Source organism: Heterodontus francisci, chromosome 47 (genome assembly GCF_036365525.1).
Source record: "Heterodontus francisci isolate sHetFra1 chromosome 47, sHetFra1.hap1, whole genome shotgun sequence".
NCBI lineage: Eukaryota > Metazoa > Chordata > Chondrichthyes > Heterodontiformes > Heterodontidae > Heterodontus > Heterodontus francisci.
In genome coordinates this window covers 403,017-463,964 of record NC_090417.1, presented here as the reverse complement: position 1 = coordinate 463,964, position 60,948 = coordinate 403,017, and the positions used below count along the sequence as shown (strand labels likewise).

The 60,948-nt window shown below is 47.4% G+C and overlaps 3 protein-coding genes across 5 annotated transcripts; 1 reads left to right on the top strand and 2 right to left on the bottom strand.

Annotated features, from left to right (window-relative positions):
- Positions 1-10,736: 10,736 nt before the first annotated feature.
- vamp8 (vesicle-associated membrane protein 8 (endobrevin)) lies at positions 10,737-18,823 on the bottom strand. The gene is made up of 3 exons (XM_068023341.1): positions 18,649-18,823; positions 13,236-13,388; positions 10,737-11,669 (listed from the first exon to the last, which is right to left on the bottom strand). Exons 1-3 carry the CDS (start codon positions 18,661-18,663, stop codon positions 11,526-11,528), a joined length of 312 nt encoding a protein of 103 aa, XP_067879442.1. The 5' UTR covers positions 18,664-18,823; the 3' UTR covers positions 10,737-11,525.
- Positions 18,824-20,190: 1,367 nt separating this feature from the next.
- On the top strand, positions 20,191-37,610 carry ggcx (gamma-glutamyl carboxylase). 2 transcript variants are annotated; one of them, XM_068022961.1, is made up of 15 exons: positions 20,191-20,308; positions 20,662-20,868; positions 23,587-23,745; positions 24,682-24,847; positions 29,606-29,684; positions 30,118-30,224; positions 31,302-31,465; positions 32,098-32,393; positions 32,584-32,715; positions 33,959-34,110; positions 34,625-34,794; positions 35,570-35,700; positions 36,685-36,832; positions 36,994-37,189; positions 37,324-37,610. In XM_068022961.1, the coding sequence occupies exons 1-15, from the start codon at positions 20,272-20,274 to the stop codon at positions 37,487-37,489; spliced, it is 2,310 nt and encodes a 769-aa protein (XP_067879062.1). In that variant the 5' UTR covers positions 20,191-20,271; the 3' UTR covers positions 37,490-37,610. The 2 variants fall into 2 exon arrangements, with proteins under 2 accessions (XP_067879062.1, XP_067879063.1); XM_068022962.1 differs by having other exon boundaries at positions 20,198-20,284.
- Positions 37,611-41,619: 4,009 nt separating this feature from the next.
- mat2ab (methionine adenosyltransferase 2Ab) lies at positions 41,620-48,011 on the bottom strand. 2 transcript variants are annotated; one of them, XM_068022964.1, is made up of 9 exons: positions 47,848-48,010; positions 46,642-46,719; positions 46,159-46,281; positions 45,964-46,076; positions 45,690-45,833; positions 44,877-45,095; positions 43,821-44,003; positions 43,166-43,299; positions 41,620-43,057 (listed from the first exon to the last, which is right to left on the bottom strand). In XM_068022964.1, the coding sequence occupies exons 1-9, from the start codon at positions 47,936-47,938 to the stop codon at positions 42,955-42,957; spliced, it is 1,188 nt and encodes a 395-aa protein (XP_067879065.1). In that variant the 5' UTR covers positions 47,939-48,010; the 3' UTR covers positions 41,620-42,954. The 2 variants fall into 2 exon arrangements, 1 of the variants encoding a protein (XP_067879065.1); XR_010971124.1 differs by having other exon boundaries at positions 42,970-43,057; positions 43,816-44,003; positions 47,848-48,011.
- Positions 48,012-60,948: the final 12,937 nt, after the last annotated feature.

Genomic DNA, 60,948 nt, shown 5'->3' with positions numbered 1-60,948 from the left:
ATGCCATTGAACATCAAGAGGAGATGGTTGGATTCTCTCTTATTGGAGACGGTCATTGCCTGACACTTGTGTGGCGCGAATAAATCCCGGGCCGAGATTACCAGATAGTCAAAGCAGCAGTGGGACCAATACAGTTGCCTTCAGTGATCAGCAGTGGGAAGCTGGACTCATTGTCCTCCCTGTTCTCCCCTAACCTGAAGTGGGGCTTGTTTGAGACATGTTACGGCCAGGTGAGGAGGGGGGTCACAGTCGCCCCTCTTGCCCTTCCTCTTATTTGACCGCAACAGGATTTATTCCTTTTAAACAACGGTTGTTCTTACCACCTCAGTGAGTGTTTTACTTTTCACCGTCAATGTGATCATAAAGCAACCAATTGGACAGGTTTTCTTGCGTTTAAACAAGAAAGAGGTAAGTTTATTATACTTAATAAGCTAAACCCGATCCAAACATAATTTTAAAAATGCTACACGTTCACACACACATTCACACGCTGATCTCACACAGTCACAAATAGATCGCAGAGTGGCAAGTGGGTTTTTTCAGTTTGATTAAAGTCCAGAACAAGTAAAAGTTGAATACACAGTCTGAGGTTGGATGATTCGGTGGTCTGCCGGCTGGAGTTGTATTCTTGAAGCCTTTGCCTGGTCAAAGTGCACTTTGTGGCTGGTGCGCTTGGCCCAGGGTTTTCTTGGAGGCAGTCTTGTAAGTGGCTATTTTCCCCTGGTCTCTGTAGCAGTCTGTAGACTTGTAGGGCCCACAGTCGCAGATGGTTTTCAAACTTGGTGTTTTCTGGGGAGAGAGAAAGAGAGACAGAGAGAAAGAGAGGCACACAGCCTTCTCTGCTGCTGCAGTCTCACTTACTGTTTGTCTTTTTAGAAACATAGAAAACATAGAATAGGAGCAGGAGTAGGCCATTCGGCCCTTCGAGCCTGCACTGCCATTCAATACGATCATAGCATTTCATCCAAACTCAGTAACCTGTTCCTGCTTTCTCCCCATATCCTTTGATCCCTTTAGCCCTAACAACTATATCTAACTCTTTCTTGAATATATTTAATGATTTGGCCTCAACTGCTTTCTGTGATAGAGAATTCCACAGGTTCACCACTCTCGAGGTGAAGAAATCCCTCCTCATCTCAGTCCTAAATGGCTTAGCCCTTATCCTTAGACTGTGACCCCTGGTTCTGGACTCCCCCACTATCGGGAACATCCTTCCTGCATCCAGTCTGTCCAGTCCTATTAGAATTTTGTAGGTTTCTATGAGATCCCCTCTCGTTCTTCTAAACTTCAGGCAATACAAGCCTAATCGACCCAATCTCTCTTCATATGTCAGTCCTGCCATCCCAGGAATCAGTCTGGTGAACCTTTGCTGCACTCCCTCCATAGCAAGAACATCCTTCCTCAGATAAGGAGACCAAAACTACACACAATACTCCAGATGTTGTCTCACCAAGGCCTCGTATAATTGCAGCAAGACATCCTTGCTCCTGTACTCGAATCCTCTCGCTATGAAGGCCAATGTACCATTTGCCTTCTTAACTGCCTGCTGCACCTGCATGCTTACTTTCAGCGACTGGTGCACAAGGGCACCCAGGTCTCGCTGCACCTCCCCCTTTCCCAATCTATCGCCGTTCAGATAATAATCTGCCTTCCTGGTTTTGCCACCAAAGTAGATAACCTCATATTTATCCACATTATACTGCATCTGCCATGTATTTGCCCACTCACTCAACCTGTCCAAATCACACTGGAGCTTCTTTGCATCCTCCTCACGGCTCACACTCCCACCCAGCTTTGTGTCGTCTGCAAACTTGGATATATTACGTTTAATTCCTTCATCTATATCATTAATATATATTGTGAGTAGCTGGGGTCCTAGCACTGATTCCTGTAGTACCCCACTAGTCACTGCCTGCCACTCGGAAAAAGACCTGTTTATCCCTACTCTTTGTTTCCTGTCTGCCAACCAGTTCTCTATCCATGTCAGTACCTTACCCCCAATTCCACGTGCTTTAATTTTGCATGCTAATTTCTTATGTGGGACCTTATCGAAAGCCTTCTGAAAGTCCAAATACACCACATCCTTATCTATCCTGTGTATAACAAAACTCCCAGTTTTTCAGAGATGGATAGACAGTCACATGACTGCCTCAGTGTATTCTCTGGAACCTTCAACGAGATGCAATGTTCAGAATTGGCTCCACAGGCCCCGGGTTGCCAATATTTACACTCGGAGGGGTTTGCTCTTTCAAAGTCAATGTGTCAGGATGGCCTTGACTGCTATGCTAATGAAACAATCCTGGGTAATTCAATTACTTTGAGCAAGCCATTGTTCTGGGACCTGGGCTTCTTAGACTTCTGTCTCCGGTTGGGCCTTGGAATGTTCATACGTGTTTCAGATGCAAATTGCAGTGGCCATCTTGGCTGCCCATTTTTTAAAAGTTCACTGCAGGATTTTTTCCATTGAAAGTCTAATGTAGGTTTCCAACCGATAATTAATATTTCTCATTTGGCATATCGTGTTTTCTTGACAATAATGCCCCAGCTCAGCACAGACCAGGAACTGAATTTGTGATCCAGCTCGTGTGATCTTACCAATGGATAAACTCGCTGAAGCCCGGGCAGCTGGGGGCGAGATGGGGGAAGGCGATGGGGCGGGGGGCAACTTTTGGGGGGGGGGGCGAAAAACAGGCCAAGGGGAGGAAGAGGAGGGGTGGCATTAGATGAGGGGACGTGGGTCCCCGGGGGGTCTGCTTTTGTTCCGATTAGGAAAACATCGTTTATTTTCATCGCTGCTTTGACGCACTCAAAAAAAAAGGAGGCTGAAGCTGCAAATTCTTTTCGTGGGTGCTTGGCTTGAATATTAATGCCTGCTCCATTCCAATGATGGTTTCCTTTCAAAGAGTGTTTAAAGTCATGTGAAAGTGTCTCAGAGTGAAAGAAGGAAATAGAAGGGTTTCATTAATAAGTGGTAAAACAGTACACAGTGCTCTTTGTCACACAGACAGTGAAACTGCCATGCACTGTGATACTGAGCCAGCTAGGCTACAAGATCCCAGATTAAATCCTGCTCCATGCTGAGATTAGCTGACAGCCAAGACAGCAGTGGGAGCAATACAGTTGCCTTCTGTGTCCCTGGACTCGGAAGGAGGCAAATTAGCCAGGGTTCCTATTCCTGATTATCATTCAGCTACCCCTGCTGGAACATGTCTACTTATGGAAGTGACCACTATTTACATGCCAGCTTGGACGATGGCCAGCTATTCGACTGTGGGTAGCATCGCTGCTCGGCCAAATTTTGCCCCAGCCAACGTGCACACACACAGGCACTCTCCAGCAGGAGGCACCGGATAACGATTGCATTACAGATTGCTCGGGACACTCTCCACATGGATCAGTAACTAAACTATATTTATGCATCACGAGGTCAGAAGGGGGGATGTTCGCGGATGATTACACAATCATCAGCACCATTTGCAATTTCTCAGATACTGAAGCAGTCCGTGTCCATATGCAGCAAGACCTGGACAACATTCAGGCTTGGGCTGATAAGTGGCAAGTAACATTCGCGCCACACAAGTGCCAGGCAATGACCATCTCCAATAAGAGAGAATCGAACAATCTCTCCTCGATGTTCAATGGCATTACCATCATTGAATCCCCCACTATCAACATCCTGGGGGTCACCATTGACCAGAAACTGAACTGGAACAGCCACATAAATACTGTGGTTACAAGAGCAGGTCAGAGGCTGGGAATTCTGTAGCAAGTAACCCACCTCCTGACTCCCCAATGCCTATCCACCATCTACAAGGCACAAGTCCGGAGTGTGATGGAATACTCTTCACTTGCCTGGATGGGGCAAGAAGCTTGGCATCCCATCCACAACCTTCAGCATTCACTCCCACCACCACCAATGCACAGTGGCAGCAGTGTGTACCATCTACAAGATGCACTGCAGCAACACACCACGGCTCCTTGGACAGCACCTTCCAAAGCCACGACCTCTACCAACTAGGAGGACAACAGCAGCAGATGCTTGGGGACACCACCACCTGCAAGTTCCCCTCCAAGGCACACACCATCCTGACTTGGAACTATATCACCGTTCCTTTACTGTCGCTGGGTCATAACCCTGGAACTCCCTCCCAAGCAGCACTGTGGGTGTATCTACTACACGGACTGCAGCGGCTCACCACCACCTTCTCAAGGGCAATTAGGGACGAGCAATAAATGCTGGCCTGGCCAGCGACGCCCACGTCCCACAAATGAATCAATAAAAAAAGAAAGGCAGCAGCCAATTTGCACAGAGCAAGCTCCCAGCAATAGCAATGAGATGAATGACCAGTTAACCTGATTTAGGTGTTGGTTGAGGGTTAAGGGCTGGCCAGGGAGAACTCCTCTGACTCACTGGCAAGAGTTGATAAGCCCATAAGGAGGGAAATTGCATTTGTACAGTGCCTTTCTGTCCTTGACATGTCCTTTGCTCTAAGGAGAACAAACCCAGCTTTTCCAACCTAGCCTTGTAACTAAAATTCCCCCATCCCTGGAACCATTCTGGTAAATCTTCCTCGACACCCTCTCGAGGACCCTCACATCCTTCCTAAAATGCGGTGAACAGAAAACAGGAACTCAGCAGTTAGGAGCAGGAGTAGGCCATTCGGCCCTTCGAGCCTGCTCCGCCATTCGATAAGACCATGGCTGATCTGGTTGTGGTCTCAACTCAACTTCCCCGTCCCATAACGCTTGCCACCCCTGTCCGTTAAAAATCTATCTAACTCGGCCTTGAATAAGTTCAATGACCCAGCCCCCACTGCTTTCTGGGGAAGAAAATTCCGCAGACTAGTGACCCTTTGAAAAAATAAATTCTCCTCATCTCCGTCTTCAAAGGGAGGTCTCTTATTCTTAAACTGTGTCCCCTAGTTCTTGTCTCCCCTACAAGAGGAAACATACTCCCAGTATTCACTCTATCAGGATCTTATATGTTTCAATAAGATCACCTCTCATTCTTCTAAACTCCGATGAGTAAAGGTCCAACCTGTTCAATCTTTCTTCATAATATAAGCCCTTCATTCCCCGGAATTAGTCGAATGAACCTTCTCTGAACTGCTTCTAATACAATTATATCCTTTTTCAAATAAGGAGACCAAAACTGTCCACAATTCTCCAGATGTGGTCTCACCAAGTTCCTGCACAGCTGCAGTAAAACTTCCCTACTTTTATACTCGATTTCCCCTTGCAATAAACGGCAACATTTCATTTGCCTTCCTAATCACTTGCTGTACTTGCATACCAACCTTTTTGTGATTCATGTACCAGGACACCCAGCTCCCTCTGTACTGCAGAGTTCTGCAGTCTGTCTCCATTTAAATAATATACAGCTTTTCTATTCTTCCTGCCAAAGTGGACAAGTTCACATTTTCCCACATTATACTCCTGGGCGCAGTACTCCAATTGGGGCCTAACCAGAGCTTTATAAATGTTCAGCATGACTTCCGTCTTTTTGTATTCAGTTTATTTTATTTTGTATTTATGAAGCCCAAGATCCCAAATGCTTCACCAACCACTCTCTCAATATGTCCTGCCACCTTCAAAGATCGATGCATATGCAACCCCAGGTCCCCCTGTTCCTGCACGCTCTTTAGAACTGTGCCACTAAGTATATATTGCCTCTCGCTATTCCTGCTGCCAAAATGCATCACCTCACACTCGACAGTATTAAATTCCATCTACCATCTCACATAATTCAGCAGAATAAGCACAATAAATGCAGCTGCTACGACTGTAAATGGACCAAAGAGGCTCAACCGGCTGCAAGGTTTCATTGCAGCTAGTGGCTCCCTCTGGTGGGCATGCAAAAGAAGGCAATCCTCAGCTTGGGTTCGGTTGGCCGCTCTCCACTGTAGTGATGATTATAGATTGATGATTGTCTGCTAATGATCAACTATCCATCAACTCCTGCTGAATGCGAGCCCATGGCGGTGAATGAGAATAGGACCTCGCTCCGCTGCGATGCCCCACGTGGTTGAATAGCTCACTGATGGAAACTGGGTGCTGAGGACAATGAAGCGGCCATTGAACCACACTCTTAGGGAGGAGTCAGCTCTCTCAGGAAAGGATGCGGGGAGAAAATCGTGGGGGGGGGGGGGTGCGGGGAATAAGATACATGTTTTAAATGTTGTTCATCACCTCCAATTGCCTTCATCCGAGAGTTACTCAGCTCAAAATACTCTCTTAAAACACAGAATCACAGAATAGTTAATATTTACATCACGAATGCCTCGATTGAACCTGCCCCCACCGCACTCTCAGGCAGTGTATTCCAGATCCTACGTCTTTTGCCAATTATCTTAAATCTGCGCCCTCTCATTCTCAATCCTTTCACCAATGGGAACAGTTTCTCTCTACCTACTCTTTCCAGGCCCCTCATGATTTTGAATACCTCTATCAAATCACCTCTCAGCCTTCTCTCCAAGGAAAACAGTCCTAACTTCTCCAATCTATCTTCATAACTGAAGTTCCTCATCCCTGGAACCATTCTCGTGAATCTTTTCTGTACTTTCTCCAATGCCCTCAATGCTTTCCTAAAGTGAGGTCGAACTAGTGTCTTTTACAAGTTCAACATAACCTCCTTGCTCTACTCTATGCCCTTATTAATACAGCCCAGGATACTGTATGCTTATTAACTGCTCTCTTAACCTGTTCTGCCACCTTCAATGACTTATGCACATATACACCTAGGTCCCTCTGCTCCTGCACCCCCTTTAGAATGGTACCTTTTATTCCATATTGTCTCTCCATGTTCTTCCTACCAAAATGAATCACTTCACATTTCTCCGCATTGAACTTCATCTGCCACCTGTCTGCCCATTCCACCAACTTGTCTGTATCCTTTTGAGGTCCTCTGGCACCACCCCCGAGTCGAAGGAAGACTGGAAAATTATTGCCAGTGCATCCGCAATTTCCACTCTCACTTTGTTCAGTATCCTAGGATGCATCCGGTCCCGGCGCCTTATCAACTTTAAGTACTGACAACCTACCCAATACCTCCTCCTAATGCTCACCACGTTTTGAAGGAGGCGATCGGGAATTTCACAGTTCAGGCAGACACAGTGTGAAAACATTCACTGCTGCACTCTGTTGAAATCTTGAACTTAGAGCAACTAAAGGTTCCTTATCTTTGCATACCAACTTTAGCATGCTTTATTTCTTTATTTCTGGGAAGGCTAGTTTTAAAGAGCTTTCACCATTGCTACAAATGCTGAGAACTCCCCCGCTCTCCACCTGAAACTTCAAATGGGGCTTTGGTCTAACATCCAAAAGGCCTGACCTCTGACAGTGCAGCACTCCCTCAGTACTGCACTGAAGTATTAGCCTAGGTTTTGTGCTTAAGTCTCTGAACTGGAACTTGAACCCAGAAACACAACACTACACACACACACACACACACACACACAGTGAAAGCCAGCTTCCTGATTTTATCTAGTCATTTATGAGGTTTTTGTGTGAGATGGCGGAGTGGTCACCAGGCCTTGTGCAGTTGCACGTTCTTGAGGCGTTATTGTCTTGATGCAAACTCTGCACTGGTCTGCAACAAGTGTTGTGGTTTACATTTCAAACAGACCTTCAGCAAGGCAAATCGTGGCGCTGTTCCGGCAGTAGGATTAAGAGTGCTGTAACCAGGCCCGTGGTACATAGTCGCAGCCTATAGCCTGGCAAGGCCTCCGCCTGGTGCAGAATTTATTTTAAGGCGACTGGATGAAAACGGCCAGATGTAGCGAGGTGCGTTTGACATCCGCTTATGAAGAAGATGCACAGCCCAGTCACAGCACTCACTGGGAGTTTATCTATGGAAAGTGAGGGGATGTAGCCCACAATTTAATCTCAATGTTCAATCATAGAATCAGAGAATGTTTACGGCGCAGAAAGAGGCCACTCGGCCCATCGTGTCTGTGCCGGCCAAAAAAGGATTCACCTATTCTAATCCCACCTTCCAGCATTCGGTCCGTAGCCCTGCAGATGAGGGCACTTGAGGTGCATATCCAGACTCCTTTTGAATGAGTTGAGGGTCTCTGCCTCAACTACCTTTTCAGGCAGTGAGTTCCAGACCCCTAACCACCCACTGGGTGAAAATGTTTTTCCTTATCTCCCTTTAATTTTTCTACCAATCACTTTAAATCTATACTCCTTCCTCACTGACTTCTCTGCTGAGGTGAATAGACCCTTCACCTCCACTCGATTCAGGCCCCTCACACCTTTGTACATCTCAATCAAATCTCCCCTCAGCCTCTTCTGTTCCAAGGAAAACAACCCCAGCCTATCCAATCTTTCCTCACAGCTGCATTTTTCCAGTCCTGGCAACATCCTTGTAAATCTCCTCTGTACCCTCTCTGGTGCAATGACATCCTTTCTGTAATGAGGTGACCAGAACTGCACACAGTATTCAAGTTGTGGCCTAACCAATGATTTATACAGTTCCAGCATAACCTCCCTGCTCTATATTCTATACTTTGGCTAATAAAGGAAAGGATTCCATATGCCTTCTTAACCACCTTATCGACTTGTCCTGCTACCTTCAGGGATCTGTGGACATTCACTCCAAGGTCCCTCACTTCCTCTACACCTCTCAGTATTCTCCCATTAATCGTGTATTCCTTTGCCTTGTTTGACCTCCCCAAATGCATCACCTCACACTTCTCCAGGTTGAATTCCATTTGCCACTTTTCTGCCCATCTGACCAGACCATCAACATCTTCCTGCAGCCCACAGCTCTCCTCACTATCTACCACATGGACAATCTTAAGTGTCATCTGCAAACTTCTTGACCATGTCCCCCACATTTACGTCCAAACCGTTAATGCTTGGAGCATTAACTCTGATGCAGCATAGTGTTCCTCTGATACTGTTGTGTTGTCACATGGTCAGAAATAGATTCAGAAACAATTGCATTAAAAGGAAGTACTGAGAGCTGTTGTATTAGTTACCTCAGCTCTCATTTCCCGTGTTGAGAGAAAGGAATGGTACCACTTCTTGATTCTGTAATCTATGAGTTAGCTAGAGGGGAGGGCGAAGGCAATGACAATTGGTTTCTGTGGACCTGGGTTAGGGACAGTCACTACCCAGTGACTCCATTTGCTAGAAAGGCATGTGTGTGGATATGAGGCAAGGTTTGGATCAGGCTCCCACAAGCAAATAGCCCGCCCGCATTCACAGTCTAAGCTCAAACATGAAGACTGAGGATGTGGGCAAGGGACCAGAAAACACCAAGTGAGAGACAGCGCCTTCAGGGAGAGGAGGAAACCAGTAGAAGAAGTAAAACATGCAACAACCACGTTACATTTATATAGTGCGTTCAACACCATAAAAATGTCCCAAAGGCACTTTGCGGGAAATTTCTAAAGCAAAATTTGACACTGAGCCACATAAGGTGATATTAGGACAGACAGCCTAAAGCTTGCTCAAGGTAGGTGTGAAGGAACTTAAAGGAAGGTAGAGGGGTTTCGGGAGGGAATTCCAGAGTTGAGGGCTCAGGCAGCCAAAGGCACGGCCGCCAATGGTGGAGCGATTACAATCAGGGATGCTCAAGAGGCTGCAATTCGATGCTCGCAGATACCTCGGAGGGTTGTGGGGCTGGAGGGGATTACAGAGATAGGGAGGGGTGAGGCCATGGAGGGATTTGAAAACAAGGACGAGAGTTTATAAAATCAAAGCGTTACTTGACCGGGAGCCAGCGTAGATCAATGAGCACAGGGGGTGATGAGTGAACGGGATTTGGTACAAGTTAGGACACAGGCAGCAGAGTTTTGGATGACCTCAGGAATGTGGGAGACCAGTCAGGAGTGCGTTGGAACAGTCAAGTCTAGAGGTAATGAAGGGAAGTAAGGATTTCAGCAGCAGATGAGCTGAGGCAGGGACGGGGGCGAGGTCAGGCAATGTTGCAGAGGTGGAAATATGTGGTTTTAATGATGATGCAGATATGTGGTCGGAAGCTCCTGTTGGGGTGAAATATGACACCAAAGTTGCAAACAGTCCGGTTCAGCCTCAGACAGTTGCCAGGGAGAGGGATGGAGTCGGTAGCTAGGGAACAGTAGTCTGGGAACAATGGCCTCAGTCTCCCCATTATTGGAATTTCTGCTCCTCCAGTACTGGATGTCAGATAAGCATTGTGATAATTTAGCAACAGTAGGGGAGTTGAGAGAGATGGCGGTGAGATAAAGCTGGGTGTCATCAGCATACATGTGAAATCTAACGCTGTGCTTTTGGCTGATGTCACCGAGGGTAGCATGTAGATGGGAAATAGGAGGGGGGGGGTGGCCAGGGATTAGAACCTTTGAGGGACACCAGAGGTAAACAGTGCAGGAGCAGGAAGAGAAGCCATTGCAGGAGATACCCGGTCTACGATTAGATAGATAAGAACGGAACCAGGTGAGTGCAGACCCACCCAGCTGGACGACAGTGGAGAGGCGTTGGGGGAGGATGGTGTGGTCAACCGCGTCAAAGGGTGCAGACGGGACGAGGAGGGATAGTTTATCACAGTCACATAGGATGTCAGACTTTGATAAGAGCTGTTTTGGTACTGTGTCGAGACAGAGTAATGGTTTATTTCGGGACGATGGCATTGACGGTATGGTTGAGCAAATCATTAGCTGTAGTAATGTGCTGAAGGGAAGGCTAGACAGTCGGGATTTTGAAAGCGATGTGAAAATCTGCAGAAAAATGACACACGATTCAGCTCACACAGAGGCAAGTAAACTTTAATCATCCACATTCAAAGCAATTCAGATCGAAGATTACAATATTAAAAAGAGCTGTTCCAACATTCTCTTCCACCCTGATCCACAGTTAAGGGATCTTCAATTCGGTCCCAGTTAACCAATATGAGGGAGTGTTCAAATATTTGGAAAGCTTATCTGAGCCAAAGCAGGCCAGTGTTAAAATACCGAGCTTGCACAACACACAAGAGGAAGGACCAGTTTTATGTCACATTACAAACTGCCATTCTTTGGAATGTGTCACATTAGCATAGTAGAGGGGCGTTCTTCTTGCTGAGGAGTGATGCACATTTTTTGAACAGAGTAATAAAGTGAGCTTTGCTTTATCTAACCCCGTGCTGTACCTGCCCTGGGAGTGTTTGATGGGGATAGTGTAGAATGAGCTTTACTGTACATATAATCTATGCTATAGCTGACCTGGGCAAGCTCAATGCCTAAGATAAATTATTCCTTTCACCACTACTAAAGTCTCTCACCTCAGTGCGCACAGAATTCACGGAAAACGTAGTAATGGTTACTTGAGGACATTTCTGGTATTTCCAGCCCTCTTCCTAATATTTTATTGACTCAACATTTACATCAGTAAGTTTTTTACAAATAATTTTTGCGGGGTTGTGTACAGTTGAAAATATACAGCACCAAGAGTGCATCTGCATCACGAGAGCAGGACATAGACTGGACAAAAAGAACACAAAACGTCTTACTAAACAACTCAAGTCAAACCATGCTGAGGTACTCCACGGGCGCCTGCTGTTAGGTTGGAATGACCCCTGTGGCAAAGAGAATAATCAGGGTCAGGATAATGACGACGATGACTACAAGCAGGATGATCATCTTTGTATTTTTCCACCAGTATTTCCTCGCCACTTTCTGTGAGGTGGTTTTGAAGTGCTCTGACTGCAAAGCAATGGGCAAATAGTATAATAAATAACAGTTGCATTTAAATTGTGCCCTGTCACCTCAAACCCTCTCTCAGGCGCTTCACACAACAGGAGGAACTGTCCACAGCATTCACTCCGACATACCACGTGTACCATCTACAAGATGCACTACAGCAACCCACCAAGCCTCCTTCAACAGCGCCTCCCAAACCCCCAACCTTTACCATCTAGAAAGACAAGGGCGGAAGGGACAAAGAACACCCACCACCTGCAAGCTCACCCCACAAGTCATACAACATCCTGGCTTGGAAACATATCATCATTTCTTCATCATCCCTTGGGTTAAATTCCTGGAACACCCCACCTAACTGTGCTGTGGGTGTACCCTCACCACAAGGAATGCGGTGGTTCAAGAAGGCGGCTCACCACCACCTTTGCGAGGAGAAATAGGGATGGGCAACAAATGCCAGTGTGCAAGCAATGCCCACATTTCGTGAATGAATAAACAAAAATACAGCACGGTTATTAATCCTAGCATATATAATTGAGCCATGGTGTTCAACAACACAACCTTCTGACCCAAAGGCCAGGTTTGAATACCAATTGAACCAAGTATTAAACCAGGGGAGAGAAATAAGAAACAAGTGAGTAATACATGAGAGCTGAAGGACAGGTTTTTATACAAACACATGGAGTATAAGCAACCAACTGAATGAATTGCAGGAGCAATTTCAACTTGGAGGGTATGACATGGTCGCCATTACTGAGACATGGCTGCAAGACAGTCAGGACTGGGAACTAAATCCACCAGGTTATAAGGTCGACAGGAAAGAGAGGGAAATGGTAGAGGGGGAGGGGAGGAACCTTCGTGATTAGAGATGAAATCACTGCAATGATAAGAGAGGATATAATGAGAGGTACGCAGGCAGTGGAGACTTTCTGGGTAGAATGAAGAAATAGAAAAGGATTTAAGACTGTAGGGGGCCTATACACAACTCCCACCGACAGCAGCCGTGAAGTGGTAGATTGTACAAATGCAGAGATTAGACAAGCATGTAGCAAAGGCAGAGTGGTTTTAACGGGGGATCTTAACATTTATATAGATTGGGACAAGCAGACTCGCTCAGGTCAGAAAGGTAATGAATTTCTTGAGTGTATTTGACATTGACTCCTGATGGAGTGTGGGCCCAACAGCACAAAGCATCCTCGTGTACCTTGTCCATGCAACCACTCTCAGTGTGTGTGAGCTGAGGCGGTGAGTGTGAACAAGATGTTTGACTTTGACGGGCATTATAGCCAAGCTCTCTTTTGCCCTCACCGAATGTCCACACAAAGTGCAGGCACCAAGTGGGTGCAGGAGTCTTGGCTGATCTTCCCCTCCCTATTCCGGGGTTCCTCAGTCCAATTGCCACATACCTCCTGCTCCCCTGACTGAGATCAGCAAAGTCAGCACAGGCCAGAGTTTGAACTTGGGACTTTGAAGTCTGCAGAGCTCGGCTGCTCACTCCTTTTACCAAGTGCTTCACAGGGGGGGTGGGGGGGAGAGCTTTTAAGTGCATCTGGTTAACAATCGGCAGCTTACACTGGCTTGCAGATCCTCGGTCTTGTTCATGAGATCGTCCAACTTCTCCCCGCGAGCCAGTATCCGATCGACGTTCTCAGACATGATGGTCTTCACTCCTTCCACATCACTCTGGAGAGTCCTGACACGGTCCTGCACTACACGGCCTTCCTCCTGACAACAGAGCACAGCGACGGTCAACAGAGCACAGCGACAGTCAACAGAGCACAGTAACAGTCAACAGAGCACAGTGACAGTCAACAGAGCACAGCGACAGTCAACAGAGCACAGCGACAGTCAACAGAGCACAGTAACAATCAGAGCAAAGTAGCAGTCAACAGAGCACAGCGACAACCAACAGAGCACAGTAACAGTCAACAGAGCACAGTAACAATCGACAGAGCACAGCGACAACCAACAGAGCAAAGTTACAGTGAACAGAGCACAGTGACAGTCAACAGTAACAGCTGTGGTGATCTTCCTCAGCTATGCCAACTTCACTGTCAGAAACTGCGATTTCCTTGAAACTACAGGATGTAGTACTGCTTTCAACACGGAAACTGGAGCAAAGGCAACTTGCATTTGTATAGCGCCTTGGACGAGGAGAGAAATTTCCCAAGGCGCGCCGCAGAGGAGAAATGAATATTGGATGGATGACAGAACACGTCGTCCAAGAGGTGGGTTTCAGGAAGTGTCTTAAAGGACGAGAAAGAAATGGAGAAGTGGAGAGGCTTAAGGAGGGAATTCCAGAGCATGGCACCTGGGCAGCTGATGACACGGCCACCAATGGTGGGAGGAAGGGTGGTGGGGGGGGGGTGTGGGGAGGCCAGAGGCAGATGAATGGAAAATTTAGGGGAGTTGAGTTGTGGGCCCGGAGGAGATTATAGAGATAAGGATGGGGCATGGGCATGAAGGGATTTAAATGTGAGGTCAACAATTTTAAATTTGAGGCACTGGGGGACTGAGAGTCAATGACTGTCAGCAAGGGCAGAGCAGCCGAGTGAGTGGGACTTTGTGTAGAATAGGCAAGGGGTAGCTGAATTTTGGATGAATGGATGTTTACAGAAGGTGAAGGGTAAAGGGCAGCCAGAATAGTCAAGACGAGAGACGTTTTGGATGACAGTTTTAACAGCAGGTGGGGTGAGGTAAGGGCAGGTGATCTTAAGGTGGTGGAAGTTGGGTCCAGCTCCCTTACAATGAATTGATTAATTATTAAAGTGTAGTCATTGTTGTATCTTAGGCAAATGAGGAAGCCAATTTGCCCATAAACAGCAATGAGATGAACAACCAAATAACTTGGGGGGGAGTTTTTTGGTGGCAGTCACTGAGGGATGAACATTGGCCAGGACATGGAGAGCACTCCCCTGCTCTTCTTCCAACAGTGCCAGGAGTTCTTTGACGTCCATCCGAAAAGGCAAAGAAAGGCACTCAGGAAGTTAAATGTCTGCCACTGCTTTGTACACTTTGCATTAGTTTAAGATGTATAACTGGTTCAACAAGAAATTTGTCTCTTTCCTGCGTCAGGCCACACAAACAGACACGGCACATTCTTGTTGGAGGAAGATTACCAGGGGGATTCCAGCTTTCTGCATGCCTCAGTCGTGACATTTCTGGCAGTTACAAAACTCAAAAGGGGGCATATGAAAGTAAGGTTTGTCATGCATGCCCTCAAGCATGAGGCATATTAATTTCGCCACATGGTCATTAAATTTCAAACTGTTGTTGAAATGAAGAAAGGACTTTCTTTAAAAACAATTGCCAGATCTTGGCTGGAAAGACATTTGCATATTAACAGACAGTGCTTGGAAAGGACAAAACAGCCATTCCCCGACACATTCAACCCACAATGGACTTTTGATCACCAGACTTTGAAGGTGGGGGAGCTCACATTCCAGGTTGACTGCGAAGATGGCCGAATACATAAACGGACATGGTCAAACCAGCTAGTCGCATGACTAACTTGCTTGGTAATCTGGGTTTTTTGAACTTGTACAAACAGTTTGGGCAGAAAACAGAATGCTCCTGGACTGAGAAGATCTCTCCTGGCTGGCTCGCCACAGCCTTCTCCTGTCTGTCTGCTCCCATCTCTTTCTCACAAGCCTCTGAATCCACTGAAGATACATGAACCCAAGAGAGAAAAGTCTCCTGCAGCGAACAAGGTTTAAGAAGAATACTGGACCCCAACGAAAAGCAAGATCTACCTACAATCAAGGACCCTACAGTGAGCTCGAAGGACCGTAACAACTCTTCAGATATTGCCTCAAACCTTTCCACTTTATTTTTCTTCTGCTCTGTTTGCATGTGTGCATCGTAAATGCATGCTAGGGTGGGGCGCGTTGTGCATCCGTAGACGTCAACCGAAATAGAGTTTAAGTTTAATAAATTTCAACTTTTCTTCTTTAAGAAAGCCTGTTGGTGCTGGTTTCTTTGCCTTATAATTGGAAAGTGGTGTTTAAAAATAAAACCCTGTTACAGTAAGACCAGGTGAAGGCTGAAAGGGAACCCTAGACCCCTTTATCACCTGGTCGTAACAGGTTTGACCTTGCGAAAGCTTCTCCTTTAATGTAAGCAGTGTAGCGAGCACCTGCTCTTCTGACATGAATCACAACATGAAGATCAGGTCAGTGGCCCAGTTCCTGCCTCTTTCCGACTGGATACCGATCCGACGCAGGAAAGGCAGATCCTTGCGAGAGTGCGTGCCCCATTTCTCGACTCGGGCTAAAGAAAGGTATTTTCAGGAGCCAGGTCACTTTACAGTTAATAAAAATATTCAAAAATGATATACGTATTCCTTCCACTCCACACGGCCTCATTACTTGTTCCCCCAATCCCTCGCCTCCATCGTTTCCCCCTCATCCCTCAGAGTAACTGGACTGCAGTGCCAGCCACTCTCTGTGGTCTTCTTAACGGGCCTTTCTTCACGTGTGAAACCAGATAGTAGGCTATTCAACCGTGAAAGCAACACTTTTCTTTATACAACCTTCTCAAGGGCAATTAGGGATGGGCAATAAATGCTGGCATGGCCAGTGACGCCCACATCCCATGAATGAGTAAAAAAAAAACAACCCTTCAGTGGATTGTGAGATCAGAGTCACATATTATTTAAATCTTGCACTGGTTGGCAAAGGAGAATCTTGCAATGATCTGTCTAATATAGCACTGGTGATTCACTGCTATTGTAATTGTGATCCCTGTAAGTAGCATCACATTCACAAAAATAGACCATGAGTGAAATAAGTCTGTCTTTTTTTTCTCAAATCCCACAAAAACCCTGTCTTTAATTCCTGGGGACCTGGGTTCGAATCCAGAAGGGATTCTCCTTGACCCTCCAAAAGGGATGTATGTGAAATAGTTGGGATAGCCCCAGTTCCAGCTGTCATCGACACAGTGCAGAAAGTTAACACGCAGGTACAAGCCATTACGAAGGCCAATGATATGTTAACCTTTAACACAAGAGGCTTGGAGTGGAAGATTAAGGAAGTCTTGCTGCAATTACATAGGGATTTGGTGAGGCCACACCTAGAGTTCTGTGTAGTTTCCTTACGCAAGGAACAATTATGGGAGGAGAATGGGGAGAATGTGGAACTTGCTACCTCAGGGAGTGGTTTAGATGAATAGTGTAGATACATTCACGGGGAAGGTGGACAATCACATGAGGGAGAAAGGAATAAGGGTTACTATGATAGATTTAGATGGGAGGAGGCTCGAGTGGAGCATAAACACCAGCGTGGACTAGATGGGCCGAATGAACTGTTTCTGTAATCCTATGTTATACATGTCAGTCCATCTCCTCACTCGTGGAGGAAAGACAGCTGAGGATTTGTGCACAGCAAGCTCCCACAAACGGCAGGCAAGATAAGTTGACCGCATGATCTAGGGCTCTTCGAAATAGCGCCGGGGAATCTCTTTGAGAGGGCAGACACAGGGCCTTGGTTTAACATCTCATAGAGAGATACAGCACTGAAACAGGCGCTTCGGCCCACCGAGTCCGTGCCGACCATCAACCACCCATTTATACTAATCCTACATTAATCCCTCTCACATCCCCACCGTCCCTCAATTCTCCTCTCACCTACCTACACTCGGGGCAATTTACAATGGCCAATTTGCCTATCAACCTGCAAGTCTTTGGCTGTGGGAGGAAACCGGAGCACCCGGAGGAAACCCACGCAGTCACAGGGAGAACTTGCAAACTCCGCACAGGCAGTGCCCAGAATCGAACCCGGGTCGCTGGAGCTGTGAGGCTGCGATGCTAACCACTGTGCCACTGTGCCGCCCAAGCTTATCACACATCTACATCTACTTTGATACAGTACTAAAGGGGTGCTGCACCGTCTATGTCACGTCTTTCGCATGAGACATTAAACTCAAGCCAAACTCTCCATATCCAACTCGACGCAGATATTTCATAGGAGAACCGACTCCCTGGAAAAAGTGGCAAACTGCTCTGTGGCAGCAGGCAAGTAAAAAAAGGAAGACGTGCATTCATATAGAGCCTTTCACGACCACCTGCCGCCCCAAAGCACTTTAATGAAGTACTTTTTGAAGTGTAGTTACATGAACATCCATGCAAACATACGAATCAGGAGCAGGAGTAGGCCACTCGGCCCTTCGAGCCTGCTCCGTCATTCGATAAGTTCATGGCTGAACTGATTGCTCCACATTCCCGCCTACCCCTGATAACCTTTCACCCCCTTGCCCATAAAGAATCTATCTACCTCTGCCTTAAAAATATTCTAAGACTCTGCTTCCACCGCCTTTTGAGGAAGAGAGTCCCAAAGACTCACCACCTTCAGAGAAAAAATGTCTCCTCATCTCTGTCTTAAATGGTGGACCCCTTATTTTTAAACAGTGACCCCTAGTTCTAGATTCTCCCACAAGGGGAAACATCCTTTCCACATCCACCCTGTCAAGACCCCTCAGAATCTTATATCTTATATTATATTATACCTTAGTCATTGTTGTAATGCAGGAGAAGAAAAAGGGCATAATTTTCACTTTAATAATGGCATGCGATGAGATGACTCATTAAACCCACATCTGCACGAATGAGACAAGGGTGCAAGAGACTCTTTTCCATCAGGTATATCACAAGAAAAGACAAAAGTAGGAAGTGCTTGCTTTACCAAGGATCAAAGCAGGAGTTGAATGTGACACGGCAGGTCAGAGTCAAACAAAGCTATTTGCCACCTCACAGTCTGCAAAGTGAATTGCTCAGTGAGAGCCGGCGCTGAACAAATGAAGAACCGTACAAGCCAGCTGTGGCATACACCTTAACTTGCCAGGGCCTTGGTGCTGCAAGCCAGAAGGGAACAAATGTCAGGGACTCACCCAGACCAGAGTCCGAGACACAAGAGCACAGTGAAAGCAGCCTCAAACAAACTTCTGCGACACAAAGCGAGAACCACAAGTTTCAGCTCCCCACACTACTTACGGCTGCTACTGCCATGATTTCCCCACGGGAGTATCAGTCCTTGTTCAACTTTTAGCCTGGGAGACACATGCACTTTTGCTATCCAAATTAACTCAAGCAAAAGTTTTCAGAGAACTTCCTGCTGCTTAAATGTCATCATTTGCTCGCACAACTTCCTGCTTCCTTCTTAATTACCATGCAGCAGAGTCCAGCCCTGTTGCAGGAGACTGTTACTGGCCAGATGCTGGAGGAGAGGAATGCACGGCGAGTTAACCCCATCAGCGCCAGGCAGGCACCCACCCTGTGCTCCAGTCGAAAAACGGCACGGGCTTTGAATTATTTGCTCTCCCCTCCTTTCCAGAGGTCCCACTCCGCAGGGACTTGAGTGCATTACCTGCACAGGCAGTCCCGCGCAGTACTGACGGAGGTGCCGATTTTCAGATGAGACATTAAACCAAGGCTCCATGCACCCTCATAGGTGGATGCAAAAGATCCCATGGCACTATTCTCTGATGCCCTGCACAACATATATCCCTCATTCACTCAAAAAAAGAAAAATTATCTGGTCATTATCTCTGCTGGTTTGGGGGAGCTTGCTGTGTGCAAATTGACTGCCTACACGACAACAGTGCCGACCGACTTCGACAGGACTTGAAACGTCCCACGATACAGTTCCCTCGCAATGGTTCCCTCCCAGCGCCTGTTCCCGGTGGCCGCTCATCACAAGTAAAGCGTAGTGAGTGTTGATAAGCTATTCACCCACGGGGGCCATCGCAGCCAAGTTCCGAACACACAAATTATGAGCAGGAGGAGGCCATTCAGCCCCTTCGAGCCTGCTCCGCCATTCAATAAGATCGTGGTTGATCGGATTGTGGCCTCATCTCCACTTTCCCACCTACCACCCACCCCCCCACCCCCCGATACCGTTGGACTCCCTTGTTAGTCAAGAATTTATCTACAGTTCCCATATACAGTGACCCACAGGGAAAACTGTAGCACCCACGCTGCTGCTGCCCCAGCTCGGGGCACCTAGATAAGCGCAGACTGGGAATCAAACCAAAGACTTTGTGGCCAAAATGGCTCAGTGGAGGGGCACCGAGCAGTCAACATACCCACTAAACCTTTGAGGGAGCTGGCATTTATTTTAGCTTGGGAAGTTCCAGGAGAGGAAAAACGGACACAAAACGACGGAATATTTCGTGCAGATTATGATTCATTTCTCAGCTCATACTCATTGAGCCTGTTTAAAGCAGGGATTGACAAGTTTCTAAGTACCAATGATATAAGGGGATATGAGGATAGGAGGAGTGGAAATGTTCCTTTATTAACATCTTTGCTCAGTGGATTGTCATTTCAGGAGACAGAGAGACACAATTGCATTGCCTTTCAAAGGTTCAAGTACCTTTTGCACAAGGCTCACAAAAGCAGCACACTCTAGCTTCCGACAAAGCCAAAACGCCCACCCACAAGCGTTTGGGAGGAGCCTTTGCACATTTTTAACGACAGTTTTGCGGCAGTGTGTCTGCAGCCTTTTCGCAAGAGGTTATTTATCGGTGTGTGTGTGTTGCTTTCTGGCAGTGTGGCAGAGTGTGAGGACGTGGTGGGGGAAACAGACAGCAACAGCAGCGAACGAGCAAGCGAGAGATGCAGCGGACAAGTGAGGAGCACTTGAAACTCACAGGTGTGCGGGGAGTGCAGGGAGGAGGGAGGAAGAATAGAAAGTGCTTTAAACAGTGTTTCCCCCAGCTCAAAGCCAAGCAGGCAGCCTCAACGTAGGCAAGCACTGGTGAATGTAGCCAAAGTCTTTCCAAATAAATCAGTTAATGATTTACAACGTGAAACCCATTGGAACTGCACCCCCCCCCCTCCGCCCCTTGCAATGTAGAAGGTGTCTCTTATGTGCTCACTGCACATTTAACATTGCTTGAAAATTCTGCATTTTATTGAGGATGGTAGGGGTGGGAGTGAGGGGGCTATTTTTTATATTTTGAAAAAAAGACCTAAGCTTCCATTTGTTTTGCTTGTGAGGAACAGGTGCTGGCTTTGAGTCCACTGCCCCAGATATGTCTGAGCAGGTCAGCAAGAGAGCACCCAAGGAGCCGAGGGCATCGGAAGAAGGCGGCCGATTGAAGAGGGTCTTTGGGTTCGAGCCGTCGGATTTCCGAAGCTGGCACCGGTTTGTCCGCCTGCTGAATCGGCCCAGTGACCCCGCGGCCTTGGGCGTCTTCAGGCTCCTGTTTGGTGAGTACGGGCTTTCCTTTCCACCGGGGGCTTTTGGCTGTTGGGGGGCTGGTTGCCGTTTTCAATGTCAGTGGTCGCTTATTGGTAGCGCCCGTGCCCCCTGAGTCAGACCGCCGTACGTTTAAGCTCCCCGTCGAGAGACTGGAGCACAAAATCGAATGCTTGGGGAGTACTGAGGGAGTGCGACACTGTTGGAGGTGCCGTCGTTTAAACCACTCACGTGGATGTAAAGTATCTCACGGCACCATTCAAAGAAAAGCTAGGGAGCCCTGGACAAGATTTACTGTACTAACATAGATCCCTTTTAAAAACAGGTTATTTATTTACCAGAATGGCTCCAGGGATGGGAAGATTTTAGTTGCAAGGTTAGGTTGCAGAAGTTGGGGTTTGTTCTCCTTGGAGCAAAGGAGATTGAGGGGAGGTTTGATAGAGGTGGACAAGATTCTGACAGGTTTCGATAAAGTAGACAAAACCTCTTCCCATTAACTGACAGTACAAGAACGAGGGGACACAGATTTAACGTTTTGGGCGAGAGACGGGGTGGGTGGATGTGAGAGAGAGAATTTTTATGCAGACCGACATAGATAGGTTGAGTGAGTGGGCAAAAATCTGGCAGATGTGGGAAAAGGTGAAGTTGTTCACTTTGGCAGGAAGAATGGAAAAGCAGAGTATTACTTAAACAGAGAACGACTGCAGAATTCCGAGGTGCAGAGGGATCTTGGTGTTCCAGTGCACGAGTCTCAAAATGTGAGTAATATAAAGAAGGCCAATGGAATGCTATCCTTTATTACGAGAGGAATTGAAAATAAAAGTAAGGATGTTATGCTTCAGTTATACAGGGCATTGGTGAGACCACATCTTGAATGCTGTGTGCAGTTTTGATCTCCTTTATTTAAGGAAGGATGTAAATGCGTTGGAGGCGGTTCAGAGGAGGTTTATTAGATTGATACCTGGAACGAGCGAGTTGTCTTATGAGGAAAGGTTGGACAGACTGGGCTTGTATTCACTGGAGTTTAGAAGAGTGAGGGGAAACCTGATTGAAGTTTATAAGATCCTGAACGGTCTTGACAAGGTGGATGCGGAAAGGATGCTTCCAAACTTGTGGGCGAGTCCAGAACCAGGGGGCACTTTTAAAATTAGCGGTCCCCCTTTTAAGACGGAGATGAGGAGACATTTTTTCTCTCCGAGGTTTGTGTGACTTTGGAAGTATCTTCGTGTGTATTCCAGATTGAATGCAAGTGTTGTTCCTGCTCCAGTATATAAAACGAAACATATCGGGATTTGTTCTTTCCATCCTTAATTCTTCCCAGATTTCCTGTGGAAAAAAATGGGAAGTGCGCAGATCCCTTGCTCATTACTTGAGGTGAGATAATTAAACACATGCAGCCAGTTGACATTCCAGAGAGCTCAACCACAGCCAGTCAGGGCTGTACCTGTGTTTTGTGTGGGATATGTTTTAAGTTCTGTTTCTAGTTACAAAGTGCTCACACGGATTTTCTTCTTGAGCCGGTTGGAATGTTTTGCCCTTTTTAATACCATTAATGTTCTGTTGACAGCAAAGGCGGGCCAGGGTTAAGCTGTCGTTTCTGGGTTATCCCTGAATGTTTTGCTAACTGCAGTAGGAACATACGAATTGGGAGCAGGAGTAGGCCACTCGGCCCCTCTGCCTTAAAAGACTGCTTCCGCCGCCTTTTGAGGAAGAAAATTCCAAAGACTCACCACCCTCGGAGAGAAAAAAATGTCCCTCCTCTCTTTCTTAAATGGGCGACCCCTTATTTTTAAACAGTGACCCCTCGTTCTAGATTCTCCCACAAGGGGAAACATCCTTTCCACATCCACCCTGTCAAGACCCCTCAGAATCTTCTATGTTTCAATCAAGTTGCCTCTTACTCTTCTAAACTCCAAGCTTAGCCTATCCAACTTTTCCTCGTAAAACAACCCACCCATTCCAGGTATTAGTCTAGTAAACCTTCTCTGAACTGCATCCAACGTATTTACATCCTTAAATAAGGAGACCAATACTGTACACAGTACTCCAGATGTGGTCTCACCAATGCCCTGTATAGCTGAAGCATAACCTCCCTACTTTTCTATTCAATTCCCTCGCAATGGACGATAACATTCTATTAGCTTTCCTCATTACTTGCTGGATCTGCAGACTAACCTTTAAATGCCCAAATGACACTCCGTTTCATGAAACCGCACTCTGCTCACTGCCCTCTCCACTCTCCAGTCTCTCCTCCCTGAAGGCCTGCTGTTGTGTACTCCTGCAAACGACCCTGACTACTTGCTGTGACCTTTGGAGCATTGGTCCTGACGTTGAGGGGTTAAGCGTTCGAATTTTTGGGGGCCTGGTGACTCGGAGCAGTGCCGCCCCCTCACTGGGGGGTGGGGGCCTCACTGTGGTTGGGAGGCCCCTGGAATATACGGCCTTCCAGTAGGTGGATTCCTGTACAGGTAAGGACCTACTTTGTAACCTGGGAGCTGTAGGATCCATCCAGTGATCAAGCCTGGGGCCTTCTGTTCGATAAGGTTCAGTATGCAGTACCTGGAACCGCGTGGGCATCCATAAGGAAGGGGATCCCACTGAACGGAACAAACCACTAGCACAGTGGGACGTGCAATTCAGTAATAATCGGGAAGGACTCTTGCGGGCAGAATTTGAAAAGTGAAGTTTTGCTCTCCCTTTTCCCCTCCCCTTTCCCCCACCCCTTGCAGGTATGCTGATGGTCCTCGACATCCCACAGGAGCGAGGTTTGAGTTCGCTGGATTTCAAGTACTTTGACCAGCTGGTGGTCTGCCGGTTCCCTCTCTTCAACTTCCTGAAGCCTTTGCCTTTGGACTGGATGTACGCTGTCTTTGTCATCATGTGGTTAGGTGAGTCTCAGATCGGGAATGCAGCTGCCTGAGAGCATGTTAGAGGCAGATTCAATTGTGGCTTTCGAAAGGGAACTGGATAATCGAAAAGATTTGCTGTGTTGGGCGACAGGGGAGAGTGGGACTTCGGTGAGTTTCTCTTGCAGAGCTGGCATGCACACGACAGGCCGAATGGCCTCTTTCTGTGCTGTAACCATTTCGTGATTCTATAGATATTTTTAAAAAATACTCTACCAGGCACTCTTAAAACTGGATCAGAACTGTACAGTTCAATTGCTTTCATTCAGTGACCCACTCCCGTTGCCTGTTGCCAAGTTCCTGCCTCAGTGTTGTATCTAACCCCGTGCTGTACCTGCCCTCGGAGTGTTTGATGCTAACCTGGGTGTTAATTGAGTGTTTAATTGTATTCAGGCAGTGGACGTTCACTGGGAATTGACTTGTATAGGAGCAGACTGAAACTATGGTGGTGGGATTTGAAGGTGCATGTCTCTATTGGTTGACTCTGTATTAAACGAAAGCTTAAAATCCCGTAAAGATGAAGTTCCATGTCTATCCACCTGGTTATCAATAAAAGAACACTGGAATTGCAAAGTGTTGTAATCCCTCAAGAATAAGAACAGAAACACACCCAATTTTCGAATCTGATAGGAATATAAGTCTGTCATCCTAAGTTGTGGTCAGAGTGATATCGGAGAGGGGAGTAGGGGGAGTACTTTTGCCCTTCCTTATCTCAAAGAGCACCAAATTAATTATTGTCCAGGGGATAACACAGTATTTTATCATACTTTTTCAAAGTCCCTGATAACAGTTGCGAGGTTAAAAATGCCTATTTCATTGGCCGATAATGAGTTTGTCAGTTCCGATCTGTGTGTGTGACGTGACATTTACGAAGGGAGGTGCTGTGGCTCTATGTCAATGCCATGTCTCTTTCTGCAGGTGCCATTGGGATCATGCTTGGCCTTTTCTACCGCCTGTCCTGCCTGATGTTTCTAATCCCATACTGGTACAACTTCTTCCTGGAGAAGACTGCATGGAACAACCACTCGTACCTGTACGGGCTCATTGGGTTCCAGCTCACCTTCATGGATGCCAACAGATACTGGTAGGAGGGCTCAGGGTTTCAGCAAGTACAGCCCGCCGGCACGGAGGCGCCTCCTTCCTGTCGCAAGCTTTCTCTCTCTTTATCGCCTTCCCTCTGCCGTGTTCCCATTTTTATTATTTCCTCCTTTCCAGTGTCCTTTTTTCTTCCTCCAGCTCCTCCTGTAAGCATTGACAGTTCCAAGGTGCGGGCATCTCTTCAATGTCTCCACCCAGTGCCCACCAGTGGCTGTATCTCCCAGTGCCCACCAGTGGCTGTATCTCCCAGTGCCCACCAGTGGCTGTATCTCCCAGTGCCCACCAGTGGCTGTATCTTCCAAGTAAGAGTGAGGAGCTCATCACAAGATCCAGACCATCGAATCTTCTGCCTCTGCCGTGTCCCTCCCTTCCTCTAGCCAGCCAAACTTCCTCCAAAGCACCCCACCCGCCCTAGACCTAGACTTGCCTCGTTCTCCAGTTTCTCTCCTATCTCCCCTCGAACCCTCTCCAAGTTCGTCTTGTCCATGAGATCCACCTCCAGCTCCCTCGACCCTCTTCCCACGAAACGTCTGACCGCCCAACTTCCCTTCCTGGTCCCCACGTGAGCTGATATTATGAATGGATCTCTCTCCTCAGGAACTGTCCCTTTTTCCTTAATGTGCCGTATCACCCTCTCCTAAAAACAAAAACAACCCTTGGCCCCGCCATCCTTGCAAACTATCCCCCATCTCCAACCTCCCTTTCCTCTCCAAAGTCCTTCAACGTGTTGTCGCCTCTCAAATCCGTGCCCATCTTTCGTCAGCCAGCGGGCTGCACTTGCTGAAACCCTGTGGTAAACTGTTCCTCCTCGTCCTATCTTCACCCTTCGACATGGTTGACCACCCCATCCTCCCCCAACGCCACTCCACTGTTGTCCAGCTGGGTGGGACTGCTCTCACCCAGTTCCATTCTTATCTATCTAATCGTAGACAGAATCACTTGCAGTGGGTTCTCTTCCTACTCCTGAACTGTTCCCTCTGGTGTCCCCCAAGGATCTATCCTCGGCTCCCTCCTATTTCTCACCTATATGTTCCCACTCCGACGACATCATCCGAAAACTCGGTCAGTTTCCACATACGCGCGGACGACACTCAGCTCGACCTCTCTCGCCCCCTCCACTGTCTCTTAAGTTATCAGACTGCTTATGTCACATCCAGTGAGCAGAAAGGTCCTCCAGTTAAATATTAGGAAGACTGAAGCCATTTCTTTCGGGCCCCGTGACAAACTCCGTTCCCCAGCCACCGACTCCATCCCTCTCCCTGACGACTGTCTGAGGCTGAACCAGACTGCTCGCAACCTTGGTATCATATTTGACCCCGAGATGAGCTTCCGACCTCATATCCACGCCATCGCTAAGACCGCCTATTTCCAGCTTCACAACATTGTCCGACTCTGCCCCTGCCTCAGCTGAGCTACTGCTGAAACCCTCATCCGTGACTTTGTTACCTCTAGACTTTTCCAACGCGTTCCTGGCCGGTCACCCATATTCTACCCTCCGATAAACTTGACATCTTTCAAAGACTCTGCTGCCCGTGTCCTAACTCACTCTATGTCCCATTCCCCTGTGTTGTATATTTGGTTAGTCTAGCTTGGAGTCTTCAGTAATTTTAACATTAACTCATTTCTTGCATATTAACTATATACAGCTTTACCTAAGTCTGGATGAGTTCTCTGAAACCTCTCCTGCAAGTTTCTCTCACATGTGATCTCTCACATCATTATGGTGGGAGGTATTCCTCGCACTGTCTCAAACATTAACCCTTTCAAGCCCTTATACTACAACCTACTAACCCCGTGCTCGCTGACCTACCTCTTTAAAACCTATCTCTTTGACCAAGCTTGTGCCCACCTGCTCTAACATCGCCTCATGTGGCTTGGTGTCAAATTTATGACACTACTGTGCAGCGTCTTGGGACGTTTTATTGCATTAAAGACACTATATAAATCCCTGTCCTGCCCTGTTCTTTGCAGACAGAAAGAACATAATTATAAGATCATAAGAACGAGGAGCAGGAGTAGGCCGTCCGGCCCCTCGAGCCTGCTCCGCCATTCAATAAGATCATGGCTGATCTTTTCGTGGACTCAGATCCACTTACCCGCGTTCTCACTGTATCCCTTAATTCCTTTATTATTCAAAAAGATATCTACCTTAGCTTTAAAGACGTTTACTGAAGAAGCGTCAACTACTTCACTGGGCAAGAAATTCCATAGATTAACAACCCTCTGGGTGAAGAAGTTCCTTTTTAATTCATTCCTAAATCTGCTCCCTCTAATCTTGAGGCTATGCCCTCTTGTCCTAGCTTCACCTGCCAGTGGAAACATCCTCTCCACTTGTATCTTATCTATTCCTTTCATGATTTTATATGTTTCTATAAGATCCCCCCTCATTCTTCTGAATTCCAATGAATATAATCCCAATCTACTCAGTCTCTCCTCATAAGCCAACCCCCTCAACTCCGGAATCAACCTAGTGAACCTCCTCTGCACCCTCTCCAGTGCCAGTACATCCTTTCTCAAGTAAGGAGACCAAAACTGCACACAGTACTCCAGGTGCGGCCTCACCAGTACCTTATACAGCTGCAACATAACCTCTCTGCTTTTAAACTCAATCCCTTTAGCAATGAAGGACAAAATTCCATTTGCCTTCCTAATTACTTGCTGTACATGCAGACCAACCTTCTGCGATTCATGCACAAGGACACCCAGGTCCCTCTGCATAGCAGCATGCTGCAACTTTTTACCATTCAAGTAATAATCCTTTTTACTGTTACTCCTACCAAAATGAATGACTTCACATTTATTAATATTGTATTCCATCTGCCAGTCCTTTGCCCACTCACTCAATGTATCTATGTTCCTCTGCAAAGTTTCACAGTCATCTGCACACTTTGCTCTGCCACTCATCTTAGTGTCACCTGCAAACTTTGACACCCTACAAGTGGTCCCCAACTCCAAATCATCTATATGAATTGTAAATAATTGCGGACCCAACACCGATCCCTGAGGCACACCACTAGTGACTGATTGCCAACCAGAATAGCACTCATTTATCCCCACTCTTTGCTTCCTGTCAGTCAACCAATCCTCTATCCATGCTAATACTTTACCCCTGACGCCATGCATCCTTATCTTATGCAGCAGCCTCTTGTGCGGCACCTTGTCGAAGGCCTTTTGGAAATCTAGGTACACCACATCCACTGGGTCCCCATTGTCCACCTTGCTCGTAATGTCATCATAGAATTCCAAAAGATTTGTCAAGCATGACCTGCCCTTCATGAACCCATGCTGCGTCTGCCCAACGGGACAATTTCTATCGAGATGCCCTGCTATTTCTTCTTTGATAATAGACTCAAGCATCTTCCCCACTACAGAGGTTAAGCTAACCGGTCTATAATTCCCCATCTTTTGTCTACCTCCCTTTTTAAAACAGTGGCATCACATCTGCTGTTTTCCAATCTGCTGGGACTACCCCAGAGTCCAGCGAATTTTGGAAAATTACCGCCAGTGCACCTGCTATTTCTCCCGCCATCTCTTTGAGTACCCTAGGATGCATTCCATCAGGGCCAGGAGACTTATCAATCCTTAGCTCCATTAGCTTGCCCAACACTACCTCTTCTGTAATAATGATTGTTTCCAGGTCCTCACCTACGTTCGTCTCTTTGTCAATTACTGGCATGTTATTAATGTCCTCCACTGTGAAGACCGATACAAAATACCTGTTCAATGCCTCGGCCATTTCATCATATCCCATAACTAAATTCCCCTTCTCATCCTCTAAAGGACCAACGTTTACTTTAGCCACTCTTTTTCGTTTTATATATTTATAGACACTTTTGCTATCTGTCTTTATATTCTGTGCTAGTTTTTTCTCATGTCCTATCTTACTTTTCTTTCTAGCTCTTTTTGTGGCTCTCTGTTGACCTTTAAAGTTTTCACAATCTTCTAGTTTCATGCTGTTTTTGGCCACTTTGTATGCCGCCTTTTTCAATTTGATAGCCTCCATTATTTCCTTAGACATCCATGGCAGATTACCCCTTTTCTTCCAGTCCTTCCTTTTCACTGGAATATACTTTTGCTGAGCACTTTGAAAAATTGCTTTGAAAGTCCTCCACTGCTCGTCAACTGTCCCACCATAAAATCTTTGTTTCCAGTCTACTCTAGCCAAGTCCTCCCTCATTCTATTGTAGTCCCCCTTGTTCAAGCACAGGACCCTGGTATTGGATTTTATCTTCACACTCTCCATCTGTATTCTAAATTCAACCATACTGTGATCACTCCTTCCAAGAGGATCCCTAACTATGAGGTCATTAACATGTACACACATTGCGCCTGTTTCAGCTAAACAAAATAAGTCACAGCCACTCACTGGCTAATTCCTCAGGGCAATGCCTTGACCAATCGAAGTCATAAACTGGTGCATTCTCCATGGCAACGCCCCTACCAATCAGAGTCCACGTGCCAACCAATCAGCACTCACTTCTCATACAGTATAAATTTGTTGCTTTCCCATACATTGGTATTCTTGCGGGTTGTCCTGATGACTGCAAGACGAAAAGCTTCGACAAAACGTCTCGGTTTTCAGCGATATATAAATACAGGTTGTTATATGATATGAACAGGTCGGCATGCTTCATTCACATCTAGGTAGGTGCCCCTTAAAGTAATAAGCACCTCGCTACAGTGATCCCTTTCAGTTGTTCACGAGTAAGTCACATTTTCTTTGAAAAATTTGAATCTCTCTCAGGTCCTTGGACGGACTACGGAACCCAAAAAAGAGGAATGCTGTGGTGCCGCTGTGGAATTACACACTGCTGAGGGTGCAGGTTAGTAGTGTCCTGGGTGACACCAAGTGTCACATGAATCTCTGTTCCTGACACCGCACAGGCCTCAACACTGCAGTCGTAGTGGCCTGCACTAACGGTCCCAATCCTTAGATGTTTAAAACATGCACATTTTCAGAAGGAGGGGAGGCTGCACTGTTTGAAGTGCTGGGACGGTGCAAGAAGACTCGATCTGAAAGCGCAGAAGGAGGCGTGTTTTGGACGCGATACCTGGAGTTAAAAATGAGTAGAAGCAGCACGGACTAGTGTTGGTTAAAATAGAGACAAGGACGAGTGTGGATGGTTACAATGTTATATGTGCTTCTGGATGTTTTTCATAGTTGGACTGGAGCTGATCCGGGAATTTCACCCAGCTTGACTGCTGTCGTGGTGAGCACGTTGGGCGGGCCTTCATTTTGTCCTCCTTCTCTTCCAGATCTTTATTGTGTATTTTATTGCGGGCTTGAAGAAGCTCGATGCCGATTGGGTGCAAGGATACTCCATGAACCATCTTGGGCGTCACTGGCTGTTTAACCCCTTTAAGTAAGTGGTACTGTTCAGCTGAAAGCGAGAAACGGAGTCTGCAAACGCCCGAGCGGAGGGAGCAGGTCAGTTCATGTTCCAAGTGTGGTTCCTTCTCCGCGACCGTCCTAAGGGCCTTCACGTGGAGCGTTAACCCGTCCATTCTCTCCACTGACCTGGCTGTGGTTTGCAGACTTTTTTGTGCTTGCACTGTCCCAGCACTTCAAACAGTGCAGCCTCCCCTCCTTCTGATTCAGGCCTCTGCGGCCTTTCAGCCAGTGGCTTGTGAGGCTCCTGTCGGAGGAAACAGCACCTGACTTGAATGTATTAGTTAGCTAGTTAGAGATACAGCACTGAAACAGGCCCTTCAGCCCACCGAGTCTGTGCTGACCATCAACCACCCATTTATACTAATCCTACACTAATCCCATATTCCTACCACATCCCCACCTGTCCCTATATTTTCCCTACCACCTACCTATACTAGGGGCAATTTATAATGGCCAATTCACCTATCAGCCCGCAAGTCTTTTGGCATGTGGGAGGAAACCGGAGCACCCGGAGGAAACCCACGCAGACACAGGGAGAACTTGCAAACTCCACACAGGCAGTACCCAGAATTGAACCTGGGTCGCTGGAGCTGTGAGGCTGCGGTGCTAACCGCTGCGCCACTATGCCGCCCTATATGGTGCCATTCATCCCCCCCCCCCCCCACCCCGCAAATGCCTCGAGACATTTCTCTCAATAGGGGAGGGTCGGCGTTCATTTCTGGGCCGAGAGCTGCTCACATCCACCCATCAAAAGCACAGCAGTGCTGTGTTTCTGCCACTCCAGTCCGTCTCCGACAATCTGGGAGGCTCCAGGACACAAACTGGCAACGGTCGGTGTAAACGGGGGCCCGGTCGCACCCAGAGAGCGCGACTGGCGTCCAGCGCGGGCCAAGCCAGACTGCCACATCCCTGGTGGCGTTTGCTAAACTGCTTTGGGGACCGTTTGACGTGGACGTGGGAGAAATCTTTTAAGTGACTGCACCCCCCCCCGTTCAGGACTAACTGGTGTGTTTTTCCCCCCCCCATCCCCCACCCCGACTTCGAACAGGATGGTGCTGTCTGAGGACCTGGTGAACGTTTTGGTCGTACATGGTGGTGGCCTCATTCTGGATCTGACCGCGGGATACCTTCTCTTCTTTGACCTCACCCGGCCGTACGCCATGTTCTTTGTGAGCTACTTTCACTGCATGAACTCCCAGCTTTTCAGCATAGGTGACTACTGCACCCCCCCCATCTCCAGTCTCCTTTCCAATCTCTTGTCGATCCCGAATCGGAACAGTCTCGCCGGCGACATCCAGCACGGTTCTCCCATTGCAAGTGCGGCGGAGGCAGATTCAGCGGGAGCTTCCTGAAGAGAGAAGGGCTACAGGGGAAAGGCAGGGGAGTGGGAACCAGCTGAGCACAGACCCGACGGGCCGAAAGATCCTTCGAGGCAGCTGCACTCGACTCCTTCCGGGAGATGGAGCAGGCTTGAGGGGCCGAATGGCCTACTCTTGTTCCTATATTCCCCTGCATTTCGCATGGCGAAAGACATATGTAATTTTGGATCTCAATTTTGCAACTCCCTTAATACTATACGTCAGTCAGCTGTTCAAACCATTGCGACTGGCAACGTTCCAGATTCCATCTCTGGTCTGTGTTGTGTTACTGAATCTCTAGTGGACATCACGTGAGCATGCTGTGCCTCGTGTAGTCAAATAGCCCGTTGACAGCCGGTCGAGTAGGAATCAGGGCGGGGAGAAAGGCAAGAATGGAAGGGGAAACCATAAATTTGGAACATATTATGTGAATCATTTTGGTGACCAACCCCCCAGGAATCTCTCTCTCTCTCTATCTCTCTTCAGGAATGTTCTCCTACACCATGCTGGCGACATCTCCGCTGTTCTGCTACCCAGACTGGCCGCGGGTGATAATCCGGAAATTCCCAGCTTTCCTGAGGGTCCTGCTCCCGCTCGCTGATCCGCCCCAGCACAGCGACTCGTGCGTGCATCCCAGCGTGGAACCTGGCCGGAAGGGCAGAAGGCAGGAGCGCCTCGGCACAGAGGCCGCGCTGACGTTTCGCCAGCGGCTGGGGGCGATTTTCACGGTCCTGTACGTTGCGGAACAGTTCTTCCTACCCTACTCGCATTTCATCACACAGGTAGGTGTTTAACCCTGGGATTTCCCCCTTGGGCCAGAGAGGGGAAACCTCATCGGCCCCAGCGATAAACTGCGAGGCGGAATCCTCGTACCCTTTTCCGCGGGGGGGGGGGCGGGGTCCTCAGCCTCCACACTGGTCTGCTGCTGTCCGTTCTCAAATAGGACTGGCTGATTTATCCTTTTTCCTGCAGGGATACAATAACTGGACCAATGGACTGTACGGATATTCCTGGGACATGATGGTCCACACTAGATCCCACCAACATGTCAAGATAACCTACAAGGATGGAATAACTGGCCAGATTGGCTACCTGAACCCTGGTGTGAGTTGAAAGTTGCTGTCCAAACCCTTCAACCGACTCCCTGCCTGAGTGGGTAAAGGAACCAGCATTGGCATAGTGCCATTGACATATTGAAATGTTCAAGGTATTTCATCAGACATTTAACTGCTGAGGTGGATGTAAAAGACCCCAGGGCCACTATTACGAAGAAGAGCAACATGACCAAAACTGATCATCTGCCCATTGTCACCTTGCTGCTCGTGGGAGCTTGCTGTGCGCACGTTGGCGGTCGCGTTTCCCCCGACGTTGCAGCTGCCCCCAACTGCGCTCCATTGGCTGGGAAGTGCTTTGGGACGTCCGGAGGATGTGAAAGGTGCTATATTAATGCAGGGTTGACTCGTGCTTCGCCAAACCCCAATCCTGTCCTCGCCCAGCGTCACTTGCTAGTGAATGGGAGTGGGACCTGGTCCACTTTTTGATGTTTTTTTTTTCGCTCCCTAACCTCAGGCCAGTTTTGTCACTGATACTAGCCCCTATCTGATAGCTCCTGATCATCACTGCTACCTTTCTGATCTGTATGGTCTCGTCCCAGATCTGGTGACTTTTACCCACCTGCTATCTAGGGAGAGCCCTTGTTATTTTGTGCTGTGCAAAGTACGGGGGGGGCGGGGGAGCGCGTCAACCCTCTCGCTGGAGCAGGAGTAGACCATTCGGCCCCTCGAGCCTGCCCCACCATTCAGCACAATCGTGGCAGGTCTTCTGTGCAACTCCACTTTTACCCCATATCCCTTGGTTCCCTGAGAGATCAAAAATCTACCTGACTCAGCTTTGAATTTACTCAATGATGCGGCACCCCCGACCCTCAGGGGTAGAGAATTCCAAAGATTCATGACCCTTTGAGCGCAGAAGTTTCTCCTCATCTCAGTCCTAAATGATGATCCTCTTATCCTGAGACTGTGCCCCTGTGTTCTCGATTCCCCAGCCAGGGGGAAACAACCTCTCAGTGTCGACCCTGTCAAGCCCCTTCAGAATCTTGTATGTTTCAATTCGATCACCACCTCTTCTAAACTCCAGAGAGTATAGGCCCAATTTACTCGGCCTCTCATCATGCAACGGAAATCTAGGTATACTACATCTACTGGTCCCCCTTTATCTGCCCTACTAGTTACATCCTCAAAAGACTCTAATAAATTTGTCAAACGTGACTTCCCTTTCGCAAAACCATGCGGACTCTGGCACTGCGGAACTACGTGACTGTAAACACTGCCTGTTCCTTCTGTGCAAGGTTTGGACCCAGAGTCGCCGTTGGAAGGACCATGCAGACATGTTGAAGCAGTATTCCAGCTGCCTTGCCCGCGAATTGGCGACGTACAACATCTCGAACCCCGAGATCTACTTTGACGTCTGGGTGTCCATCAACGAAAGGTTTCAGCAGAGGTGAGAGCTGACTCGAGACTCGCGTCAGGACTGGGGCATGACTTCTCACTGAGAAACGTTGGGGTTTGGATTGCTTTTAAATTCCTGAGTGGAAATAGGGGGGCGGGGGGGTTGTCGAATTGTTGTAGTCAATGGAAGAGTAAAGAGGCAGGGACTAGCAATGCACAACTGTCTCTTTTACCACCCCCCCCCCCAGGCCATAACAATGACATTTTAAGAGGCTCGGTGAGTGAGAGCCACTGTGTCGTTTAGAAGCTCTCGAGATTCCACCCTGGCCTGTTCTGAACCTGAATAATAGTGCAGTTGATGTTAGGCCTCGACCTGCCTGCTAGGGACCTTCCTTCCCCTGGATACCTTGTGCTTGTTCTGTCCTGAATGTTTGACCGTCGCAAATCCCCAGTCTGTTCGTACAGTGATATCAGTCTGACCAAGCAGCGCTGTGCCCTGGCTATCCCTTAGCCCTTGCTTAACTGCTTACTCAAGAGTTTAGTTGACGTTGAATCCTCGTTTCTAGGCTCTTTGACCCACGGATTGACATTGTAACTGCCGAGTGGTCGCCCTTTAAAAAGACGTCCTGGCTGATGCCGCTGCTGGTTGATCTCTCCCCCTGGAGATCGAAGTTTGACGAAATCGAGAAGATGTTGGATAATCACACGGATGTGGTTTTCATTGCGGATTTTCCAGGTAAATTACAACGGTGGGGGGGGGGGGGGCGGTGGGTAGTTTTGTTTTACAACAGTAAAGGAAAGACTCTGGAACTTAAACAGAATATCAAGAAGAAAAAGATCGCACACTTCCTCCAGAGCCTCCGTACAATTCCCATCAGGAAAGGCCAGGTTGGTCTGGGCTGTGATGCTCCCCATGGTCGAATAGTCGAATGATGAATGGAGCCTTGCCTCCCCCCTCCCACTTCTCCCCCCTCCCTGGGGCCTCGTGAGAGGAAACACCGATTAAACTTCACCCCCTTTTGACTGTTCCGACAGTGTGGCTTAGCACCGACAGTGAGTGTCTCAATGTAAAAAGAAATACATGGACAATTTATATGCAGTAAGTCCACTTTCGGCATAATTGATTTTTTGTAAGAAAACGAAATCCTGACTTTAGGGTTCGTGGAGGAGTCGGATTATCATCCGGAGTGGTTGCTCACCCAGCCATAGCAGGCGGCCAGTTGAGCCCCTTAAGGATTTTTGGTGGTATGGGGGTTCCATGAAAATCTCCGAAAATTGGCCGCAATTGTGGCAGTGTCCCTACTGGTGCGGAGGCTCCACCCCCACCCCCGGAAAATATTCCAATGTGCGTCATGTTGGATGAGGGGAAGGGGAGGTGGGGGAGATAAGCAAGAGGATCGTGTGGAAGGTAGAGCAGTTGGGCCAAATGCACTGTACATTCTGTGCCCAGGTTGGGAGTTAGCATCCTTGCTGCACTGGATTGCCACTGACTGTAAATCTCTGCTCAAAAGGACTTCACCTGGAGAATTTTGTGAGTGAGGATCTGGGCAACACCAGCATCCAGGTGCTGAAGGGGGAGTTAGCTGTGGAGATCTTGGCTGAGAAGAAAAATTACAGCCTGAAGGAGGGAGAAAAGATGCAGGTCAGACGCTTACGTATTTGGCAGACCCTGGTAATATCGGTTGGCAGAAATACTGCATTTCTGAATTTGAGCATTGCCGAAAATAGAGACATGTTGTCGAAGCTTTTCCTCTTTAACTCATCAGGACACTCCGCAAGAGTACCAGGATAACGACGACTTACATTGGTATTCTTGCGGATTGCCCTGATGAGTGCAAGACGGAAAGCGTCGGCAACATGTCTCTATTTTCAGCCATGCTCCAGTTCTGCACGACTGAACGACTATTCATTTCTGAATGATTACAAGAAGAAAATGCTCAGCGTGATAGCATGACTGGGTAGGGTACGGGCTGACTGAGCAGCTGCTGGTTTTCAGACGGAGTGTATACCTGCAGCAGTAGAGACATTGTCAACGTACGCTTTTTTTGTAGTGCGCGGGCTCTTTTTGTGCAGCCGTGCACGTGCAATAACTTAAAGGGGCCTTTTCGGTTGCCCTGCAGCTCAGAGGGAACATTGACCGTGAGCCCTGGTGATTCACGATTAGATCGCGCAGGCTGCACGGGTGGGGGATTTTAGCTACAAGGTTCGATTGGAAAAGCTGGGGTTGTTCTCCTTTAGAGCAAAGGAGATTGAGGGGGGATCTGATCGAGGTGTACAAGATTATGACAGGTTGACAAAAGAAAAACTGTTCCATCAGCTGATGGTAGGACTAGGGGACACATTTAAGATCTTGGCCAAGAGATGCAGGGGGAATGTGAGGAAGAACTTTTTTTGACCGGGAACTCACTGCCCACGAGTGCGGTGGAAGTAAAGGCGATGAATGATTTCAAAAGGAAATTGGATGGGCACTTGAGGGAAGTAAAGCAGCAAGGCGATGGGGATAGAGCGGGGAGAGGTGAGACTGACTGGATTGCTGTAGGGAGCTGGCTTGGATTGGATGGGCTGAATGGCCCCTTCCGCCTCTACAACTCGAGAAACAAGAGTGGATCTTACTTTTGTGTTGCAGCTGCCTGCTGGCGACTATCACTACGTGTACACCACGTCCGAGGAGCCCTCGTGTTACATGTATATTTATGTCAACACGACAATGGTGCAGTTTGAAGAGAATTACACCCGCATCGTGGAGCTGCAGGAGAAGATCAAAAACGGGACAGGTGCGTACGAGGGGGGAGCATCCTTTCCGGCGACAGCTGAACGCGGGACTGTCGCTGCCGACAGCTGACGTTGGCTCCCCTGGGATAGGGGGACAAGAAGTATAAAAACACGGCCCGAGTGCGTTCCGTCTCTTGCAATCACCGCTTGTGTTGCCCTTCAGAAACGGAGGACATCTCGCCCGAGCTGCAGACCGTGCTGAACGGAACCGCCGAGGGCCTCAACATCACCGACCCCGTCCTGGCGGCCTTCGTGCGCAGGCAGAGGATGCGCGAGGCGTACGAGAAGCGGAGGAACGCGACGGCGGCGGAGAGGTTTGTCCGATTCCTGCAAAAGAAGCACCACACCTTCCGAAGGAGGTGAGTATTGCCGCTGGGCTCCCGGGCTTTCAATGCTGTTGTGTTGGGCACCTTTTGTTCATGTTGCCATTTACTAACAGGCATTTCCAAACCACATTCCCCCCCCCCCCGCCCCCCACCCTGCGAACCCACAGCATCCTCATGACTGGCTACGCAATACGGAACCTCCTGTTCGGACGCCCTGCCGTGGAGCAGCTAGCCAGGGAATTTGAGTACGCAAACCTGCAACTTTATGACAACGCAGATTCTGAATCTGACAGAAAAGAGCATCCCAAGACAGAGGATCGTGCTGAACTGTGATGGACTCCATCACGTCGTCAGACCCGGAGTTCTCTCAAATCCAAGACACAAATTGCACGCGACAACTGGCGCGGCACCCCTGAGCTATTTTTTCAAAAAAAATAAACGGATCTTACAATTGCTCGTGAGAGCAGACCTCTCCGTTCAGTGTCCCGGCTTTTGTTCGAAGAGAACAAAGCCAATTTTAAACGTGGCGGTGAAATTTCACAAGAAGTCAGGTGGGCCACATCAGGCTAATAGGATGACGTGCGCCTCTAGCAAAAGCAAAATACTGCAGGTGCTGGGGAGCCGAAATAAAAATAGGAAATGCTAGGGCTACTCGGCAGGCCGGGCAGCATCTGTGCAGAGGGAAAGAGTTAACATTTCGGGTTGATCTCCTTCAAGCTCACCCCCAGGTTCCTCTGTCCCTGCACACTCTTTAGAACTGTGCCATTCACTATATTACCTTCCCCTATCCTTTCAGCCAAAATGCATCAGCTCACACTCTTCTGACTGAAATCCCATCTGCCTCTGGTCTGCCCATTTTGCCAGCCTAGCTACGTCCTGCTGACGCTGATTGGTGTCATCCACAAGAGTCAGTCATTTATGGCACAGAAGGGAGGCCATTCGGCCCATCGGGTCCGCGCCTGCTTCCCCCCCCCCCCCACCCCCAACAGAGCTACGCCGTCAGTCCCATTCCCCAGCTCGATCCCCGTCGCCCTGCCAGTCTATTTCTCTCCGGGTGGCCGTCCGACTTCCCCCTGAAGTCGTCGATCGTCTCTGCTTCCACCTTGGGGGCAGCGAGACATTTACGAAAAGTGAGGGGGAAACCGGCGAATTGTGGACCGGGTAGCCTAACATCTGTTGCCGGGGAATTGCTGAAGTCTATGATTAAGGACGGGGTGACTGAACATCTTGGAAGTTTTGAGCTGATCAGAGAGCCAGGATAAGTTTATACAGGGTAGGTCATGCCTGACAAACCACTGACAAGATAGGCGGTACTGTAAACAGTAGCCGGAAACAGAATTACCAAGATTGGAAGAGGGCTCATTTCAACGCAATGAGAGGGGATCTGGCCAAAAATTGGGAGTCTTTAAGGAAGAGATGCTTCAGGTACAGACTAGGAAGATTCCAACAAGGGAGAAAGGCAGGAGAACCAAGAGCAGGGCTCCTTAGACGACGAGGGAGATGGAGCTTATGATAAAACAAAAAGAGGGTGCATGACGCATCTCAGGGGAACTCAAGTGAGAACCAGGCCATATACAATAAGTTTGAGAGGGGCGGTGAAGAGGAAAATAAGACTGGCAAATAGAGAATAGGAAAGTAGAATGGAAGTCAATATAAAAGGGAACCCAAAACTGGCATGTACATAATAAGTGAGTAGTATTAGGAGCAGTGTGGCCTATTACGGACAAAGAGGGTAATTAATATATGCTTATAGGGATGCAGGGCAAAGCTAATGTACTTAGAGTTCACTAAGGTAATAGAACCCGATGGTAGACAGTGGTGTTCCCCAAAGCTCAGTGCTGGGACTACTGTTGCTTTTATTTGGCTATATATAAATGACTTAGTTCTTGGAATACAGACTCGAATTTCAAAATTTGCTGATGACACCAAACGCGGAGGATGATATGAACTGTCTGCAACAGGGCATAGATAGGCTAGCAGAATGGGCAGATGGAATTTAATACTGACAACTGTGAGCTGATGCATTTTGGCAAAAGGAATAGGGAGAGGCAATACAGACTTAATGGCAGTTCTAAAGAGTGTGCAGGGATAGAGGGACCTGGAGGTGCATGTGCATCAATCTTTGAAGGTGGCAAGACATATTGAGAGAATGGTTAGTAAAGCATATGGGATCTTGGGCTTCATAAATAGTGGCATTGAGTACAAAAGCAAGGCAGTTATGCTGAACCTTTATAAAGCTCTGGTAAGGCCCCAACTGGAGTATTGCGTCCAGTTCTGGTCACCACGCTTTAGGAAGGAGGTGAGGGTCCTTGAGAGGGCGCAGAGGAGATTTACCAGCATGGTTCCAGGGTTGGAGAATTTTAGTTACAAGGTTAGGTTGGAAAAGCTGAGTCTGTGCTCCTCAGAACAAAGGAGATTGAAGGGAGATGAAATAGGTTTACAAGATTATGACCGGATTAGACAGACAAGGAAAAACAGAGCTAATGGTACAAGGATGAGGAAACACGCATCGAATGTTTTGGGCAAGAGATGCAGGGGGAAATATGAGGAAGCACTTTTTTTAACGCATGATCTGGAACTCGCTGCCCACAAGGGTGGTGGAAACGGAGATGAGCACTGACTTCCGAGAGGCTAATAAATGGTCAGGCCATAGATCAGTCGTGATCTCATTGAATGGTGGAACAGGCTCGAGGGGCTGAATGGCCTCCTCCTGTTGCGAATCCCTTGCTGGCTGTTTTATCTTGACGTATATCCACAGCACAATATAAATTGATACCCATCTTTGCGGTGGTGCAAAAATGGGACTCACCCACCTACCCAAAGCAAAGCCTGTGCGAAAGCACCAGGGCTGGGTCCCCTTTGATTCACACTGGCTAGCAAGTCAGAAACCAACCCCCCACCACCTACAACAAGGAGCTCAACCAGCTGGATAACAGCGCGTAGCAGGCCTTGAGCTTTTGGGTGGGGGAGGTACGCACGACACTGGGGCTGCCTAATCCAAGTCAGAGAAATCAATAGATATTCACTATTTAACCAGTTGAGAACAGCTGATGGAACTGTCTGAAATAGCCAGTGCACCGAACCTGTTTGGTGTAAACACCATCTATAGTAATCATGAATGGTTAGCACCATTTATTCAATAAAGTCAGCTGTGCATACTAATCCTACATTAATCCCATTTTCCCTCTGACATCCTCACCTTCCTGCAATTCTCTTACCACCTACCTACACTAGGGCCAATTTACTTATCAATCCACAAGTCTTGGTCTGTGGGAGGAAAGCGGAGCACCCGGAGGAAACCAATGCGGTCACAGGGAGAACTTGCAAACTCCGCACAGGCAGTGCCCAGAACTGACTGTCACTATGACCAAGTGACTTCGTTATGTGTATATTTTTGGCCTTATTACTTAAGGAAAAGTGTACTTGTCTTGGGGTTGTAACAAAGGCCGGAGGTGGGAGTCAGTCGCTGGAGCGGTGAGGCTGCAGTGTTAACCACTGCGCCACCCAAAGGACAATGAGGAGAAATTTCTTTACTCAGAGGGTTGTGAATCTTTGGAATTCTCTACCCCGGAGGGCTGTGAAAGTTGAGTCATTGCGTATGTTTAAAGCAGAGATTGACAGGATTTCTAAATACTCATGACATAAGGGGATAGGAGAATATTTTGGGGGGAAAAAAGGCATCGAAGTGGATGAGCAGACAAGATGATATTGAATGCTGGGGAAGGCTCGATGGCCTACTCCTGTTCCTACGTTCTGACATTATATACTACCACCACCTCCCCAAACATAACCAGTCTATAACCCTCTGCGGCCTCTTCGTAGCTTACGTCATAGTCAGCGAACAGATACAGTTCTGATGAAAGGCCACCTACTCAAAAACCTTAACTTGTTTCTCTCTGCACAGACCGGTCGAGAATTTCCTGCTTTTCGTTTTAATTCCAGTATGTCAGCATCTGTGGTATTTCGCTTTTGGATATTACAGGTCCCCCTTATCCAAGTCATGATAAATTGTAATGATCCTTGTAGTACCCCACCATCCTGAACACAACAGTGCATTCCCATTTGTTTTGGTCAATTAACCAACCCTCAGTATATTATCCCCAATCCCTGCGCCTCATTAAGTAACACTATCAAATTCTACTCCTGTTTGATTTCTTTGAAAGTATGATTAAACATAAACTATGGATAATAGTTTAGTTCTCTCCCTTTCTTGAGCAGCGTGGTTACATTTGCTTCCTTCCAAGTCACAGAATCTAGAATCTTGTACTTGTATGAACAAATGCACCCAATGGGAACATGCAAACATTTCACATTGAGTGCCCTCTGCAGCTATAATGGTGCTTGGAGTAGCATTTATAAGCAGTACTGCAAGGTAATGTTTTATTTAATGTGTAATCCAAACCTCAATAGTACATTTGCAAAGCTTGAAGAGAAATGTAGACACACACAGATAAGCACACTGCTTCTATGGAGAACCTAGCACTTTATTGAGATCTCAGCATTTGGACTTCTGGTAACAGACAGACATACGTAATAACTGCCAAGATACAAAAAGGCACTTGTCGATCACAGCAGTGGTGGAGAGCATGTAAACAGACCAGCTTCTCTGTACAACACCAGCCAAGAGGCACTTCACCGACTGCTGCACTCGCCTGCCCCTGTGTTTAACACCAGCCAGACCCCTCGTAGGTTGAGCCCAAGGGCTTTCTGTAGGACACCTCGGGCCTACCAGGGATACTGGGACTGAAGGAATTGCAATATATATTCTTTATAAAAAAAAATATGGTATCTTTTAAGCTGCCTACTGAGACCCTGGCTTCTCTGTAACTACGCCAGGTCTCAGAATAAATAGGAACGTAATATTATTCAAGTATGAAGGTTAGATTCCTGGAGCCGTCATCTCGCTGGCTTCTCTGTATCTACACCAGCTTTGACAATGGCCGCAATGTCCATCTGTCTGAAACTCAGGAGCTCATTGTGCAGTTATGTGTGGATTCCTTGAAGATAAAGGGTACCAAAGTGTGCAACCCACAGGCCTTGGGAGCAGCCCTCAACTTCTGTTATGTCAAGGCTACCAAGAACCCATACAAAAGAAAAGTAAGTTTTAAAAACGAGGTTTGGCTAGTGCAGAAACAACAATGCATAGCTGTTGTCAATTCCTTTTAAAAACCCTTTTTGTTTTTTTAAAAATCATTACGTACGTCCTCAAACAAAAAAAAAAAAGAGGGGGAGGGGTGGAAATTAAAATTGACTGCTAATCCAAAAACAGGACTGCACGTTTTAAGTGTCAGGACATTTAAATTACATGAAAAGGGTCAGGACTACACAATAAGCACCATTACTAGATGTGGCCCAACGTTTGGGTCAAGCACTGATAATAGTTCAATCGCCTCCTTGTATAAGCAACACTACAGGTTGGGAAATAATGCAAAGCCATCTTGCAGAAATCAGGTCACAAGCTTAATGGGGAATATGTAGTGTCTGGTCATCCAAAACACCGCCCCCCCCCCCCCACACCACCTAGAACATGGCAACTCAATTGATACTTTAGGTTTATGCTTCCTTCCAACCCTTGTCCTGCTATACATTAGCAATGTGGTGGCTAGCACAGGGGGTTAAGGGCAAGCAAGATGGGAAAGATTGGGGAGGGTTGAGGAAAAAAAAAAAAAAGGAAAATTCTGCCACTAGTGTTGTATGGAATTATGTGAGGACAGGATATATAAGGGGGTCTTTCTCCCCGAGAGCCTGCAGCTTCTCTGTATTATACACCAACAAGTCTGGGGAGAAAGACTTGACACTCAGTACTTAAGTTTTCTAGGCACTTCCCAAGGGAAGCTATCCCTACCAAAGTGGCCATAGGCTGCTGTCTTCTGGTAAATTGCCTTCTTCAAGTCCAGGTCCCTGGAAAACACATTCAGACATTGAGTTTTTTCCCCCAATCGCCCCAGAGGTTATTTACCTCCCTTAAAAAAAAACTCACCACACTCTGACCACCCCACCGCTGTTTACCTGACAATAACACCAGGGCGGAGGTCAAAGTTCTTCTTCACAACCTCCAACAGCTCCTTCTCGCTCATCTCGGATGTCCCATAGGAGAAGATGGAGATGGATAGAGGGTGTGCCACTCCAATGGCATAGGACACCTAAATAAAGTTTAAAAAAAAAGGGAATCCCCAAATGTAAAGACTGCACATTCACTCAAGTCAAAAAAAAAAACACAAGTGACCAACCCATTTTACTGTAGGGAGAAGGCTACAATTTTAGTAGCCATCACTCAAAAGCCCCAAGAGTCACTGGTTTGTGACCAGAAGTGGGGCCCTGGTCAATTATAGATTTAGATATATCTGTTAATTTGATCTGTGCTTGGCAACATTCCCAAAACTCTCCACTGCTTCATGTTAAAAGTCTGATCAATATAGAGAGGGACTGATCATAACTCATCTGACTCCCATTATTGGTCATGGGACTACCAGAAGAATGAGTTGGGACTAATGTTTTACCATGTCAAGCCCACAGCCCCCTATCCAACTCCAGCACAGACCAGGGTCTACAGAACCACTCCAGTAATAAAAAAAAGGGGCCATTAGGAACGGCCACTTGCTGGTTACTTCAATGCCCACCCCACAATACTAAACATGAAGCAACACCCATCTACTGACCTCACCTGCACAAGGACACGTCGGCACAGGCCAGCCTTTACCAGAGACTTGGCAACCCATCGAGCAGCATAGGCAGCAGAGCGATCCACCTTGGTGTAGTCCTTGCCAGAGAAAGCACCACCCCCGTGTGCACCCCATCCACCATAGGTATCAACAATGATCTTTCGTCCAGTGAGGCCCGCATCTCCCTGTTTTGAGAGGGTTTTGTGTTTTAAGTCTTAAATTTTTTTTAAAAAAATGAACACTTGCCAGTATTGTCACTAGGATTTCAGTAGCATTGGAACATGCATGATTTCCTCTCCCATTTTCAAACTTGGACTTGGAGACACCCTGCTAGAGCACATTAAAATTGGGGTGTTAAAAAAATAGCACTGAGCTGTCGATCACGGACAGGGGTGAGGTATTAGCAGGCACATAAGTCACCGGGAATGGGAGTAGTGAGACATTCTGAACATTGGGTTACAGCTTTTCCTCCCCGGTACCATGAAAATACACCTACTGACAATACTGCCACTGGCCAAGTACAAGCAACCATGGATAGCTGTTTAAAACTTCCACTTGTTTTAAACATTGAATGCTTCATTTAAGCATTTGAAGATCAAGACACTTTATTCATTCAAGGAGAATCTGCAGCACTCAAAATAGCCCAAGCAAATTTTTTAATATACAAATACCCAGCCTATGGGGAGTTAGCACATCATTTGAGACAGACAGCAGTAAAGCACTTATACTTTTAGAAACACTACGTTTTTGCTCCTGCAACCCTTCCCAGGCACAAACACTGGGTAAAGGACTGGGTTGGTCTTATGCTCTTACTGGGGCAAAGAAGCTGCTGACAAAAGTAGCAGCAGCTACACAAAACAGCCAGAAGAAAAGCCAGCACTGATGGAATGGACGCCAGCGAGAAGCAAAAAAAAAAAAACCGGGAAAAAAAAAGCCGCACCATTTGCTTGCAGAGATAGAGTAGCAGCAAAGCCCAACTGCATGCAGAAAACCCAGCTTCACGAAGCACACGCTAAATTTAAAGATTGCACGTCGGCAGCTTTTCAGCTCTATCCAACCTGTGGTCCACCAATAACAAAACGTCCACTGGGCTGCAGGTGGTATATGGTCTCCTCATCCAGATACTTGGAAGGTACAACGGCCTTGACAACCTTGTCCTTCAGAGCGTCCCTCATCTCATCCAGCGGAACCTCTTCATCATGCTGGACAGAGATGACAATGGTGTGGACACGGATAGGAATAACAGCACCATGGTCCTGCAGGTACTGCACTGTCACCTACATGTCAGACAAGACAAATACAACACAATTGAGCATTAACACTTCTCCAGTCAATTTTCAGACTGTGTCTAATGAACAATTGACAGCAGCAGGTAGTGTTGACTGAGGTTCCTACTCAAACAAGGAAGCCAGTGCTGGAAGCATGTAGGGACAGAGGCAGAAGGAGATGTCAAGTTGCCCCCTCTGTTCAAAGGAACACAACCCCAGCCTATCCAATCTTGCCTTCTAGCTAAAAATCTTCCAGTCCTAGCAACATCCTCACAAATCTCTATACCCGCTCCAGTGCGCATGGCAACACATCCAGTGGGAACAGGCACCAAAAGGTCAAGAGCAACTCCAAATGGGAAAGAAAAAAGGAGAGGGGTAAGGTTCGGCAGTTCCCAGCTACAGCACTGTACAGCAACCAGAGAGGGAAGTGCAGCAGACACGATTACTCGCATGCAGGGTGCTGAAAACAAGCTGGAGGAAACCTGGCCGAATTCAGGGAAGAAGTGGTCAAAGAAAGACACCATTACCGCAACAAGCACCCCCCCCCCCCCCCCACCGCAAAAAAAAAGAAAAGAAACACACACTGCACTATGTCCACTTCACCTGAGTCTTGCAATCTGGTCGAAGCCAGGGCAGAGTGCCGTCACGTCGCAGCTCGGCCATCTTCGCGTTCAGTTTGTGGGCGAGAACAATAGTCAGGGGCATGCACTCCTCGGTTTCGTCAGTGGCATACCCAAACATGAGACCCTGAACAAAAAAAAAAAAAACAGTAAAGAGTTTGCAGCTTGGCTTCACACAAACAAAAAAAACTCACTACAAGACAGCAGGGGAAAATTTTTTTTTTTATGGTTTCAGATGTGGCTACAAGTAATCTTACTTGATCTCCAGCACCGATATCTTCTTCACTCCTATCTAAATGAACACCCTGTGCAATATCTGGTGACTGCTGCTCCAAAGCTACTAGAACATTGCAGGTCTTGTAGTCAAAGCCTGTAAAAAACACAGTCAGTTACTGCATGCTCAACTTATCACAGGAGGAAACCAAGGCCACCCCCCCACCATTGTAACACACCTTTTGAAGAATCATTGTATCCAATATGTTTGATGGTATCACGTACGATTTTCTGATAATCAACAGAAGCCCTGGAGGTAATTTCACCGCACAACAGAATCATACCAGTCTTTGCAACAGTCTCTACAAAGAAAACAATTCAAGATAAAAAATTCACTCCATCAGTTTGATCATTTCTACTTACTAAATCGTTTTTTTTTTTAAAAACCTGCAGCCTCAAATACAACAGCCAAGGAGAATTTAAGTGTGAAATTGCTCAACTTTTGCTTAGAAATGTGGATTATTTACAATATTGTGTTTGGTGCCATGTTCTAGAGTCAACAACCTACCACCAGACTTGTATTTACTATTACTAGCTTAAGAAACTTACTGCAGGGAGACAGCCGCAACATATCTATTTTAAAAAGCACAAGTGCATCAGTATTTTGACAGGATACAGTTCATATTACCATAGAAGCAGCTTACCGTGCTATCAGAACTTACCACAAGCAACTTTGGCATCAGGATCTTGTTTCAGATGGGCATCCAACACAGCATCGCTAATTTGATCACAGACTTTATCTGCAAGAGCAAATCGCCTTCAGTTAATAGCAACAAAACCGGTCAATGTTGCTCCAACAACAGAGTACATTTTCTTCTCAGCTCCTGGTATACCCAAAGCCACATGATACTCCAAAACTGATCAACTTCCCCCAAGCTGAAAATTGAATTTGGCATGGTAGCTTCTGCCAAACAGTGCATTCAGAACCCAGGGAATTGTCTTCAGTCAACTTGGAGGTTTCTTGTCCTATGAACTACACTTCACAAAAATATTTCCTGCATGCTCAAGACTGAACTCATATTAAAAAGATGACAGATTTGGCACAGACTCCATTCTCCACCCAATGTTAAATTCAGCAACAAGCTGGTCTCAGGAAGGATGGCAGGGAGAAAAAAAAAAAGAGCAAAGCCCCTCAGTATTACCAATACTTTGTGACACTGGGATAGGACTCGTTTGGTTTAGCAGTGATGCCTCTGTGGTCGAAGTGCCTGCCCAGCACTCGATACCAAGGGACCCCATTGCTGTCCGGAAGGCTCTAGGACCCAGACACAAATACATGTGTTGGGCTCTCCGCCCTAATTCTGATTGGGCACGGCAAATGCCACACAGCCGATGTGACAGCTGCCTGCGCCAATGGAACCGGCCGGAGGGGCACCCGCCCCCTGCCCTGATTGGCAAAGCCGCCCTGATGGGGCGGGCCAACAGCTGGATTCGACCCCCTATTGGTCAAACGGCAACGGACGTCAGGGAAAGTCACCGCCCCCCCCCCAACCTCGGAGACGATGCGGCAAATGGCGGGGAAAGACAGACAGACCGGACCGGTGAGTTGCTGGAGACGCTCCCATCACCCCTGTACTGGGAGCGAGCAGGTTCGCCGGAGGCCGCGGCCTCCCGGCTCACGCGGCAGCGCTGGGAGCCGGCCGCCGAAGTGAGGCGGCCCCCGTCCCGGGCCACGCGCTCCGCTGGTCAAAATGGGGCGGAGACCCCGCCTGACGCAATCCGGCTCCCGGGACTCCCGCCGGCCGGAGGCGGCGCCGCCGCCGCCGCCGAACATTCCCGAAGCGCCAGCATTCGCCCACGGCCACCCCCTGCCCCCGGCCTAAGCATGCGGCCTCGGGGAAAGGAATTGGAGAAGAAGGGCTAGTCACCTGGATGGCCTTCGCCCACCGACTCGGAGGTGAACAAGAAGGCCCTCTCGTCCAGCGAAGACCCGTGCAAGCCGTTGATCTGCCCGTTCATGGTGGAGGGAAGCCGGGGGGAAGGGCAAAGGAATGTATTTCAATAGCAGTCGCAGCTCCTGAATAATGGCAGCCTGCGCCCTCCGGGCCTTTTATAGCGACGCGCTCACCCACGTGGGTCCACTCCAACGTTCCACCCGGCGCAACCAAATCACCACCACCACCAGGGAGGGGGGGGGTGTTTGCAAGACAGTGACATAAAACGTCAACTTTTAAGCGCGCAGTAGCCTTAACATCAAACATCTGCTGGGGAATTAAAACAGAAATCACTGCGCTATTGATGCGAGGGGCGATTTCTGGTTGCTTTGTGGCCGCTCAGGATTGAGCGGCCGGCACCCCCCCCCCTCCCCTTGCAATGGGAGCTTCTGGGCGGGGCTTGGCTGCGGGGCGCACGTCAATCACTCGGCTTGCTACATTCAGAATGCCGCAGTAAGGCGCAGTCATGTTGTTTCCATATTGTTGCAGCCAGTTTGAGGCGCCCCATGCTTTATTTAAACGTTGCAACCATCATTTTATGTCATTTGCAACATTTGAAAATTAAAACATTCAATTTAAAGCTTTACCTTTTGGAGCTTCCCCCCACCCGTCAATGTTGCAGCATTTGTTATCTGGAATTAAGTCATGAATGTCAGTAACACGTTTCCTTCCATAGAACAACATAACGAGAGAATCGGTTCACACAATTACTCAAGCAAAACAAAAACTGCTATAGTTAGACCAATAGATCCAGGTGCAATTTATAAAGGGACCATTGCTCCTCAGTATAATTTAGATTTCAATTCATCCAGAATATTCATTCCAAAATATACTTTATTCATAAAAATCTGTAAAAATTACATGACCAGTTTCAAACAGCACCAAGTCAAAATGCTTCATTACAATCATGAGTTGCCTCACAACCCTTCCATTTCACATTTGTCATGCCAATTACAGTTTTACATTTACAGCAAATGAAAATTTTCCCGATACAGTTCGAGGGGTTTCCCATGGGTCCAGCCCCTCAGTTCAGCTTGGTGGGGGGATCTTACACTGTGGTCTTTCCCCATTGAGCCTTTGCTGCGGCTGCCCCAAGCTTTAGTGCGTCCCTCAGCACGTAGTCCTGGACCTTGGAATGTGCCAGTCTGCAACATTCGGTGGTGGACAACTCTTTGCGCTGGAAGACCAGCAAGTTTCGGGCAGACCAAAGGGCATCTTTCACCGAATTGATAGTCCTCCAGCAGCAGTTGATGTTTGTCTCGGTGTGCGTCCCTGGGAACAGCCCGTAGAGCACAGACTCCTGTGTTACAGAGCTGCTTGGGATGAACCTCGACAAAAAGCCACTGCATCTCTTTCCACACCTGCTTTGCAAAGACACATTCCAGGAGGAGGTGGGCAACCGTCTCTTCCCCACCACAGCCACCGCGGGGGCATTGCGCGGAGGGGGGCGAGACTTCGGGTGTGCATGAAGGATCTGACGGGGAGGGCCCTTCTCACCACCAGCCAAGCTACATCTTGGTGCTTGTTTGAAAGTTCTGGTGATGAGGCATTCCGTCAAATGACTTTGGCGGTCTGCTCGGGGAACAAACCGACAGGATCCACCATCTCCTTTTCCCGTAGGGCCTTGAGGACATTCCGTGCAGACCACTGCCTGATGGACCAGTGGTCAAAGGTGTTTTCCCGCAGAAACTCCTCCTCGAAGGATAGGTGGTACGGCACCGCCCAACTGCATGGAGCGTTCCGCGGCAATGTGACCAGGCCCATCCTTCGCAACACCGGGGACAGATAGAACCTCAGCACGTAGTGACACTTGGAGTTTGCGTACTGGGGATCTACACACAGCTTGATGTAGCCGCACACGAAGGTGGTCATCAGGATGAGGGCCACGTTGGGTACATTTTTCCTGCCCTTGTCCAGAGATTTGAACATCGTGTCCCTCCGGACCCGGTCCATTTTAGATCCCCAGATGAAGCGGAAAATGGCTCGGGTGACTGCCACAGCACAGGAGTGGGGTATGGGCCAGACCTGCGCCACGTACAGCAACAACGTGAGAGCCTCGCACCTGATGAGCAGGTTCTTACCCACAATGGAGAGAGATCGCTGCCCCCACATGCTCAACTTTTGTCGTACCTTGGCTACTCGCTCCTCCCAGGTTTTGGTGCACGCCCCCGGCCCTTCCGAACCATATCCCCAGCACCTTCAGGTAATCTGACCTGACGGTGAAGGGGACAAAGGATCGGTCAGCCCAGTTCCCAAAGAACATGGCCTCGCTCTTGCCGTGGTTAACTTTGGCTCCCGAGGCCAGTTCGAACTGGTCGCAGATGCTCATCAGTCTGCGCACAGACAGCGGATCCGAGCAGAAGACGGCGACGTCATCCATGTACAGGGAGGTTTTCACCTGAGTGCCTCCGCTGCCTGGGATTGTCACCCCTCTTATGCTCGCATCCTTCCTAATAGACTCAGCAAAGGGTTCAATACAGCAAACAAACAAGACCGGGGGGGAGAGGACAGCCCCGTCTGACTCCAGATTGGATCGGGAAACTTTCCGATTCCCACCCGTTGATTAAAAACAATGGATTCCCACTGGTTTGCGATCCTGGACAAGAGGAACTTCTTTATCATGAACCAGTCATCGGAAGGAGGCCCTTGTACTTTTTGAGTTTATGTCCAGGTGATCTGTGTGTGTCTGTTTCCCAGTGGCGTGCCCTAGGAGCTTTCTGGAGGTGAATTCCTTCGCAGACCTCAACTCCTAAGAAAATAACCCACATTCATCCAACGAAAAGCCTAAATATGAGACAGTTAATTTGTTTAACATGCAAATTCTCTCCTTCCCTTGATGAAATTGGGTGAGGGAAAGAGCAAATGGTTACCTCAACTGGGCCTTAGCTCCCACGAGTTACTCAATTTATGCCCAGAATCCCATGGGCTTTTAATTCTCAATTTCCACCATCACCACTCCATTCTCGGTGCAGAAAAGTAAGTGCACCCGCTCTTCAATTATAGTTCCCTGAAATGAAAGAGAAAAAACTCCGAAGTAGTAAATATATGAGCCCTGAGACTGTCTGAGAAGTGGATTTAATTTCTTTGTTCCTGGTGTGTGTGGCTTCACTGGGATTAGTGAGAAAATAACCCTTATCAAGTGGATCTACTTTGTGAGCAAGCACCAAGTCGTAGCTTGGCTGGTGGTGAGAAGGGCCCTCCCCATCAGGTCCTTCCTACACGCCCGGAGTCTCTCCGCCTCCGCACGCTGCCCTAGAGGGTGGCTGCGGTGGGGAAGAGACGGTTGCCCACCTCCTTCTGGAATGTGTCTTTGCAAAGCAGGTCTGGAAAGAGATGCAGTGGTTTTTGTCGAGATTCATCCTGAGCAGCTCTGGAAAGAAACTGATCTATATTGCACTTTATGTATTATCAAATGTGAACCAATATAAATTTTATGAATAAAGTAATAATTTTGAAAAAAAAATTGAGTTAAATGTCTGGGAAAACCTTCCAACAGTGCCTACATTTTTTTAAAAAGTAGCTCCATTGGTTGGAAAGCGGTTTTAGTGTTCGATTTTGAGTCCCCTTGGGCAGGAGACGATTTTTGCTTTGGCCAAAATGCAGAAGATGAAGGCGGGAAAGCAAAGTAAAAACTTGTCACATCTCAACCGGAACTAAGTCTCAATCTGTAGCAAGGAAGTGGGTTTAAAGCAAAACCCACTCAGATTCGACCACCCCAAAAGTTAGATGAATGGGGGGGGGGGAGGGGGAACACGAGCGGCCTTTTATCACGTGACCCGGGAACAGATAGTATCAAAATTGAGAAGTGATACAAAGTATCAAGGCGCCAGGATTGATACTGACATGAAACTGACATATGGGCAAAGCTGCTTCCGGCAAATAGAAAAGCACTTTCCCTCGTTTTGTCCACACTTTATCAGGATAAATAAACCTTTTTTTTTTGTTTAAACCCCGGCTGTTTATACTTGCGGGTTAAAAAGAACCGTGCAATATATGTAACAATGTTGAAATGAAATGGTAATTTTTTCACAATCTGATGCCCCCCCCCCCCCCCCAGGCGACTTTTCTCGATCAAGTTACCCCTTGTGTGAATCAGCTAAGCAAACAAAAGCGACCAAGGTACGGATGGATTGAACAGCAAGTGCCTGATGCTTTTTTTTTTTAAAAACCTGCCTCAATAAAAGCCTTCAATTGGAATAATTTCGTGATGTGACTATCTATAGCAAGAGCCCAAGGAAATGATGATGTTTACTAACAAAATCACATCATTTCAACGATTGCCAGTGCCGTCCTGTCTGGGCTGTGCTCCTTTACTGCTCGTCTTTTCGGTCACAAAATGTTCAACAGTTTATTAAAGGACCAATTAAGACTGATAATGGGTGGTGGAGCTCACTCCACCACTGCAGTTAGTCATTATCCCTTGAACTAGTACCTGAAATATTTTTCAAAGAGCAGAATGGGATGATTCAAAAGCAGCCATTTTAAATACAGTTGTATGATAGCAGACTTAAAAGATACTAGCAATTTCAATGACGTTTCCATTTCCCATTTGATAGCATCTTCCAGTTTATTAGTACTTTTGAAATGCATATAGAAGAAAACTGGGACTCCATCGCATTCCCAATACTAAAAAAAAGTTTAGAAACTCTCCTCCATTACTTCTCTGTCCAGCCTTTTTTTCCCACCCAGATGCTGGGAATTTCACAATGAAATACCAACTTTGAAAACCCAACAGACAGAAAAAGCTTTCACCTGATGAAAACTGGGTTGGATTCGACCACCGATTGTAGAGAGAGAAGCGCTTTGAAATGCTGCCTCTCTGCCCTGCCCAATCTCTCCCTGTGGCTTCTATGATTCGTGGAACAAAAAGACCCGGGAAAGTAGTCTAACCTATTTTGGTCGACCCTGCCCATAGTAATCGACTTAGTTAGTAAAGGTAGTGTATAACGAAATTACATTTGGAGGTAACCGTAACTCAAACCATCAGGCAGTATACCAGGGGATTGAGAGAAACACTGGGTTTACACTCTGCCCCCAGGTTACTGTCCATTTACTGCAATGAAGTGCATCACGTATCTGACGGGCAAGTTAGATTAAAAATGATCCCCATAATCTCAAAGTCCCATGTTCAATTCCTATGCTTTACTGAGTCGGCTTATCGACTGGAAATGAATAGAATAAAGGTCAAGATGTCAGGTTACAAGGAGCATTAGGTCGGTCAGGCAGGAGACACAGTGGGCGCAGTGGTTAGCACCGCAGCCTCACAGCTCCAGCGACCCGGGTTCGGTTCTGGGTACTGCCTGTGCGGAGTTTGCAAGTTCCCCCTGTGACCGCGTGGGTTTGCTCCGGTTTTCCCCCCCCCGCCATATGCCAAAGACTTGCGGGTTGATAGGTAAATTGGACATTGTAAAAAAAAAGCCCCTAGTGTGGGTAGGTGGTAGGAGAATTGAGGGAAGGTGGGGATGTGAGAGGGAAAATGAGATTAATGTGAAGGATTAGTTAGAATGGGTGGCTGATGGTCAGTGTGGACTTGGTGGGCCGAAGGGCCTGTTTCAGTGCTGTATCTCTTTCTATGTGACCCAGCCAACCAGCTAAGGTAGTTGTTGGGCAGAATCAAATCCGATGCATCTACATAATTACTGGAAGCCAGTGTTTATACTGAATTCGAGCCCAATCTAATTACCTCCTCCCACCCTTTGCCAATCTCTTGAAGAGCATAAGAAATGAGCAGGAGGAGTCCATATGGTCTGTTAAGCCTGCTCCGCCATTCAATATGATCATGGCTGATCCTTAATTCCACTTTCCCACCTGCTCCCCATATCCCTGTCTATCTCAGCCTTAAATGTACTCAATGATGGAGCCTCCACAACCCTCTGGGGTAGAGAATTCCAAAGATTCACAACCCTTTGAGTGAAGTAATTTCTCCTCATCTCTGTCCTGAATGATCGGCCCCTTATCCCGAGACTGTGCCCCCGTGTTCTAGATTCCCCAGTCAGCGGAAACCATCTCTCAGTTTCCACCCTGTCAAGCCCCGCCAGAATCTTGTATGTTTCAATGAGATCACCTCTCATTCTTCTAAACTCCAGAGAGGATAGACCCAGTTTACTCAACCTCTCATCGTAAGACAATCGCCTCATCCCAGGAACCAATCTAGTGTGCCCACTCCAAAGCAATTATAACATCTGGAGACCAAAACCGCACGGGGTACTCCAGGTATGGTCTCACCAAAGCAAGCACTATTGTAGCAAGACTTCTTTATCATTCTCCAATCCCCTTGCAATAAAGGCCAACACGCCATTTTGCCCTCCAAATTGCCTGCTTTATCTGCATGATAATGTTCTGCATTCTATGTATGAGTACACCCAAGTATCTCTGAACATCAGCATTCAAAAGTTTCATGTCTTTTAAAAAGTATTCTGTTTTTCTATTCTTACAACCAACATGAATAACCTCACCCCACATTAAACTGCATCTGCCACCTTGTCGCCCACTCGCTTAACTTGTCAGTATTTCTTTGCAGCCTCCTTGTGACTTTCTCACAACTTACATTTCTACCTAGCTTTGTATCATCAGCAAACCTGATACATCAGTCTCAGTCTCTTTGTCTGTCATTAATATAGATTGTAAATAGCTGGAGCCCCAGCACTAATAACCATGGTACTCATTTGTTACAGCCTGACAACTGGCATCATTTATCCCTAATCTCTGCTTCCTCTCACTTAACCAATCCTCCATCCATGCTGATATAGTACCCCCTTATCTTAACCTTTTGTGTGGCACCTTATCAAATGTCTTTTGAAAATCCAAGTATACTACATCTACTGGGTCCCCTTTATCTACCCTACTAGTTACATTCTCAAAAAATTCCAACAGATCTGTCAAACGCGATTTCTCTCTCGTAAAGCCATGTTGACTTTGTCTGATCAGTTGCTGAATGCATTGGTAAGAGTTCCTTAATCCAGCATTTTCCCGACGACTGATGTCAGGCTAACTGGCCTGTAGTTCCCTGTTTGCTCTCTCCCTCCTTTCTTGAAGTCACTAACTTCCAATCCACTGGCACTGTTTCACATTCTTACCACTCTGTGTAAAGAAATTTGTTTCAAGCCTTTAGTTAATCTGTTAGTAGTTATTTTATATTTAAGCCTCATTGTTCTGGACTCATCAACAAGTGGAAACAGAACCCATTCATAATTTTAAAACCTCTCAGCTTTCCTCTTAGTCTTTTATTTTCAAAATTATCAACTTGCTTTGCTTCTTTTAGTGACTTATGTATTTGTACTGGCAGGTCTCTTTGCTTCACAACCCCATGTATTTTCTTACCTTCCAAGGAATAAGTGACCTAGTTATTCTTCCTATTTTGTTTGGTTTACAGCTGTTTCTTAGGAGTAGAAGAAGTGATAAAGTAAATCAGTTTGTCACGTTCTGGTTGGAAATTCTCCTGTTTGGTGAGGTGTCTCAGAGCCGAATAGTCGGATGCCACTCGAAGTCTCTCCAGGTGAGAGACTGTATGGGAAGGCAATTCAACTGCAGCAGTCTTCACATAGGTCTTTCAGCAGGGGTGTAGCAACAGGTCTGCTTAGATCTTCCAGCAGTATAGTAATAAAAGCTTTCTTCAGATTTCAGGATTTCTTATAACACAGGAGGCAACAGGAACCACAGTTGATGAAGGGATTCTTCAGAGTCAGAGACAATAGGAATCTGCTACCTCTGACATACAGGGGTTTCCTCTCAAGAGATGCAGACTTCCTCTACAGAGAGAGCTAACACTTGATTTGGGTCTTCCTCTATGATCTCCAGGCAGGTTGAAACCAGATTTCAAAATGCCTACTCTTTGTCCAACTCACTGGTTTTTTTAAAGGGTCCAAAGTGAAAGCAAAAGCTTCCTGAGCAGATCACATGCCCAGCCATAGAGTCTCCCTTGTCATTCAAAGTTGCCCTGAGGAGTGCAAACCCCTTGCTGGCTTCCTTGAAATTGCCTGCTTTCCAGTCCTTGGATACAATTTCAGTTTCTTTTCAAACCACCCATAAAGTTCAGCTTTTTTTTTGAACTAGCTTTCAAAACATTGAAAAATTTTCAGCTATTTGCAGGTGCCTCAATGTCCACTGAAAAATCCTTTTCCAGTTTTTTTTAAAAAACACACTGGATTCTAAGATTTTAGTGCAAAAAATACCTTCGTGCAGCATGCATATATTGAAAGCCATGCTGTACAGTGAGCAGCATAGGAGTATGAGGAAAAGGCAAGCTCGATGTTCCCTTTCTGGCTGGGCTACAACTGAAAGACTCATCTGAGTGCAATGCCAACACACTGCTCAGTGGAGGTGGTGGCGCAGTGGGAATGTCACTGGACTCATAATCCAGAGCCCAGGCTATTGCATCATGAGTTCGAATCCCACCGCAGCAGATGATGAAATTTGAATTCAATGAATAAATCTGGAATTAAAAGCTAGTCTACTAAAGACCATGAAGCTATTGTCTACTGTTGTGAAAACCCATCTAATATCCGTTAGAGGAAGGAGATCTGCTGGCCTACATGTGACTCCAGACCCCACAGCAATGTGGTTGACTCTTAACTGCCTTAATTTCCCTGTCACTGACCATCCTAGTGTTGTCCTCGTGCTACCTGACTGCTGAAAGGTTGCTAACTTTCACTGGGGGAGCCTGCAGCTGGCTTTACCCTGTTTGGGTTTGAGGTGGCTGTCGTGGTTTGCATAGTGTGTGCGAGCTGTGAGAGATATGAGAGTCCAGATTAATGGGGATTGTTGCTGGTGAGTGACATGGGGGTGGTGAATTGAGGCGCCTCTGAGGCTAGTGGTGCAATCGGTAGGATATGGCATTTGGCTCTCCCTGACCCTGGCTAACTTACATAGACGAGAGAGTCCTTGGCAAACAAAGGAAAATGGGTACCGTTAGAAATAGGAGCAGAAGTGGGCCATTCAGTCTGTTGAACCGCTTCCATCATTTCATATGTAAAGCTCCCCCCCCCCCACCAACTGAATGATCGCAAGCTGTTGCCGTAAGTCATTCTCATAGAGTCGTACAGCATAGAAACAGGCCCTTCGGCCCACCGCGTCCATGCCGACCATAATGCCTATCTATACTAATCCCACCTGCCTGCATTAATTCCATCCCCCTCTATGCCTTGCTCATTCAAGTACCTGTCCAGATGCCTCTTAAATGTCGCTACTGTTCCTGCCTCCACCACCTCCTCAGGCAGCTCATTCCAGATACCCACTATTCTTTGTGTGAAAAATTTACCCCTCTGATCCCCTTTAAACCTCCTCCCTCTCACCTTAAATCTATGCCCTCTCGTTTTAGTCACCCCTACCATGGGAAACAGACTCTGGCTATCTACTCTATCTATGCCTTTCATAATTTTATCATGTCCCCTCTCGGCCTCCTTCGCTCCAGGGAAAACAGACCCAGCCTATCCAATCTCTCTTTATAACTCAAGCCCTCCAAACCAGGCAACATCCTTGTGAATCTTTTCTGCACCCTCTCTAGCTTAATCACATCTTTCCTGTAGCGCGGTGACCAGAACTGCACACAGTACTCCAAATGCGGCCTAACCAACGTTATGTACAACTGTAACATGACGTCCCAACTCTTGTACTCAATGCCTTGGCCGATGAAGGCAAGCATGCCATATGCCTTCTTCACCACCCTGTCTACCTGTGTTGCCACTTTCAGGGAACTATGTACTTGCACCCCAAGGTCTCTCTGCTCAACAACACTCCCCAGGGCCCTGCCATTCACTGTATATGTCCTGCCATGGTTTAACTTCCCAAAATGCATCACTTCACACTTGGCTGCGTTAAATTCCATTTGTCAATCCCTTGCCCACTTTCTCAGTTGATCTATATCCTGTTGTAACCTTAGACAACCTTCTTCACTGTCCACTATGCCACCAACTTTGGTGTCATCTGCAAACTTACTAATCATGCCCCCTACATTCTCATCCAAGTCATTAATATACATGACAAACAACAGAGGGCCCAGCACCGATCCCTGCGGCACACCACTGGTCACCGGCCTCCAATCTGAAAAACAGCCCTCCACTACTACCCTCTGCCTCCTATCACCAATCCAATTTTGTATCCAATTTGCTAGCTCAGCCTGGATCCCATGTGTTCGAACCTTCCGGACCAGCCTACCATGCGGGACCTTGTCAAAGACCTTGCTAAAGTCCATGTAGACAACGTCCACCGCCCTGCCCTCATCACTCCTCTTGGTCACCTCCTCAAAAAACTCACTCAAATTCGTGACATGATTTCCCACGCACAAAGCCATGCTGACTATCCCTAATCAGACCATGCCGTTCCAAATGCATATAAATCCTGTCTCTCAGAATCCCTTCCAATAACTTTCCCACCACTGATGTAAGGCTCACCGGCCTGTAGTTCCCTGGCTTATCCCTGCTGTCCTTCTTAAATAAAGGTACAACATTCGCTATCCTCCAGTCTTCCGGTACCTCACCCGTGGCTAACGATGATACAAAAATCTCTGCCAGGGCCCCAGCAATCTCCTCCCTTGCTTCCCATAGCATCGTAGGATACACCTGGTCAGGCCCTGGGGATTTATCCACCTTAATGTGCTTCAAAATCTCCAACACCTCCTCCTTTGTAATGTTGATATGCTCCAGGATATCTGTGTTCCCTCCCTTGAACTCACTAGCTTCCATGACCTTCTCCACGGTAAATACGGATGAGAAATATTCATTTAAGACCTCGCCCATTTCCCGTGGCTCCACACATAGATTGCCACACTGATCCTTAAGGGGACCTACTCTCTCCCTAGCTACCCTTTTACTCTTAATATACTTATAGAATCTTTTAAGATTCTCCTTTATCTTATCTGCCAGGGAAATCTCATGGTCCCTTTTCACCCTCCTAATTTCCTTCTTAAGTGTACTCCTACATCCCCTATACTCCTCGAGGGACTCGCTTGATCCCAGCTGCCCATATACCTGACATATGCCTCCTTCTTTGTCCTGACCAGACCCTCAATATCCCTCATCAGCCAAGGTTCCCTAAACTTGCCAGCCTTGCCCTTCAACCTAACAGAAACATGCCGGCCCTGAACTCTTCCTATCTCACTTTTAAAAGCCTCCCACTTGCCAGACGTCCCTTTACCTGTAAACAGCCTCTCCCATTCAACATTTGAGAGTTCCTGTCTGATGCCATCGAAATTAGCCTTCCCCCAATTTAGGACTGCAACCTGAGGACCAGTCCTATCCTTTTCCATAACTATCTTGAAGCTAATAGAGTTATGGTCACTGGTCCCAAAGTGCTCCCCCACTGACACATCAACCACCAGCCCAGCCTCATTTCCTAAGAGGAGATCGAGTGTAGCCCTTCTCTAGTAGGGCCATTCACATACTGCTTCAGAAAACTATCCTGGACACACTTAACAAATTCTTCCCCATCTGATCTCTTAGCACGAAGGCAGTCCCAGTCAATATTCGGGAAGTTAAAATCACCTACTATTACAACCCTATAATTCCTGCAGCTATCTGTGATTTCCCTACATATATGCTCCTCCCATTCCCTCTGACTATTGGGGGGGCCTACAGTATAATCCCATCAAAGTGATCACCCCTTTCTTATTTCTAAGTTCTACCCATATGGCCTCGCTGGACTGCAAGTTGGAATTGCAGGATGACCTCAAGCAGCTCTGGGTCTAGACGACCCGTCTGCGAACTGCACCCCAAAATGCATCGCCACACACTTCTCCAGGTTGAATTCCATTTGCCACTTTTCTGCCCATCTGACCAGACCATCAATATCTTCCTGCAGCCCACAGCTCTCCTCCTCGCTATCTACCACACGGCCAATCTTAGTGTCGCCTGCAAACGTCTTGATCATGTCCCTCCACATTTACGCCCAAATGGTTAATATATGTCCCAAAATGCACCACCTAACCCGACAAGAGAGAGGTTGCCGTGTCAGTGAATGTGGCAGAACCTGTTTGGCTGAGGTGGCTGTCGTGGTTTGCATAGTGTGTGCTCGCTGTGAGATGCTGTTTGCAGCATTGAAAATTAAGTGAGGGTTGGGTGGAGCGTATGAATGTCAGGTATGAGGGTCCAGATTAATGGGGATTGTTGCTGGGAGGGTGGCAAATTGAGGCGCCTCTGAGGCTAGTGGTGCAGCTGGTCGGATATGGCATTTGAAGATGCTCTCCCTGACTTTGGCCCAGCTTGTGGGGGTCACTGAACGTCTCGCGGCACCGCACCCATCTCCTCAGGACCTGCCTCCTGGTATTGACCTCCACTGCTCCCACCCACTGAACGCTCACAAGCTGTTGCCGTAAGTCATTCTCCTGTGCATTGCAAGCTGGAATTGCCACTGTTCCAGGGCAAATGCCACTTCTGAGACTAATGCAGGGGTGCTGGTGCTTCCTTTGTGCCAGGCCACATTCTCCCTGAAGAGGCAGCCCCGTGTAAAACCCATTGGGTCAGGGCGGAGCCGCCTCAGTGGGGTGCGGTTCCCAACCCTTGCGGGCTGCACGAACGTTTCTGCAAGTCCAAGATTGATCTCTCTGACGCAGCTGTAAAGCAACTCGAGAACAAGATCAAAGGGTTTTGGCAGTTGGCCCAACTTTCAGTTACAATCAGCTCATTTAAAACACGGAAGATTAAATAAAATTCTTTCCAGAAGGTTTTGGTGGGATTGTATAGCCGGGCGATCAGCATATAATAAGGTACTGTGTGTGATTTGTGCCCTGACACTGCCCCTTAAAACTCTACTGATAATATAATTGCGTGCAGACTCAGATTCAGAGATGGTGGGATTAGTTTAGGAAACATATCTTTAAAAATAGAAATCTCCAGGTGGATCTGTGAGAATCGTAACTCTCACTCAGTTCTTCCAGTCCCCGGGGCTTGGAAAATAACGTTCACTGCACAGCACACCACAGCTCTTGGATGACTTGTGGTTTTCCTGTTTCTAATGGCAATGCTACACTTCCCAGCACCTCCTGCAGAGATCTGCTATGTTCTTGAGTCTTCATTAAATGATATTGCATATTGGATTCAACAC

Coding starts and splice junctions, on each gene's coding strand:
- mat2ab (XM_068022964.1), bottom strand. CDS start 47,938: ATGAACGGGCAGATCAACGGCTTGCACGGGTCTTCGCTGGACGAGAGG. Junction 43,300..43,820: donor GCCGACGTGTCCTTGTGCAG/GTGAGGTCAGTA, acceptor AACTTTATTTAG/GTGTCCTATGCCATTGGAGT. Junction 43,058..43,165: donor CGCCCTGGTGTTATTGTCAG/GTAAACAGCGGT, acceptor TGTGTTTTCCAG/GGACCTGGACTTGAAGAAGG.
- ggcx (XM_068022961.1), top strand. CDS start 20,272: ATGCAGCGGACAAGTGAGGAGCACTTGAAACTCACAG. Junction 24,848..29,605: donor ATGGATGCCAACAGATACTG/GTAGGAGGGCTC, acceptor AATCTCTCTCAG/GTCCTTGGACGGACTACGGA. Junction 29,685..30,117: donor ACACACTGCTGAGGGTGCAG/GTTAGTAGTGTC, acceptor CTTCTCTTCCAG/ATCTTTATTGTGTATTTTAT.
- vamp8 (XM_068023341.1), bottom strand. Junction 11,670..13,235: donor CCGAGGATCTGCAAGCCAGT/GTAAGCTGCCGA, acceptor ATTGCTTTGCAG/TCAGAGCACTTCAAAACCAC.